A 72,089-nucleotide genomic window follows, 5' to 3' on the forward strand; every position below is an offset into this window, starting at 1 on the left:
ATATCATATTTATTTTCAGAACGTTTTTAAGAGATTTAAAGTTGTTGACTTCTTACTAAAGTGTGGGTGTTTGTTATTATTGTATAAGATTAACATTTTAAATAGCAAATCTAGAACTATTTTGTTTTTTAACAGACAAGTGAATAAATGATAACCAGAAAATTATTTAAAAACCAACCCCATAAAGAATATGTACTTGTTTTTCCATTTATATATAAAGCTGGCTAGTAGCTACCAATGGGCTATGGCTGCACCTATCCATCCACCTACTTGTGTTCATTTCATCAAGTTAGGTCACTTCAACACACGCTATTCAAAACATACACTTAGATATTTTTCTATTTTTGGCTCTATAGGTATGTGTATCTGGGTCTCTTTGATACTGAAGTTGAAGCTGCCAGGTAAATATGACAGTTTTTATTTTCTTAAAGGGCCGGTGTGTCATATGTTCATTTTATAAGGGCTTGAATGAAAATATATCCTATTTAGGGCGTATGATAAGGCTGCCATCAAGTACAATGGAAAGGATGCTGTCACAAATTTTGATCCCGCGGTTTATGAAAATGAGTCCAATATCACTGGTATAATGCAACTTATTTATTTTGTATTTTTCAATATTTTCGTTTGTGGATTAAAAAGATTATTGCTTTAATGTAGAGTGTTCGAATAGTAACGATCGTGGTAAGAACGCGTCTTCGGATCACAATCTTGATTTGAGCTTAGGCCATAATTCGGCCCCGAATAGGCAACATAGTCGTGATGTTGGATTTCGACCTGCGGTATGTTTCTATTATTTGTTTTATTCATAAATTGTTTACGAGTAGTATTGTTCTAATAGCTCGCAACTCAAGATCATGTGGAAAAGCTTGAAATGAGCTTAAACCTCTTCTCATATTTATTATGTAACTTTAGGCATTTGGAGCGAGTCGAAGGGAAAGGTATAATGACATAGAGACATTGCAGCTCCTAAACCAGACACACCTTCAATCCGTTGGATCACACGAAGTTAACTATGACTCACGCAGATATGATCATCAAACAAGAACGGTTGACCCGCGTATGTTTCATATGCCACGCCAACCGCTCCTCAATTCTTTGAATCACCAAGTGAGTGATGACTCATTCTTAACTTTGTTGTTTGCTATGATCCAACATTGATTTAATAGGTTTAATTTCTTATGAAATGTTTGTAGACTCAGTGGTTGAGCAGCACGATGCTTGCAGGAGGAAACGAGTTGAACAACAACAATGTACATATGTATGCTAGCAGTACTGCTGCAGCATCATCAGGATTCCCACAACATAGATTTAACATGAGACAACCAGCAGCCCCACCCCATGCTCAAACATGGTGGCACAACAGTGGCTATAGCACCACTCTTTCTTGAACCGGATCGAATTTCTGTTTCGGTTTCTGGTTTGTAAGCATATATGTGAAGAAGATCAATGTTTTGTTATTAACTTCTATCTAGCTAGGGTTCTAATCTAGATCTTAGAGAATGTAACCAAAGGAAGAACAATTTTGTTTCATTGAATCCTTTGGATACGGGTGCTCAATTTCAAAAAAGAAAATCAAAGAATTCAATTGTTTTTTGTTAAAAGGTAAATTGGATTTTAATAATTCAAAATATGACTCATTTATTGAATAATCCGTTCTTGTAATAATTAATGTGATACGTAACACTCCTAATTAACTTTAGTCTGACGATAATGAAAAAGTGAAAAAAGTAATTAACTGCTTCAACTCTGAATTTTCATTTATGTTGTTTCGAAACGATTTATACCATTCTCAATAAAATAAAATAAAATAAAATAAAATAAAATAAAAAATTGTAAATCTATCATACACAAGTAATGTTATTTTTTAGTTATAGTGAAATTACTCTTGAAAATAAAGTAATGAGTGCCATTATTTACCAACGGTATTATTGTTTGAAACTTATAGTTTTCATTAATAAAATTCAATTTGTCAACTTTGGCCTTGTAAATTTATTTACTTTTAATGGTCCATCGTAAATTTATGTTGCTATTTTCTATTAAGGTGGCAAAATGAAAGAAGATCGTAATGAAAGAAGATCGTAACCGACAAAATGGATAACTATTTCTACGTGTAAAAATGTCATATGTCAGGTTGGTTCGATACTAAAAACTTTTAATACCAGATTTTTAAAATATTTATGCATAATTGATTTAAAATTCATATATGTATTTTCTAAAAATTAGAAAAATACACAGTAACTTGTTTTCTTAAAGGTGTATGCAGGTAGCAGTGGTAACGATGTCTTTCTCAAATGGTTAAATGGGGTCCACAACCCCCTGTGTTTTTTCACAATAGTATAAATTTACCTGGTTTCGTACTAGAAGTTTATACATAGTGTAAATTTACCTGTCTTCATCCGAAAATTTGTGTCTAGCCCCCCTGATTTATGAAAATTTTTATACATATTGAGCTCGGTGCCCCCATTGTTTTCATCCAAACTTCGCCATTGGTCATAGCATTTGTAGTACCTCATTACCCAAGTTCGAATCCACCTTATAGTTGTGCTACTCATAATTTAGAGCGCACATATGAGCTGGCACTGAACCTGGAACTCCTCAAAAGGAAACCATAAGGCTATCCACTGGGGGCTTTATAGTCCCTCTACAGTGCCACATCATCGTCACGTGAGAACTGGAGGCTTTGAGCCCCAAACTATAATGCCCCTTTATGGTTAAACGTTTTTTATTATAAAACAAAAAAACCAACACAATAAAATAAAATAGTAATAAAAAACAAACTAAATTAAATTTAAAAACATATAAATAAAAATTAAAAAATGTTACAACTATTTTTAGTCGCCGCCATCATTTTGCTTGTTCCTCTAAAGATGTTCAACCAAATTCGATCGAAGATTGTGATTCGTTTCCATTCTTCATGTTCTTAATAAATTAGTAAGTTTCTCATCATCGTGTAGTGTTGAGATCGACTCTAGCATATCGTTGTACTCGCCTTGACAAGTTGTTCTAACCGAGTCATCCAATATCATATTATGCAAGATAATATAAGTGCACATTATGTTTCTTAACTTATCCATCTGGTGAAAACGAGCCGGTTATCTAATGATAAACCAACGTTTCTTTAATACCCTCAATGCCCTTTCGATGTCCTTTGTTGCAGACTCGTTTTTTTTTTTTGAGATATTGACGTTTATCGTCATTTGAGCACGTAAAGCTAAGAACCAATGTGCCCCACTCCGGATAAATGCGTCGACTATATAATATCCATATTCATAGTTGACATTATTTGTGGAAAATGAAGTGTCATATGTAACTCCTTCTATGACGTGGTCAAAAATGGGGGGCGAATGTATCACATCTAAATAATTGTTTGCACCGGGCATCCCAAAAAATGCATGTCATATCCAAATATCAAATGATATATGACCGCCTCAAGCATAATTGTTGGACCATTATGATCACCCCGATGATATTGACCTTGCCAAGCAACTAGGCAGGCTTCCGAAGGCCAGTGTGTGCAATCGAGGCTACCAAGCATCCGGGGAAAACATGTCTTTATTAATATACCTTGTATAATTTTTTGTATGTCACTTTGAGTCGGCCTTCTCAAATATTTTTTACCATATAGTTGAATAATACCTAATATTAATAATTTTAACAAAATTTACATCAAAATAAGAATTACCGCCGTCACTCGTAGTCCCGTACGCTAGTTGACGAATTGACGCCGTGCATTTTGCATAGGAGAAAATCGTGGTTTACCTCTCGCGTCATCCCGTTATTGGAAAATTGCATTATCGCGTTCTAAATCACCAACAATTTGTAAAAATAGTTGGCGACACATTCGAAAACGGCGCCGAAATCGTTCAAAATAAAATTCGGGTCCGGGAAAAATAATCTCTTATCAACTGGTCATGAGCCCTACATGATCCGGTTGAAGATGAGGTCATCTTGTTCGTGGTTGTGAGCTTTCGTAATGCTCGACTAAGAGTTGGGCAACCTCACGAGTCGCACTAAATATCATGTCATCCTCTGAATCCGAATCCGAAGTAACGTCGGGAACAGGGTAATACTCGAGTGTCGAAGATGAGTCGGAAGACATAATTTTGGAGAAATTTTATAAGTTTAAAGAAGTGAATGAGATGTTCGTATAAATTGAGTGAATGGTATATATATATATATATATAATTTTGAAGATTTTTTTTATTTTAAACAGTCATATGACCGTTGCAAATGGAGGAAGGCCCACACAATCATCCATAGCGCCGGTCTTAATCTCCCCCCCCACCGGACGCCCCTAAGTTAGCGCCCCTCCGAGGTGTTCAAACCCAAAGGCGTCTCGACCCCGCTCCTAACAAATCGTCTAAGGAAAACGTTATAACCACCCGACCAAAATGGTAATGACGAACACACAGTAACCTCTAATATTCAAACCGTTGAACGAACTAGCCAGCTCAATCGATTGATTCGTGAACAACATCCTTAAAGTTCAACCGTTGTTTTCTTTTTCTATAATTGACATTATTGTTTCAATTAATTAATACTAGATAACACAAAAACAAATCCTGTTTTTTTAAGTAACCATCGAACCATTTTAAAGGTATTGGGAATTGGGATCCAATTTCGTCATGTGGTGCGTCACCGCTCCAATATAAAATTTAAACTACCTTTCGTTCTCTGTTTGTTTATTTATATATACATAAAAAAACTAAGATCCAAAAGTTTTGGTAAGTTGAAATAAACATATGTTTCGACGTTGAAAGGACCCTTTACATTGGCAAATAGAAAATTTTTTTTCTCATACTTGGTGGAAAAAGTATTTACTATTTTAGTGTTTTATAAAAACTATTTACTAAACTAGTGTTTTTCATTTATTTTATATTCATCTTTATTTTTAAATTCTTTTATTGGAGTATTTTAATTTTTTTTTTTTGTTTTAGTTAATCGATTATTTATTTTTTACAACATAATTCTTATATATATTTTTATCCATCAATCCAGTATCTTCTTTTTTTTTATATTTTCTTATCAATCAGCTTTTCTTTTCTTTCTTTCTTCTTCTTTTTTTTTTTTTGTATTTTCACTAATTATTATAATTTTTTTCTTATTTTATTTTTTATCTACTATTGTCAAATATAAAAACAAATAATTCATCTAAATAAATTCAAAATGAGATAACAAACATAAAAAGATAACCAAATATTAAAACTTAACCTGCTACGAGCCACGAGTCTCAATATCAAATATAAACGAAAATATGAAATTCAACTAAAGTCGAGTCGCTACCGAATAATTAATGAACACAAATAAAAAGGCAAAAATGCCAAATAAAGTTGAGCCGCTACCGATCTCTACAACTATAAACAAATTAAAAAAAATGTGTAAAATAAACTGAATCTGCTACACTGAACATATTGAAAACGAAAAGAATCCAGAAACTTGGTAAAACCCAGAAATCGGTAAAACCCAGGTATTGTGGCAATTATTCAACGCGAAATCGATCAGTATCGACTAGGTTGTTACGGTAGTGAAACTAAGCCCAAAAAATAAATTCATATAATGATCATAATTTAAACAAAAAAAATAACAACAGAAATTGGTTAAACGCGGGCGTTGGTAAAAGTCAGGCGTAGCGGCAACTATTCAACACGAATTCCAACAGTACCGGTTAAGTTCGTTACCGTGCCAGAACTTAGCCCAAAAATAAATTCGTAAATGAACATATTTAAAACAAAAAAATAACATAATTTGGTAAAACCCAGGCGTTGCGATGATTATTCGACGCGGATTTGATCGGTATCGGTTATGTTCGTCAAAGTCTCGAAACTAAACCTAAAAAATAAAATTCGTAAACTAAATATATTTAAACGAAAGCAAAAAATAAATATATTTGAAAACAATTAAAAAAGAAATACAAAGAATAGCAACGAGATAGAAAAAAGATAAGAAAAGATTTGTTGATAAAATATAAAAAAAGGTTAACTAATATAAAAAAAAACTCTAATATGATGATTTAATAATAAAAGGTGAATACAAAATAAAGGAAAACACTAGTTTGGTAAATAATTTTCATGGAATACCAAAGTGGTAAATATTTTTTCCATCAACACTAGTTTGGGAAAAAATTCCAAATAGAAACAACTTACGAATACTGGGACATAAATTTATAAAACAAGTTGTACAAGTATAGGCTTATGTTGTATTTCTTTTGAGTTTTGGGTTTTTTAGGTCAGGTTATTCGGATTGTATGTTATAGGAATCCCTATACCTGTTTACCAACCCAAATAAAATTCATGTTAATGGGTTTATATGGGTCAGATTAATCGGTATTCAGGTTTCTACGTATAAGTTAGAATGCCTACTTTACAATTTAACTTAGCATGGTATTAAAAGTTAATAATAAGCATAAAATGTAAGATATAAAAACTTCCAACATGATCAGCCGTTCAAACCATGTACTAAACACATAGTATTAACTAAAAACTATCAAATAAAATAAGCACAAAGCCTAAGCGTATCAACCATTTACTGTATAAACTAATAAGAAAACGTTAAATCGTCATGTTCACTACCAAAAAAAAATCATATATAATTATATATGCATTCAAACAAAAAAAAAAATATATGGGTGTAAAACTAAACTTTTCTATTGATTATGTGTATAAATTCATAATTGACAATATTTTAAATGTAATTTCAGGTTAATCAGGTTAGCCTGTTTAAACTTTATTTTAACCCAATTACCAGACTAAATACTACCTTTGAGTTTTGGGTTCCATTTTAATGGGTTCATATTAATTCGAATCGGGTTCGGTATATTCAGGGTTTGGGTAAAACAACACCCGTAATAAGTATTAGTTTTAGTAGGAGCTAGAGACTAGTTTACCTTAAAATATTTATCCATTTATAAAATAATTTATTAGTTTTCTTCTTCAACCATTTATTCTTAAAACCTTTTTAGTTACATATATTTCTTTAAACATATGTATATTATAAAGGATAACTTTGGCATATTTACGTAACAGGTAAAAAAAAGTTCTATGTTATATAACATTTGATAGTTTAAGAAACATGATAGTTTAAGAAACATTCTCTGTGGTTCAAATATGTCATTCAGATTATACAATTCAGACATAACCAACAATACGGAACCTTTCCACATTTGGCAATATATAAAAACAAAAAGATTTAAATATATTTAGTATGTTGTTAAGCCATCACTTATCACGTCCAGAAAGACGTTGTATATAATTGCAATGTCACGTCAATCATTAAATCAAATAATTTAAATTCATTTAATTAAAAAAAGTCATTTCGTTTTCACATATTTTCTGGCTATACTGCTATGTAACATCTATTCTGAATTAAAAATCATCTTTAAAATTATATATTTTTCTAAAGACCAAATTCTATAAAATAAAAAAAGAACAACTAACAAGTTGCGATAAACTCAAACGTAAAAAATAAAAAAAAGAAAGAAAGAAAAAGGAAAAAAACACAAACCTAAACACTACAAAGATAAGGAAAATTACAAAGAAATTTGACAAAGTTAAACATGCACCAATCCTTCAAATCAAAGCTCAAACTTCAACACCTATGTATAACCCTGAAGAAACACTAACCGAACCCCGGGCAGATTACGGGTAATCTAGGGGTTAGATAGATGTTTCCCACGAGGGGTTAGACCTGGCAAAGATGGTTCTTCTGATAACCTGCAAAACAGACACCGTGAGCTCGTCACTGAGAAGGGGGGGGTTCCTCCTTGTGACCACCCTCCGGCGTGACAATCAGACTAGATTGCTCTTTAAATATAAATGTATATTAAGAGATTGCTAGAGCAGATATCAGGTATAATATGATGATAATATGATAAGATGAGATGATCATACCATTTGGGGTATTTATAGCCGAAGGTAGGTTTCCAAGGAGGTGTGGCCGGCTGAATAGTATTCCTGTTCTACCAACTGTGGCCTACGCACGTGCCCTGCTGGTAGTTGGTGGGTAGGCAGCGGCTGACAGTGACCAGGCCTGCTGTGTACTATTCCTTTTCCACCAACTGCCGGCTATGCACGTGGCCGCGAAATTAATGGTACGCGTCCTTTCAACAGCTGTTGCCAGCTTGCTTTTTGCCACGTGTCATAGTTTCATTGCACCTTCGATTTCTCTCTCTTCCGCATTAAATTCATCGCATTAATTGCGATTAGTATATAAAGGGGGAGAGGGTTCTTTGTAATCCACACTTTCACTTTTCTCTTCATCTTCAAAACGATTTCCGGCGAATACTCATCTTTCAGTCGAGCATTCTCTTGAAATCGTTTTCTTCTTTCATCTGCAAGATGTCTTCTCGTGATCTCGAATCTACAGCCCAGGAGGCTGGGGTGTTTGCCGATGACAAGAGTACTGCTGGCGAGTGCCAGTGTGCTCTGCCTGTCGATCTGTATCAGTACATCGTCAGGAAGTTCATGCTCGAGTCTCTCGAGCCTGAGTTTCCTGAACCCCATCAGACGGTGTATGATGCCCCCAAAGGCAAGATCGGGGTTTATGCTGCATTCTTTGTCTATGGGAATCTTAGGTTCCCTTTGACAAAGTTTGTGTACCGTGTCCTGGAGAGGCACGGTGTGCACCTGACCGAGGTGCACCCGATGGCGATCGCGAAGATTCGCCACTTCGAGTGGGTGTGCCGGATTCTGGGCATTGAGCCCTATGTCGACCGCCTGATGACCTTCTACTCCTGGAGGTGCATCCAGGGGTGGTATACGCTGATAACCCGGATCAAGGGTTTGAAGATTAGCGCAACCGAGCGCAGTCTTCGCTTATGGAAGCGGGAGTTCTTTTTCATCTCCGCTCGCGCCATCCCCTTGCCATGAAGTTCAAGAATGGGCAAGCACTTCCCAGCCTTCACGCCTCCAACTACCAGGAGGCGGAATGGTTCTCGAAGATATCCCGAGTCCAATCTCCGGTTTACCGGTTTGCGGAGTCCGGGATGGTGATGCTCGGGATGAGCCGGGTGTGGAAGGATGCGGATGCGCAAAAGATCCCAATCGTCCTTGAATACGGTTCGAACTCTGTTCCTTACGGTATGCTCTGTTTCTTTTTGTTGATTTAGAATCTCTTCTAACTTCTTTCATGTTTATTTCAGAGGGGAACGACTTGCAGTCGCTCCTGTATCCGCGGGAGGCTGACAGTCCCGCTCGGATGGGTACTCGTGCTCTAGATGAGAACGAGTTGCCCATCCTAGAACAAACGGCGGATCGGTTCGTGGAGGTCTACCCGCTAGGCCACGAGATCCTGAGCGCCAGGCAGCCAGGTAAGGCGCTATTCAACCCTCGACCCCTCAATGTTGAAACCTCTACTGGAATTCCTCTAATCTTATGTTCTGATGAGGAATCCGCAGATGGTCCTCCGTTGGTGCGGAAGAAGAAGGCTGCCGGCGGGAAGGGGAAGGAGAAGGTGGCCTCCACTGCCGATCCGGTGCCTCGGTCTGACTCAGAGGCCGAGAGCGAGGAGGTGGCGGGGAACCCCGGTGGTGATAAGACCACCGCTCCGGAGGCTGCGACTGTCACCTCCGGAGAGCCCCGGATGACGACGGTGAGCGGCGCAAAGAGGCCGGCTCCATCGGGTTCGTCCCCGCCTGTCCGCACTTTTAGGCTCAAGAAAACCCATAAGTACAAACTTCCTTTATCTTTAATTTCATAGCTTTCCATCATTAATACTTATCTTCTTTGTGCAGGCGTGGATGTTGACGCATTCCAGGGTGGAGCGCAGAGGAGTACCCCTCCGCCCATGACGGTAGGCTTGGTCAGCCTACCTGAGGCAACGACCCAGTCGGCTGCGCCTGCGCCTGCTTCCGCTGGTTCAGTTGCTCACTCCGTTGAGCCGACTGTTCCAGCTGTGATGACATCACCGCCGGCTGTCAGTGCCATTTTTACCGCATCTTTCACTGAGCCGGCGGTTACTTTTGTTGCGGATTCCGCAGCGGCGACCGCGGCGGCTGTTACCATGCCTCCTCCGTCATCGGCAACGACGGCCGATCCTTCAGGTATGCATGGGGCTTATCGCCAACCTCTGCCTCCTTCCCATCTGCCTGACCTCTTGGATGGATTTCCCTTGGGTTCAGGTGATGGGTTTGGCGGCTATCGGCCTGTTGTTGACCCTACAGGTGCGTAGGGTTCTTTTGGCCCTTTTCATATTTTTATCATCTTTTCCTAACTGCTTTATGTTTTTTGCAGTGTCGGATTCCAATGAAGTGTATGTTCCACGATGGAACATCCGCCGAGGAACAACCCTTCGCAAACCTGTGGAGTGCGTGGAGTGGGCTCGTCACGCAGCTCCCAGTGGTGCGTTGGGGGAAGCCATGGCTAGCTACCAGGAGGGTAGGCTAACCAATGAGCTTCGGGTTCTCCTGGCCCGGATGCAGTCGCGCGTCGAGCTGCTTTGTCGTGAAAACGACAAGTTAAAAGCAGCTCGCATTAAAGAAGTAGCTCAGGCGCGGGCTGTCCGGGAGGAGAATAGGAGGCTCTCCGCGGCTGCTGCGGAGAAGGAGAAGGCGTTCAAGGCCCTTGAAGTTGAGGTTCAGGCCCGTCTCGAGGCCCGTTCCAAGGCTGCCCAAGCTGTTAATGAACAGCTTCGGCTGGCTAAGGAAACTGCTAGGAACGCAACTGAAAGGGCCACCAAGGCTGAAGCTGTTGCTGAGCCTCTACGCGTGGAGAATGAAGAGCTTAAAGCCAAATTAGAGGCTCTCCAGCAGGCTCATGATGCCTTGGCGATGGAAGACGCCAAAAAGCTCCAAGAGATCTTGGACCAGAGGGGGGTGCTTGACCACACTGAGCGGAAGCTAAAGGGCGTCGAAGAGGCTGCGGCTAAAGAAGTGTTGCTTGCCAACCTCAACAAGAGTGAAGCCGAACGCGCCCGTAACGAAGCTCAAGCTGCCCTCCAGGAGGCTCTGGTTGCCAAGGAATGGCTTCTTCGAGAAGCGTTGTCTCAGGTATGCTTTTCATGTCTTTACGCTTTTCTTTGTAAATAGAAAAGGTTCTGATACTTGTATATTTTCTTTTTTGTAGGTTGTGCATCGAGTCTTCACGGAGACGTCTTATGACGATGCCATGAGCGCAGCCCTCAACGCTTCTCATGAGGATGGGGAAAAGGCCGGTTTCCTGCTTGGTCTAGGGTTCGTTGAGAAAGGCATCCCGCCTTCCAACTTCCCTTTATTTGATGTAGATACTGAAGCTGTATACGACCAAGCAGTGAATCAGTATGCCGCCTACCCGCATCCGGTGGTGGAGAAGGTGAACGAAGCTGCTGCTGCTGATGATGGGCTAGCTATCCTTAAAGCTTTCCTTGACCTGCCACGCTCTACTGATGGTGCTGGTCCAAGTGGAAGTGGCCCTGAAGCTTGATCCTGAAGATCCCTTCCCACTGCTAGGATAGATTTAGCTTGTATAGATTTATATTCTTGTAGGCGGGTAGTTACCCGGCCATCCTTGTAATGAATATTATGAAATATAAATCTTTGTGCGAGTAAGACCGCTATTTTCATTGGATTCCTTGCTTTATAAACGTTATATGACTTGCATACTTTAGTTTAAATTAGCAATTTTCCAAGTGTTTAGAATAAGTTAACCTTTGAACGTGGTAGATAATAGGTTGAAGTTTTGCTTCCTCTTTCGTGATTGTGCGGGTAGGACCGTCACTTGCACTTAGTAGGATGGCTAAACTTTACCTACATCTGACCTGCGTGGAGGTTTTCCTCATCTTTTTTGAAATTTCTAAGTGTTTAGAATAAGTTAACCTTTGAACGTGGTAGATAATAGGTTGAAGTTTTGCTTCCTCTTTCGTGATTGTGCGGGTAGGACCGTCACTTGCACTTAGTAGGATGGCTAAACTTTAACCTACATCTAACCTGCGTGTAGGTTTTCCTCATCCTTTTGTTAGAAATTCTTTGTTTTGAATAAGTTAACCGTTCGACGCGAGGTTGTCAATAGGTTCGGTTTCCTCTCATGATTTGTGCGGTTAGGACCGGCACTTTCATTTAGTTGACCAAAGTTTACCTATGACTGACCTGCGTGAAGGTTTGCCGTTTTTTGGGTTTATGCGGGTTTTGCTGCCTTCCCCACGCAACGACTTTCCACGTAATTATGCGGTGAAAACCGGCATATCCGTGTTGAATAAATTAACCGTTCGACGCGCGGTTGTTAATAGGTTAGTGTTCAGTTTCCTCTATCATGATTCATGCGGATAGACCGGCACTTTCATTTAGTGGGATGACTGAACTTTACCCTTCAACTGACCTGCGTGAAGGTTTGCCGTTTTTTGGGTTTATGCGGGTTTTGCCGCCTTTCCCACGCAACGACTTTCACACTTATGTATGCGGTGAAAACCGGCATCAGTGTTGAATAAATTAACCGTTCGACGCGCGGTTGTTAATAGGTTAGTGTTCAGTTTCCTCTATGATTCATGCGGATAGACCGGCACTTTCATTTGTGGGATGACTGAACTTTACCTTTAACTGACCTGCGTGAAGGTTTCCGTTTTTTGGGTTTATGCGGGTTTTGCCGCCTTCCCCACGCAACGACTTTCACACATGTATGCGGTGTAGACCGGCATATCCGTGTGGAAAGTTCATAAAGTATAAATGTAAAATCATCAGCGTCGATGTTCTAAGGAGAATCATTTCCATTAGAAGTGGCTCTGGGCATTTTCTTTACAAATTTGGAATTGATCTATATGCAAACTGTGTAATTTAGCTCCCTTCCATGTTGTTGGGATGGGAGTGCCATCGAGCCGATATGCACCTGGTTCGGGATCTCGTTCTTTACGCAGCATGTAGTCTCCACATTGAAGCTGCAATTTTATTCGTGTTTTCCCCAGCTGGGGTTCTACACGCATCAGCCTGCTCAGCGTTCATTGCGCCACGAGGTGCGCGAGCGTCCCATCTCTGACAAATGCTTCGACCATGTCTTTTACGTCTGTGCATTCTTCAGTGTTGTCGCCTTTTGTCCTGTGAAAGTCACAGTATTTGCTCCGATCAGCATTGGGACGATGTCGGATTATTGGAGCCTTTGGCCATGGGAGCTCCTCAGTGGCGAATATCTCGGTGACGCTTTTGGTGAGTGGCGTCCATCTGGAGTTCTGGTTCGACCGTACGTTATCCCTTCAGCCTAACCGATGTTGCAAGCCGGATGAGGTGTCAAAGTTTACCCTTGACTGCCAAATGCCTAGCTTCCGCTTTTTGTTTAATCGGGCGGTAAGGACGTTGTCTTCTCTTGTTTTCTGGGTGTAGAGGTTTGTGTTCTGGGGGAGATCTCTACCCAGTTGCTTCTCAGTTTCCGCAAAGCGTTTAGCTGCTGTCATGATGGCATCCCAAGTGGATGGCATGCCATCTTTACCCGTTAAGGTGCGGATGAGCTCTGGGTCGTTCGCGCCCTGAATAAAAGCAGCGCGAACAAGATCTTCGCTAATGTTACCCAGACTTAGCTTCTTTGAGTTGAAGCGAGTGATGAAGTCTGGCAAAGATTCATCTTCCTCTCGAATGCATTTGAGGATTGTCCATTGCTCTTCGGTATACTTTCGTTGTTGACTGAAGTTTTGGCTAAACTTCTGTTGGAAGTCTGCCCAGTCGTAGATGTGGTTGACCGGTAGACGATCGAACCACGCTCTAGCTGGCCCAACAAGCGTCATTTGGAACATGTAACACCACGTAGGTTCCGTCCAATTGCTGACGGTTGCCCCCGCTATGAATCTGTTCAAATGATCGTCTGGGTCAGATATACCATCATATGTGCCTATGTTGGATATTTGTTTGGCACTTTTTGGGGCAATTGCTTCCGCAATGTCCCTTGCAAATTTGGACGTTCCTGCATTTGCAACAGTTGGTCTAAATGTTTTGGAGAAGTCACGTGGGCTTCCACCTTTGTTTTTTGGTTTGAAGGCTTCTCCAAAACGCCTTCTCGGTTGGGAGTCCGTTTCCTTACGCTTCCCTTTTGCCCTATGGCGAGGGTTCGCGTCGGTGTCGGATTCCTCCGAGTCATCGTCCAAGTATTCTTCGAATTCGTCAGCCTGTTGGACGGAACGCAAGCGTTCGTCCAACTCAGCTTGGAATTCCTTCTGACGTGCCTCCGCCCATGCCTTAACTTCATCGAGTGTTTGGCGGGGGAGTCTTGTTCGTTTCTCTAACTGGGTATCGGTGAATCCCAGTGAGCGATTATTTACTGCACTTGCCCCAGCTTGGGTAACTGGGGTAGTGTTCGTAAAATTTACTTCACTTGCCCCGGCTTGGGTAACCGGGGTAGTGTTTGTAAAGACTGTGTAGCCGGTATTCCCCCCAGTAGCTGGGGTTGTGGTTACCGGAGTTTCTTTAACCATCTTTCCAGAAGTTTGAAAAAACTGAAAAGAAATGAAGTTCTAGCATTTATGCACGGATGGCGCCAATGAAGAAACACTAACCGAACCCCGGGCAGATTACGGGTAACCTGGGGGTTAGATAGATGTTTCCCACGAGGGGTTAGACCTGGCAAAGATGGTTCTTCTGATAACCTGCAAAACAGACACCGTGAGCTCGTCACTGAGAAGGGGGGGGTTCCTCCTTGTGACCACCCTCCGGCGTGAGAATCAGACTAGATTGCTCTTTAAATATAAATGTATATTAAGAGATTGCTAGAGCAGATATCAGGTATAATATGATGATAATATGATAAGATGAGATGATCATACCATTTGGGGTATTTATAGCCGAAGGTAGGTTTCCAAGGAGGTGTGGCCGGCTGAATAGTATTCCTGTTCTACCAACTGTGGCCTACGCACGTGCCCTGCTGGTAGTTGGTGGGTAGGCAGCGGCTGACAGTGACCAGGCCTGCTGTGTACTATTCCTTTTCCACCAACTGCCGGCTATGCACGTGGTATGACAGGAGTTGGTGAGTAGGCAGCGGCTAATAGTGACATACAGTACAAGAGCATGCTGCTCGCCATACTGTTGTCAATAAGCTGTCGTATCTTTAGTCAGATCTTTTGCCCATACCTCGTCAGGTACAGTACAGAAGATCTTCCCGTATCGTACGGACTGGCTTTTGGGCGGGAGTAATCCCCCTCCCGCCTTTGTGCGGGATTGTTCCCGGCTTTGCTCATTCCTTCAGGTGACAACTGAGTGATTGAGAGATAAGTGCCTTGTGCGTGTAGCCTTGCTGCGCGGGTGGCCTTCCCTGATGGCTTGTATCCGCAGCTGCGGGAACAGGCAGAGTCCTTCACCATTGGGAGGCATTTCCTGCGGGAACAGCTTGCGTACTGCGCGTAAGGACGTCACGTCTCTGAGCATGGTGGGTCCTGCGGATCCAGTTGGTTTCTGCGCAGACGTCTCTCTTCAAGGTGAGTCTTACGGGTCCAACTGGGCTCTGCTGGGACCTACCTCTTCAAACCCAAAAGAAGGAAGTTGCTTTGATTAATTGATGTCGTCTACTATTTTATCCACAATAAACGATTTATTTTTGAAAATCCTATCATTTCTAGTATGCCAAATCAAGTGTAATAAAAGAAATCGCTTATATGATCGTATGCTCCTCCTTGTTACTTTTAAAATCATTATATGTAATAATTAACACTAACATATGATGAATTTTAAATAATTATGACAAACCAAGTATTAAAAGGACATGTAAAGGGAGAGATTTCACATGGTTTGTTTATTGAAATGAGATTTTCGTGGATCCAACGTAGTTTGCCCACAAACCATTCCATAATTAGTAAAATAATAAACAAGTGAAAATATTTTCTTTCTTAGGTCTTTAAATAATTATTCAGTCTACCACGGATTTATTAATATATATTGTGACGTCTACGTCAATCATTATTGGTATTTTAATCATTATATTAAACGAAAAACATAACTTGCATTTCTTATTATATTAAAAGCAAGGTAAATTATATAATTGTTTATCGCGCTCGCTCTATTATTTGTATTTGTTTTAACTATAGTAAATAATACGATTATGCAATTGTCCATCTCAATATCATTTTCTCTCTCTTAAACATTAATTCGTACATGAGTTATCGTGTAAACATGTACGCAGATTGGCAACTCTTGAATTCACTTAAAAAAACGCAGTTGTATAATTGTAAATACATTAAAAAAATATATATAGGTTGTATTATTAGTTATAAGTTGCAGAATTTTCTTTATGTGTAATTATGTTTCTTTATGCGAAATTAAGTTTATTCACGAGTAATTACGTTTCTTCATACGGAATTATATTTTTTCACGTGTAATTATGTTTTTCATGGGTAATTAACCTTCAGTTTTATTTTATTCCCTCTTTTTTTTACCTGACTAACAACATTAATTAATTATTCATTTTATTTTTAGTTTTCTAGATGGTAACCAAACAAGAAAATAGAATGGTAATAATTTATTCCATTCCTTTATTTATTTCATTCTTTCATCCATTCCATTCTCTCGTCTATTCCATTACCCCATACCAAACAGGCCCTTAAACTTCTCAACCGACTTTGTTGCTAACAGGTTGATAAAGTGTCCTAAGTTGTGTGCTCAATTTTTACACGACAATGTAATTGCTCATTCCCTTTGACATGTTACCGTCTAATTCCAAACTTATTATAAAGCTCTAGGAAAATCCCACATCAACCGTGAACAAATTAAGGAGATTTTTGGTAAATATATATACATGTATACAGATGTAGGGTTAAGATTTTTAGAACTCCTATGAATCAGGATAACTTTGAAAACCACTCAAAAGACATGTTTTTCGTATTTTTTTAAAAATTTTGGAAGAGCTTCTAATTTTAGGAGTATTTTCGTTAAAAGGAAAAAAGAAAAGCAAATTAAAAAAAATCAACAAAAACTATCGTACTCGCATATTACATATGTTAAATGCATTTTTACATAGATTATTACATATATAACGAAACGGGAATTTTTATCCTTTAAAAGAAACTCTCACGTTTTTTTTTATTTTTTATTTAACGAAAAAACTTCTAAAAATGTGTAGAAGCTCTTTCAAATTTATAAAAACAAAATTTTAAAAAAACATGTTTTACATGTATTTTGTGTTTTTCTCAAAGCTCGCATCACTGGACTTAGTTCTCACAACAACTAAGCCCTATAGATGTATACGCGCACACACACACGTATATAAAATACAATATTAAAAAATCTCAAACTTATTGAAATCAAAATATACTCTAGTCATTTTGTATAAGAAGCTTGGATTTTAATAATCCAAACTTTGAGTTATTGGCCGATGCTAATCCCAACTAAAGAAATGTTCCAGGGCATCCCAACTTTCAATCCCTATTCCTCCACAAAGATTTTTTTCTAATGGAGTCTAACACCATTATTTTTAATGGCGTGGATGATGATGATGATGATGATGTACGTGGCAATTTGTTGGAAAATAAATTGCTTAAACTCTAATCAACCTTAATGTTTTGTTAATGGCTTAATTAACCTAATGTGACCTGAAAGAGTTTTAGTTCATCATTGATGCTATATGTCACACACATGAATCTCATTATAAAGATGTATGGTCCCACCCTTCAACCTAAAGTCGAAGTCATTGATGGTGATGGTCATTTCACGCATAATCTGGTTGTTTCTGTCGAGGGTGTGGGGGTTGCAATGGTGGCAGTGGTCGTTTGGGAAGGCGGAAGTGATCCTTGTGGTCGGGAGGGTGGGTGGTGCTGATCATCATCCATACACATACATACTTTTTTATTTATATATTTTGTTTATTTGTTTATTGTTTTATTTATCATGTCATTATTCACGTTATTAAAAATTAATGGGGTTAGACTACGTTAGAAAAAAACTCGATAGAGAAAAATATGTTAAATGTTGGGATTGTGCTGGTATATTTCGTTAGTTAGGATTAGTATCTACTAATAGCTCAAAGTTTGAATTATTATTAAAATATAAATTTCTTTATGTTTGAGAAGAACTAATTAGGAACAAACACTATTTCACTTTATAATAACACGCAACATGGTATAAATAAATAATCGTAACTTGAATTTATGTTTGCTCTCGAATTAAATAGAAAGCGTGGGTAGAAACAAAAAAGGGACCATGTTGAGCGAGGACCACACTCCGTAACCTTCATATTTATACATTTTTATCTTTCAAGGAAAATAGAACGTAAAAAGCAATATTATTTTAATGATAAATCTGAAAATATAATCTATAATATATATAAACAAAACCCCTAAAATCCTACGTGTTGCAATGTGGTCGCTCCCTCATTTTATGGAAGCCACTAGATTGCTTGATTTTTAAATGGAGCCATCTCATTGATTTAACCCAAATTCATGGGTATGTGTCTTACCAAAACCAGATAATTTTTAAACAGGTTATAACATCTCATTAAATTAAAAATTAATCTTATCAATTATTTTATATGAAAATCCTATAAAATAGGGATATACTAAAATTTAATATCCAATTTGAAAAGAAAAAGATATTATTTATAATTAATAAACAATTTTATAGTAAAAAACATAAGCAGGTCATGGGTCACCAAATCCAGATAGCTTTTAAACGGGTTATAACATATCATTTATTTATGAAACCACCCTAAGTATATTATTAACTTTCTTACAATAAAGAAAATCTAAATCCAAAAAATAAATATTAAAAAACAAAATGTAAAACAACCATTATCTCAATCCATCAGATTTCTTTGTTTGTAAATGAAGGTTTCTCACGCAATTGATCTGAATTCACGGATTAAGGTCTCACCAAACCCAGATAACTCTTAGACGGGTTATAACATCTCATTATATTAAAAAATAATCTCATCAAATATTTGATATGAAAAGCCTATAAAATAGGGATATACTAAAAATTAATATCCTATTTTATTTAAAAAAAAGATATTATTTATAATTAAGAAACAATTTTATAATAAAGAAAATAAACGGGTAATGGGTATCACCAAACTCAGATAGCTTTTAAACCGGATTATAACATATCATTTATTTGTGAAACCGTTTCATCATCAAACCTCAAGTATATTAATTATTAACTTTCTTATAACAAATAAAATTAAAATCCAAATATACATATATAAATATTAAAAACGAATAATGTAAAACAACCTCCGTAATACGGGGGGATAAAATCTAGTATAATATAATATAATAAATAATATTATTTAATAAACTCTTAACAAAATTACATAAAATTAATTTTAAATAACAGTTGAAATGAGACCACATGTACATAAAACTATCCTTACATTTGGGTCCCAAGTAATTACCTCCTGTGCATGTCGGGTACAATTATTTTGGATGCAAAGGAGTACAATTGATATGTCTATACGACTATACATGCAATTAGAAACATATTCTTAGAACACTTTATCTACTTACTCATCAACGAAAGGGATATATGATGAAATTGTTGTTGTAGTAAATAAATGTAACACATGCATGCATGGGAGAAAAAAATTTTAATGTCAGGTTTTCTTGACTGTTTTAAGGCCACATTCTTCTTGGGTTTATTGAATCATTTAATAATAATAACACATGGTCTTAATCTACCATAAAGTTGCAAATATGTTGCATCTGATCCATTCACTCAGGCAATTGTATCATGTGTGTCTAACTATTCGTTCAGTTTGATTATGCTTATCAAGAAATAGCGCGCAATATAAGTTACAAGACATGTTTCAAACAATTTATTCATTCCGTAATATTCTTATTATGAAATTATTCTTGTATTAAAAGAATAAAAGATCAATCAATTAGATATCAACAAGTTGTTGTGTCTGCAATAGCAGAGTGCACGTCTCTACATTATCGGTTCCATGCTTTATTATTTCAATCAGTACTTTTATTGTGAGAGATTTAATTCTTTATATCTTTCTATTTTGACTAACCATTTGTGTGTTTGCACTCTTGGAAAGAATTTGTCACACAAAACATCTAACCTATACTATATTAAAAATGTTATTGATGTTGATATTATTTCTACACTTTAAAAGATAATCAGGAGTGAATAGTGATCGCGACATGCTTCTGCAACAAAACCATCGGTCAATTGGCTAAAGAGGTGCTCGACAATAACACATACAACCCAAACGTGTAGTGAGTGTACCGGTTGGTGAAAATTTATTATCCCATAACATCCAACTACGAACCTCCAAGGTCGGTCCACTACTCTTTATGGAGACTGGCTCCCACTGCAACAACCAACACTTGTCACTGACATGGTCATTACTCTTTCAAGCAACTCATCAAGAAGTGCATGTGCCTCAACGCCACATCATGGCATCCCGAGATATTCCACCACCATCGTGCACAAGTGCGTTAACCCACATGATAATTCAGCCGCCATCGCAACTTGGGGTGACAACTTGAGCAACGCTGTAGTTCAAGGGCTCCTTTTATGTTCCTTTCCTTTTCATATATATTCTTGGCCACACAATTCTTTAAGCAAGAACTAAAAGTACAAGCCACACAAAGTAAACAAAAAGTTAAAAAGGAAAACATAATTTTTACCCGCAAATGAACAACTAAGAAAACTTCAAAAGAGATCTTAGAACAGATGACGGTCGACGGGCTATATCCTCAACGGCCTTCTGAAGCAGTTTTAGTGTTTACAATCACCTGTTTTGTTTCTATGCAGGTTCTTTTCAAAATATTGTGTATTAATTTTATTAGTATTGAACTACCTAGCTAATGCAAAATGTTCCTCTACACAATTTGCTCTCTCTTAAAATATATTTATGGGTAGAAACTAACACCTTTATTGTAAACTCAAGTGGCTATATACGATCATCTCTGATTGTGGTGTCTTAAAATTGTAAACTCGGGTGTTTTTCTCTATTGTGTACTCAAATGCGAGTTGACCTTGCCAATATACCACTTGTCAAGAACATGTCTTGGAAAGCTCGTGCGTCTGCCTTCAAGTTAATGACCAGCCATTGATCCCACATACTATCAAGGTTCATTTGTTCCATCATAACTAAATAGAGATGACCCCAACTCTACAATGTTGTACCTACACGTCTAGCATGTACCGCACCTTTAGAACACGCCAAAAGATAGACCGCACCCTTAGACATTAAAACACTTCAAAAGATAAATATTGACATTTGACTTTCCTTCAATAGTGTGAAGGAATTCTATGAGAATGTTAGATTACCAAAAACCCCTCAAAAACCGTTCTAGATTTGTTTTATCAAACAATTTTCCCTCATCACTATGCATTCTTCTGTATGCTCAAACCCCATCAACTCATGTAACATGAACAAATTCCATTAACTCAAAATTCAATTGAATATGATACTTAAGCAGGACCGTCTTATTTTCTTCGTATGTTCCATCTTCGTCAACAGAATTCATAGCATCACAAATCCAATTAACTAACAAGATGTGACAACTCACTTGATTCTATTGGTTTAAATGTGATACATAAACCATTATATCCTTCTCTCTCTCGCCAGACGTCATGTAGTTCTCACAATTTTCTATTCAAATTGGCTAACGTGACCCTATATATTATCACGATTACCTAATACATGGTCATAAATTTATACATTAAAAAAGGCTGATTTGGTTCTTAAAATCTCCAACTGGATTTAAAAGACACATGAAACAACTCACCTTTGAAAAAAAATGTATATTTGCTTCTTCTGCTACTTTAATTTCTAAAATCTAAAGCTTAATTCAATTTAATTTAATTAACTTAATTTTATAAAATATTATCATCTATCATAAGTGTGCCAACAAAAGACATTGAGTATGTTAAAATGGATACCAGAAGAAAATGATGTTCATATACAAAGTGCACCCATATCAGGAGAGGTTCCCTCACAACCATTCAAAACTACCATGTTTCCTGCTTTCTTCCCCTGTTTCTTATTATCTTTTCTATGCTTGCCATTCTCGACACCATTGCTACTGTAATCATCCATCATACCGACATCATAAGTTTAATAATTCTGTAAAGTAATATTTTATAACCAATACTTACTTTGAAACTGTAGGCGGTCTTCCTGCTGCTGTACCACAACAAGACTTGTATTTCTTCTTTGAACCACACGGGCACGCCTTGTTTCTAGGTATCTTCTGCAAAAAGTTGAAATAGTTAAATAAACATTTGTCTTGAAGAAAAAGATATAAAACGGATTTTAACTAACGCATGTAACTGTTTAATAAATAAGAAATTGGGGAAACCTTTTCATCATGCAATGAGTTGGTCTTATTAGTTTCTTTTTCAGCATTGCTGCAAGTCTGTTTTTCCTTGACTTTTTTTTCATCAGTCTTCGCATCATCCTGCTCAAGTTTGTTTTTACTATAGCCTGCTAGAAAATTAAGTAAAAGTAAGACGCCACTACATTTAATCAAACAAAAGGTAAAAAATAAAAAAAAATAAAAATAAAAAAATTGTTTTACTTCTGTTTATAGAAGTTTCATGATAGCATATCTAATGTCCAGTGATATTTATATTCGATTCCTATACCAAATGTTGATAGTTTATGTCGTTTTAGTGGTGTTGTACCCATACAAAACTTAATTTGTAGTCGTATGCGCAAATAAACTTTTTTAACTGTAATAAGTGAAGTTGTGAACAAACGGATAAAATAACACTTTCACCATAAATACAAGATACTAAAATTGCACAACACTAAAAATTATGTTCTTATGTTACATGTGTGAGCAGACTAACATTATAAAAAAAATGTTTTAGAAAAAGATGAAGGCTATTTATGATTTAACTTCACATTTCATGAAATATGTTATGTACAAGCATTAACTCGAAAATAAAATAGCAGGTATGATCCAAATTATAAGTGGCAATCAAGACCCATTCTTCAAAGATTGGATTGATTTGGGCAAAAATAAAATGTGTACAGATTCATTCTGGTCATCTCAAATTAGTCGACGGGTCAATGTGGGTCTACTTAAATTAGTCAACGGCTAAAAACGGGTAACTATTATGAACTTGTTAACCAAAAAGGGTCTAACTGTAATAAGTGAAGTTGTGAACAAACGGATAAAATAACACTTTCACCATAAATACAAGATACTAAAATTGCACAACACTAAAAATTATGTTCTTATGTTACATGTGTGAGCAGACTAACATTATAAAAAAAATGTTTTAGAAAAAGATGAAGGCTATTTACGATTTAACTTCACATTTCATGAAATATGTTATGTACAAGCATTAACTCGAAAATAAAATAGCAGGTATGATCCAAATTATATGTGGCAATCAAGACCCACTCTTCAAAGATTGGATTGATTTGGGCAAAAATAAAATGTGTACAGATTCATTCTGGTCATCTCAAATTAGTCGACGGGTCAATGTGGGTCTACTTAAATTAGTCAACGGCTAAAAACGGGTAACTATTATGAACTTGTTAACCAAAAAGGGTCTAAATGGGTTAGCACCACTGATGACCATTGTTTGTCTCCACCACCGTCGCTGCCCCATCTTTGCCACATCCATCACCACCGCCTCCCCCTCCAGGCTGCAGCACCAAATTGCCATCATTTCCACCACAAGCACCACTGCTGCCGCAAGAAAATATAGTGGGTGAACCTATTTTTCTAAAACGACTCATTCCAACCAGATTCCATTTTGATCCCAACCCATATTGACATGTAATCACCTTTTACAAAATGACCCATTTTGACCAAAAACCATTTTGCTCAGAACCCAAAACGACCCAAACCTACCCGAGCCGGCCAGTTTGCGAAGTCTAATCCAAATTCATCTACTAGAATATGCCCAAAAAGGTTTTTTAAAAAAAAAGTAAAATATCTGCACAGGTTTACAAAAGAAACAATTGCCAACTTAATCTTCTTAACGTCTACTCATATTTCTACGATATTTCCTATTTCTAAAGTTAAAACATTAAAAAGTTAATGACCAGCAAATGAAAAGATGTACTAACCGGTCATTACCATGAGTATCGTCCACTGAACAAGTAACGCCACTGTTTTCAAATAAAAATTCTTCAGTTCCTTGACCTGATATAATAAACTCTATTGCAGCATCAACATCTCCATCCACTTGTAATAAAACCTAATATTAATACAAGATAAACTACAATCAATTTCCATACAAACTGGCACATGACATATGATATATAGCGTTATACCTGTCGAATTTTTTCTTCATCTTCACATCCACTTCCAGCTTTAACAGTTTTAATTGATTCTAACTAAATAACATCATTAGCAGACCTGCCATTGGTCTTAGAAATAGCATCACTTGTTTTATGAGACTTCACCGACAGATCAGCATCGGCCTATTTAAATAACCAACGGTTATTACTCTTTTATAAGCAAACATAGATATCATAATACATAGCTAAAAGACAGCAAAAAACCTTAATTATGATTGGCATGGTTGGTCCATTGCAGGGGTCTTCCTTTAATCGCACACTATTATAATGCTCCCAATCATGATAAGACCTGCAATCAATCTAAACACTTTAATCCACCATTACAAAAAAACCTTGTTTGAAGTGCCAGTAGGGGTGTAAAGCAGCCAAGCTGCTTGTGAGTTACTGAATATTGGCTCGCTAAAAGCTCGAAGCGACTCGAGACCAAGCTTCATTTATCAAGCTCAAGCTAGCTCGGAAGCCTAAAAGAGCCTATTGTTTATATAATTTTTATATAATGTATCAAATATATATGTTTACCAATTATTATTATATAGAAAACTATGATAAAAAAACACTATATAAATATAATATATATATATATATATATATAATTAAAAAAAACCATAATATTAATATGTTATATATAATATTATAATAAAATATATATAATTAGAACCTATAAATGTATGTAAACTAATTAATAAATAATAAACAAGCCAAGCTTGAGCTTGAGAGAAACTACTCACGAGCTGAGCTCGAGCTCTCGTAAGTTCAGTGAACCAAGCTCGATCCTAGACGAGCTCGGGCTCAGCTCGTTTACACCCCTAAATGCTAGTAGTACATTAGTACTTACAAATGGACCATCTTTGCATCAAAGTCACTAAAATTCTTTATATACCACCGACTTGATGACTTCTGTAAATATCAAGAAAAAGATTTTCTTAACAGTACACAAAGTAATGCAAAAATGCATACCATTTGGCAGCTATACGATCGATTACATCATCAACAATTCAGCAATATGTAGGTTACTATAATAGGATACTAAAAAAGAACCTACTCGATGTATGCATATATTACTGTGAGTAACAAGAGAAGCGGCCTGCAACTCCATATTTCCCGCCCACGTACCATCTTTTTCCATAGACTGACAGTATTCATCAAACGGTACTTCATCTTCAATAAACGGCTCGAAGCTTTCACGGTTTTTCTACAAATAATTGTTCACTGATAGGTACGCGCAACTGTAATTACTAATTAACATGTAAACATGACAATTTATTTATATTTAATGTTATGTTACCATGATATAGTGCACAACCATTTTTCTATACTTTGCGTGCAAGTCTTCGTCGCCTTCCAACTGATCGGCTAACGCTCTGTGACAAAACATTGCAAATATAGATTTTTCTATATGAGTAACCATCTATATTATTGGCCTAATAAGCTTCTTCTAGTTAAACAGTTTAAGACAAACCTGAAGAAGCAATTGCCATCTGCTGTAACATCTATAATTTTCAAACCTAACGCGTCAAGCTGAGCTCGAAACTCGGATATCTCGGATTGTTTTCCATTCTTTTTAGCCTGTCAATTAGTTTATAAATTTATACAGGAATAATAACCCTAATAGTGAATGTTTGGATATTTAATAATTAAAACAGACAGTATGATCAGTCGTGTAGATGATTATTGATAGAAAACGTAATGGGTATTGCTTGAATAAGTGGAATTGAACTGATAGATGAAGATGGTAAACTTACATTGGGGTGTGGGTGCTTATTTGGCTTAGATTTCTTATTAATCTTTGTTTTGACCATTGTTGTTTATGGATTCATTCCAAGGTTTCAGATCAGATGATGGTGTTACTGCCGGCTCACGGTGGTTACCGTATCAGAGGGTTAGCCGGTTCTAAAGATTATAATACGGCGACAGCAATAATATTCTAGTGGCCCATGAATGCCATTTTCCTATTTTTATATTATATAATGAACCAATATTTTTTAATATTTTTTTGACAAGTCATTTAGTTTTCTAATAATTTCTTAAAGCATTTACATTGAGTTCTCTAGGTTTATGTAAGTAAGATCTTTATGTTGTATGAGTTTTACAAGTGGAGGAGAGAAAATATATTACTAAACATATAAAAAAATATCATTTAAATAAAAAGAAGAGAAAAAAGCTAGGTAATTATAGAGATGGAGATGGAGATAGAGTATATGTCGGAAATGTTTTTATTGTAATAGGATTAGTAATTTGGTATAGTAATGTCTTGGTCACCAAGTTAAGGTTAGATATATAAATATGGGGCTTTGGTAGTGCTTTGGATGGGTGATCAATAGAGAATTATTAAAGTTTTTTAGTCACCTTTCTAATTAATATATTGAGAGTTATTCAATATGCGTTTCTTATGTGTTTTCGTTTTGGTGAGTTATATCAATTCGTTCTTGAAGTGGTATTAGAGCTTGGTGTAACCTCGGGTAGAGGTGGAAAAATAAACCGGTTAATCGAACCGAAACCGAACCGATTTCAAACCGATTTTGTAGAAACCGGTTTGGAACCGATTGAAACTGTAGGTTCAGAACCGGTTTGTAATTTTCTCCACCAAAACCGATTCCAAACATGATAACCAAACCAAAACCGATCATAAACCAGTTTTGTCTTTTGTTGACCAAACCGAACTGGTTTCAACCCAAGTCGGTTTTGAGTTTTAAACTGGTTTGTGCACCTCCAGTCTCTGGTACCTTGAGCTTGCTACGCAATTACACCAATCTTTGATACCACTTAAAGACGAATTGATACTCACAAAAACGAAAACACACACAATACGAATATTGAATAACTCTTAATTTATTAATTAGAAAATATAATTCAAAAAAACTTATTACAATCTCTCAACACATATATAACTCGATTTCTCTCTTGATAAGCCTAACTCGGTTGCATCTCATATGTTTTATAATGTCTAACCATATCTCGGTTTACACACACCAACCCTAACTTCCTAGCTAAAACATTTTGCCAATTATAATTACAATGCAATTAAGAAACTTGACCGACTTGTCAACTTAGATCATTCCATATTCACCGAATTAAGAATACGATCAGAAATTATCAACATCTAGAGGCTTATGATGGTGGTGTCCGGCCCAAATGTATTAACTAGTTAGGTTTAATTGTATATATTTTTTGTTTTTGAATTCCCACAGTCACATGTTATGTTATCGGATTACTATACTTTGCATGCGAAAAGTAAAGCTAAGAGTCGGGTTCTTAGTGGTTGCATTCTAAGTCAAAGTATCTCATTAGATAGAGGAAAGCAATATCTTCATCTTACCCTCTGAGACCTTAAATAGTGTACTATGTGATGGAATAACAATATGAATGAATTGGATAAAAGATTTTCTTATGATTAATCAAAGGAAAGAGACTCCTTAAATAGAGCTCATACAACGGACTAATAAACGGTTACCAATAACTCAGCTAACAACCTTGACTATATCAAAACAAGAGACTTATTCAAATTAAAAGATAACAAATTAAATAGCATGTGCATACACAACTTGGATCATTTTTCATCACCCTCCCTTGATTCAAGCTCCATAACTCCTAGTCAGTGTCTATAGAACACATACTTCTCACGACCCAATGCCTTTGTCAACATATCAACCAATTGTTCATTTGTCTTGCAATACTTCAAAGCCACCTGATCTTGATTCACCATCTCACGAATGAAGTGATACTTCAGCTCAATATGTTTAGATATGCTATGCATCACCGGATTTTTACTTAAACTAATAGTGGACATGTTATCACAATATAGCGTTGTTGCTTGAGTTTGCTTTATTCCAAGATCCTCTAGCACTCTTCTTAACCACAAAGCTTGACAAGTAGCAGCTGTAGCTGCTATGTATTCAGCTTCAGTGCTGGATAATGCAACCGTGGACTGCTTTTTTGAACTCCAAGTAGCAGCTCCACTTCCTAAGGGTAAACATACTAGCTGAAATACTCTTTCTATCATCTGGACAGCTTGCCCATTCACTGTCAGAAAAACCAATCAACTCGATCTCAACTCCTTTTTCATACCAAATCCCAAACTTGAGAGTACCCGCCACATATTTTAGAACTCTTCTTGCAGCTCCATAGTGAAACTTAGACGGAGATTGCATAAACGTTAAGATCATGCTTACCGCATAGGCAAGATCAGGTCGAGTATGGTTTAGGTAAATCAACCCACCCACAAGGCTTCTATAAGTAACTTCATTACACTTATCAGCTCCATCTTCAATCTGCAATTTCTCACTTGAGTTCATTGGTGTGTTTTCAAGATTGCAATTTGTCATACCAAACTTTGAGATTAGGCTCCTTGCATACTTCTCCTGACTCAAGAACAAACCCTCCCTGGTTTGTTTCACTTCTAAGCCAAGAAAGAACCTAAGTAGCCCCAGATCTGTCATATCAAAGGCTTTTTTCATTCCTTCTTTAAAATCAACAATCAACTCAGTGGAAGAGCAAGTACAAATTATATCATCAACATATAAGCAAATGTACATAACCTCTTCACTGGATTCATTCTTAACATATAGAGTGGGCTCATTCTCACTTCTCTTGTACCCGTTGTTGATGAAATAGCTATCAATCTTGGAATACCAAGCTCTGGGAGCTTGCTTTAGGCCATACAAAGCCTTTTTGAGTTTATACACATGGTTCTCCTTTCCTTGAACTTCAAAACTAGATGGTTGTTCAACATAAATTTCTTCATTTAACTCCCCATTCAAAAAGGTGATTTAACATCTAATTGGTGTACCTTCCATCCTCTTTGAGCAGCCACACTCAACACCACTCTAATGGTTTCAAATCTAACCACAGGTGCAAATGTTTCCTGGTAATCAATTCCAGGAAGTTGAGTGTAGCCTTTAGCCACGAGTCTTGCTTTATACTTTAACACTTTTCCATCCGGGCCTATCTTGGTCTTAAAGAGCCATTTTAGACCAACTACCTTCCTGTCATATGATAACTTCACAAGTTCCCATGTAGCATTCTTTTCAATTGACTTTATTTCCTCAACCATAGCATCCTGCCACTCTTGCTTTTTACTAGCTTATTCATAAGAATTAGATTAGTGGCTGTGAGAGCAAATTGGCAAGCATAAAAGTCTTCTTCTACATCAATCTTTTCTGCTTCACAATACACATCATTTAAGCCTTCATTCTTTGACTTCTCGGATTAGGAGTAAAGGGTATGGTAGGATTGCTTTGTGAAGTAGTATAAGTAGTTGAGGTATTTGAGTTAGATGAGGAAGCTGGCTGGTTAGAGGAATAGGTGGAGTTTGTGTTGGGTGTATAGGATATTGAAGAGGTGATTGCATAGGAGTTTGATTTTGAGTAGTGGTAGTAGTAATAGGTGTTTAAGGTTCAAATGAGGGTTCAGTTGTGGCAGGTTCATCAAGAATGATTGGAAACGGGTCAGTGTAATAAGTTTGAAAGTTGTTTGATGAGGAGCTGCACCAATTCCATTTTTCATTTTCCATGAATGTGACATCCCTTCTAGTAAGGAACTTCTTTGTGTCTGGATTATAGAGTCTATAGCCCTTGCTTTGTGTAGAGTATCCGATAAAGATACACTTCTCAGACTTCTTATCCAGCTTCTTTCTAAACTGAGCAGGGATGAGACCATAAGCCACACACCCAAACACCCTTAAATGATTAACAGAAGGCTTCTTTTGGCTCCAGGCTTCATAGGGTGTAATGTTTCTAACAACTTTGGTAGTGGCTATGTTGATAAGATAGACTGCAGTTGCAACAGCCTCTGCCCAAAATTGATTAGGAAGATTCATTTGTTTCATCATACTTCTTGTCATGCCCATTATAGTCCTGTTTTTTCTTTCAACAACACCATTATGCTCAGGAGTATATGGCACGGTTAGTTCCCTTTTAATACCAAATGATTCACAAAAAGAATTAAATTCATTAGAGGTGTATTCACCACCTCTATCAGACCTTAAGACTTTAATTTCATGCTCACTTTCTTTTTCAACCATGAGCTTAAAGATTTTAAATTTGGCAAAAGCTTCTGATTTATCTTTAATAAAGTAAACCCAAACCATTCTAGTATAATCATTAATGAACAGTAAATAGAACTTACTTCCACCCATGCTTGTTGCTTGCATGGCACCACAAATGTCTGTGTGTACAAGTTCCAATGGTTTGGTAGCTCTCCATGATTTGAATGAAAATCTTTCTTTTGCCTGTTTACCTACTACACACCCTTCACACTTGTCTGCATGCTTAATGCTAGGTAAACCAGTAACCATGTGCTTGTCATGTAATAGCTTAAGCCTTTGAAAATGATAGTGACCATACCTCTTGTGCCATAGAAGAGACTTGTCATCAATTGGTTGGATATTAGTGGTCACCTTTGCCTTTTCTTCTCAAAACGGATTAGCAGCATCAAGCAGGAACATGTTGTTACTTTGAACCGGTACCTCCATGAGGACACGACCATTGGCCTTGCTCTTTATGATGCACTTTCCATCATCAAAAAACAGTGAGCATCCGTTTCTCATTAATTGTCTCACACTTAGTAAGTTGTAGCCTAAGTGAGGGGCAAGATAAACATCATCCAAGAGCCGTGTGGAACCACTTGGTGTGGTTATCTTGACAGTTCCCTTTCCTTCAACCATCAAGATCTTTTTGTCTCCAAGTCTCACAGACATTTTGAAACTATCATCAAGAGAGATAAAGCTCTCTTTGCATCCTGTCATGTGGTTAGAGGCACCTGAGTCAAGAAACCATAAGTGTGAGGGAGTGGAGTTGCCTGTATCATCAGCCATGAGAGACATTTGATCTTCAATACAAGCCATGAACAGTCGCTGCTCACTATCTTCCGGTGCATCTTCTGAATCAGTAGCCATATTAGTTGCAGATTGCTCTTCCAAATACCAACAATCCTTTCTTTCATGACCAATCTTCTTACAATGAGTACATTGAGGGACTTTACTTCTGTCTTGGCTTCTCCCTCTGCCTCTACCCCTGAACGATAACCTCCCTCGTCCTCTAAATGATGAGTTCTTAAAGGGTCGGTTATTTTCTTGCATAGCTTGAAGAGCTTGCTCATCTCCTGAATTTTGTTTTTCAGGGTAGATCGAATGTTCATCCTTTCTTCTTGGGATTGCAGGCATCCCATTAGTTTAACCGGAGTCAGCTTTGAAAGGTCATGACCAACTTCTATGGAAGGTACAACATAATCAAATCTAGAACTAAGACTACGAAGTACCTTTTCCACAATAGTTTGGTCTGAGATCTCCTCTCCATAGGCTCTTTTCTGACTAACAAGAGCCATGACTCTTCCAAAGTAATCTCCAACAACCTCACTTTCCTTCATAGTAAGATTTTCAAATTCCCTTCTCAAACCTTGAAGCTTAACAGCCTTCACTTGTGAATCGCCTTGAAATTCCATTCTTAATATCTCCCATGTATCTTTAGCAGTGGAAGCGGCAGCAATCCGAGAGAAGAGTTGGTCATGCACGGCCTGTTGAATGATGGCCATGGCATGAGCATCTCTCTTTTGAGAGTTCTTCAATTTTCCAGCATCTTTCTCGGCTGCATCAAACCCATCATGAACAAGGTCCCATAAGTCTCTTGATCTCAGAATCGTCTTCATACGAACACTCCAATATTCGTAGCCTTCCCCTTTGAACACGGGAATAGGTGCTGGAGCAGTAGGAAGGGTACTGGTTTGTTCTACCATGGATTGGAGGCAAGAACAGATTAAGGTTTTTGAATAATGATACGACTAGGGTTATGATGATTAGGGATTGAATCAGACTGGTGCTCTGATACCAATCTGATAGAATAACAATATGAATGAATTGGATAAAAGATTTTCTTATGATTAATTAAAGGAAAGAGACTCCTTAAATAGAGCTTATACAACGGACTAATAAACGGTTACCAATAACTCAGCTAACAACCTTGACTATATCAAAACAAGAGACTTATTCAAATTAAAAGATAACAAATTAAATAACACGTGCATGCACAACTGGGATCATTTTTCATCACTGTGAAGGAGGTTTTATTGGGTATGCTTAGTTGTTTTTTAGTGGTATATAACTTAAAAAACAATGAATGCATGTGAAAATGTTTAATTTTTTCTTCTTTTCTTTCTCTTCACGTGTTTCTCTTAAAACTTATGCGTAGTAATTTCAATTCATTGTTACCTTGCAATTTTTATAAAAACTGAATATACACATGTAGGGTGCTCTTCTCATAATCAATATTACCGTATTATACACATTCACAATCGTCTAAGCGACTAAGCATAATACACATCGTTCATTTTATAATCACACCCACCCGTCTAGCAGTCTTTAGGGTAAAGACCAAAAAGATATTACAAGATTCTTGTTTTTCTGTATATGAATATATATTCTTGCTATATTCACATGAACTTTAACTTTACTCACACCCACTTCAGATTCTTTTTAAATATCAATTAGGATTTAGCACCCGCGTTTCACGACGGGACCATTGAGCCGAACAAAAAAACATACACCAAAATGTTAAACCACGAACATGTTGCGAGTTGACTCGAAATCATCCTGTATCAGGTTACGACATATGAACTAAACAAAAGAAATAAACCTGTCAATTATAAAATACAACAAATTTTCATATGTAAAACCAAAAAACAGTTTTAGATGCTAACCGATGCACATTCTGTTAGTATCGGCGGAATTCGTAAACATGAATTTGTAAGCCAAAAAAACATATTTTAAAGGCCCGGTATCAAACATCAAAGCGTGGATATAAAATCATGTTATGATGGGATATATTTAAATCATGATAAAAGTTTCGGTCATTATAGGACCAACTCTAAGAAATATGAAAGTAAAGTTAAAAAAAAAAAGTTTAACCGACAAATAAAATAAATAAAGCTGACACTTGCCCATGTTTAAAGTTTAAAATTTTAATTTGTTAAATTTTATAATTAGGTGAAAAAAAAAAGTAAAGTAAAAAAGAATAAAAACCAAGTGATAATGTATAGATCTCTATGTAATTTTAAAAAAGTTAAAATATATATAAATATAGATAACAAATATATAGTAAAAGTTAACTAATAAGAAAATAAAATAAAATAATATGCTATAAAATTGAAGAGTGTTTTTGTAAGGGGGAGAAAATCCTTTTTTTAATATATATACTAATTAGTGAAAAGGGGCGAATGCGTTGCTTTTAATGAACGGTGAAAACCATACACTTGAAAAGAATTTATGAGATATAATTAATTCTAAAAAACACAAACCCTTGTGAATACTTGGGTATGTGTTTCCCTTCAAGACTGACAATGAGGTCTCTGTGATTGAAGTTACCTATACATGCTTTATTTAGCAAAGAGCATGGCTTCAGAATAAAATATCAATCAAATGGGAAGACTATGATTGCATAGGGAATGAAAATGAGGTGAACCTATGACTTTACCATTCAATTTTTCATACAACTGCATTTGGCTTTACTTTTGACCAAATCATTTTCAGATATTTTTAAACTGTTCCAAATTCATCAAGGATAAAATCTTCTATCTATGTATAACCAAATAGTTGGTTATAAAGGCGCGTTAATTATATAACCGTTTTTAAGTATAGAACCGTACAAAGTTTCTTTAGAAGTGAGTGTTTTTGTTGTTTATAACTTCAATAACATGTACACCATCACTTGCATAACAAATACAAAAGCTACAAAGAACAAAGGTTTTTTGTCTTACATTTTCAAAAATCTTGAATCCGGGAGCATGCGCGATCAGTTGTATGCAAAAAAACCAGAAACATATTTCCGGGTAGCATTGATCCTCACCGTATTCATTATTAAACGCTATATTAATATCAGTCTCTATATTTCACAAATTTGGCAATTTCCGGGAAGCCTGCCTCGTTGTAACATTCAGCAATCCGTTCCAGCTGTTCATCCCATGTCCCATCAATCGATGCCAAGTCCAACAGAAAAGCAGCTTCATCCAATGAAATCTGCACTTTTCAGAAATTGGTTAAACAAAGCTAATTTTAATTATTTACCCATTGTTATTATTAAGTATTACCGCAATGCCACCATGGCTAAAACCACTTATCTACCCATTTTGACGGCTTGGGGTCACTGTCAGTTTCTTAAAAATAATTTGGTCGAAATTTTCAAACCGTATAGAATGGTTTGGTTTACAATTGGGAGAAACCTTTACTAACGGTTTGACTCACAGTTTGACCTAAAAACCGTAAAAACTAGACTGCGAACACCAATGGGGCCCGCTATAAGTAACAATACTATCACCTGAAGAGCATCTTTCCCTTTCAACAAATCTTCTTGTTTTCCCTGCTCCGACACCTTTTCCTTAATAAACTCAATCTGTTCATCGTCCCATTCAGCTATCTCCGCAACTTCCTAAATAAAATCAGCAAAACTTCATTAAAAAACAGTTTCAAAATCAGTTAAAACGGTTGAAAACGACCAATCAAACTTTCAATCCTAACAACCACACCTGGTATGGACAACCTAAAGTCCACCATGGTGACTTTAACGCCCCTCGTGCAGCATCTTTAGCTTCTGGATTTCGCCCGACCCTACAAATAATATCAGAAACAGCTTTATATATAGAATATATTATTGAATTTTAATGATTCAATCCAGCTCAGCATGACATAGATTCTCGTACTTGAGTAAAACCTCGGCATTGAAAACAAAAGGCCGTCCGAATCCAGGAAAATGGTCCTTTTTGGTATAGAACTCTCCGGTAACCATGGCTGAAACCTTGTGACAGATTTTGATGATTAAATGTAATTTAAAACATGTATTAATTCATATTGTTTATGAGGGACTAAACAGTTATCTTACATGATCTCCTTTCTTGAAATGGTTCATCACTTTGCGTTCCAAGATGTCTGGAAACAGACCAACCTGCCAACATATGTTTGTTCGCTTATAAATAAGTTGGTTTGTGTTAGGGCTGTTAAGCGAGCAGGGCAGCGCCGAGCCAGGTTGGATCGGCTCGTTTACATTAACAAGCTGAAATGTTGAACTCGAGCTCGTATCATAAAAACTTGAGCCAGCCCGTGGCTCGGCTCATTTATTTAAAAGAAAATTTAATTTTATATTTTTACACATACTGATGCATAAAAAAGCAAATAAATAACAATAATATATATTAAAATATATATAATGCGTAATTAATAGTCTGCTAAATTTATAATTTATATACATCAAAATTTGGGTTATACTTTTGCGTAAAACTTTTATATTATAATTTGGGCTTTAATTTAAACGACCCAAAGAGCGTGCAGATGAGCCAGCTAAACGCGCAGAACGAGCGAGCCAACGAACCTAGCTTACCTTGGCTGGCTCTTTTACAAACTGAGCCTGCTCGGCTTGGCTCATTTAGAAACAAGCCGATTTTGAGTAAGCTATTTTCAAACGAGCCACAAGCTTTTTGAACAGCCCTAGAACCCGTTTTTAACACTATCCAAACCCAGCCCATTATAATGTTCTACAACCGTCCCTAAAATCTACATTAATATTAAGAACAACATATTCTCGATACCTTCTGGAGAAGATACACGTCTAAATTTGGATTAACAGATTTTGCAAAATCCCCCTTCGTGTATAGCTTTTCACCAGCTACACCCGAAGCTTGAAACAACAGGTCAACATCTTCATTAGAACCGTTAGCATCTGCTTCAACTAGAATTCTATGAATATATTGGTCTACCTGAAATTGATCATATTCATAACTTTCAATATGCGTAAAAGAGACTGAAAAAATAATATATTTGTGGGCTAAACACAACTAAACCCTTATGCTTAGTAATTAAAAGTATGCAACTGAAAATAAGTGCAAACTCACAGTTTTGGCCAAATGCCATACGCCATAACTACGGACCTCCACCACGGGCATCTCCATCCTGTAAATGAAAAATCGGATTATGCTTACGGAATAACCTCCACGGTGAAGGGCAAAAGTCTAAATTTCTTTACCCGGGTGGGGCCGTTGGCCATCTCAACAATGCAGTTACAGAACCTAGAACATGGATGCGGTGAACAAAAGGTTATTAGTTTGTATTTTATTTCACTTTTTCTAAGTTTTTAGATTTTATGCAAAAATTAGAAACCTGAATTTTTTTTGGATAAAGGAATTGCTAGGGGAATCATCCCTTGCTTCATGGCGGGAGAGGTGATAGTTTCACCTGTCACAAAATCATACATTTAGATATGAATATAGGGTGTTGGTATAATACACTACCCTACATGTTATACAGCCTGTATAACCTCTGCAGAACACACCATTGTCATATTTGTCACATAAATCATATCATACGGGTAGTATAACAATTTCCACATATCATACGGGCCCGTATAGCATTTTCTACATGTCATACGGACTCATATAAAAACCTTAATTTTTCTACTGCATGTATACATTTTTCCCATATCATGCGAGCCGAATAACTTCTACAGAGCACACCACCGTCACATATGCCAGATAAAGTCATGTCATACGGGCCTGTATAACATTTTCCACATACCATACAGGCTCGTATAAAATCTTATTCTTATACGGCCTGCATAACTTTTTCCCAATATCACACGGTACGCATAACTTATGCAGAGCACAACACTGACACATTTGTAAGATAGAGTCATATCACACAAGCAGTTTAAGTATAACATTTACCACATACGACATATAACATTTTACCAATATCATACAATTACACATTTTTACATAGTCATATCATTATCATATCGGGCCGTATAAGATTATTCGCAAATAGCATACCGACTCAAATTGTAATGTTAAGTGTAATATCTTTAAGAGAATGTTATTACCTCTGAGCTGAAGCATCTTTAGAAGATGATGCAGATTCTCAGGAGGCTGAGCTACAGCCACATCCTTTATAAATGAAACATGATCTGCATGAAGGCCCAAATTGTAATATTAACTGTAATATCAAAAATAATAATAACAATAATAATAATAATAATAATAGTAATAGATGTTTTGAGCAGAGCAAGAATCAACATACCGGAAGAAGAAGAAGAAGAAGAAGAGTAGCATCGAAATGTGGAGCGGCGGAGGAGTAGCGAAGGCAGAGCGGCGGCGCGTGGAACTCCGAACACCAATCCACCGCCGGCTTTCATTTGAATTGAATCCACAACCAAGCGTTCGTTTTTGTGTTTGTGTTTCGTGTGGATAATAAAAGACCATAAATATGTTGTGTTCTAGCCCTGGATAATTACATGGAGCTAAGGCCCATGTTTTTTACTCATTTTTGTAATATTATTATTATTATTATTATTATTATTATTTTAATAGTGATTAATAAAAATAAAAAATAAATCATTAAAGGCAGAACAACATTTAATCAACCCTTCAAAAATTGTGAAAACGATAAAAACTATAATATCCACTACGTCTTTAAATTGTTGTTCCTATGTCTATCTTCCTCGCATGCTTCTTCGTCTTTAACAACCGATCAAGCATTCATCGAATAAAACAAGTATTTACTTGTACTTTTAGCTTTGTTATTGTTTCTAATAAGGTATAATGGTTTTTAATGATCCTAACTGTTGTTTTTTGGTTACTGTCGGTCCCAACTAATGAATTGGCTACTAATGGTCACAACTTTTAAAGTATTTGTTTCTAACGGTCCGCGACTAGCAGAATCCTAACGTCGTTAGTTTCAGGTCGCCGGAAAAACGGTTTTGGCCGGAAAACTCAATTTTTTTTCCTAAAAACTCAACAGTTTCGTCCCAAACATCTTGGTAACTTCGTATCGAACCTTTAAGAACCTTTTCTAGTAAAAGCCTCAATTATTGAGGTCGCCGGAAACCTTAGAACCATCGTTGGAATCGGTTGATGGTGCTCAAGTGATGGTAGTTGGTTAGCGGTGAGTCAAGTGGCGGTGGTTGCGGTGTTCAGATGGTGTTTTCTGGCAACAAATTTGAATTTTCCGGCCAAAAACATTTCCCCGACGACCTGAAACTAACGAGGTTAGGATTCTATTAGTCACGGACCATTAGGAACAAATACTTCATTAGTTGGGACTATCAGTAGCCAATTCATTAGTTGGGACCAGCAGTGACCAAAAGACAATAGTTGGGACCATTAAAAACCAATATACCTTCTAATTATATATAAATCATATATAGATGGTTTAGTTATCACTTACATAGTCCATCTGCAAATATGCATATATTTGATGTTTGAAGAATATATAGTTTGTCTTCTTCTTCAACAAGTGAATACCATCCATCCAATTAAACGTTTATTTTTCTTAATTAACTGTTCAGTCTGTTTGTGATTTGAGATATACAAATATTTGATGTTTGAAATCTTTATGATTAAATGTTTTTTTTTTTCTTTATTCAAGCTGTTAAATAAGAGATATCATATATTTAATCCTCCTTAAAGACCTCTAACCGGGTCGATTCGTCATACAACAATGGAAATCAAATATGTGTATTAACACATCATTGATGTGACATTGATCTGGTAGTGGTGATAGGTCTTGATATGAGGTTGGCAACAAGTTGATAATCAAGGCGACTGCATTTATGACTTTAATGAGTTAGCAAAAATGGCAGGATTGTTTGTCACGTTCTACTTGTGGTTAGTTCGACACACAATAGCAAGACTGATAGATGACTTATGTGCTCACCAGTCGCCACACGCTCTTCTTAACCTCATATTGGATTTCAACACTCTGAAGATCCATGATAATGCTATAGTCCGCATTATCACTTGACCATGCTTTTGCTTACCAAAAGACAACACATATACGAGTCAAATCCAACCAAGCATACATTTCAGATGGTGTGGACATTGTCAATGTTTTAGATGTACATTGTCAATGTTTTGGTTAACATCTTACTGGCACCTGTTCTCATCTCGTCTTACATTACATGTTTTGACCCTAACAAGTTACCAATTTTAACAATATAATGCCTCACTGATAGTAATGATGTAAAAATCGAATATAGGCGGCGATCAACCAGTAATCGGCCCTAGACCGATGCAATTTCTCCTAAGAAGACCTATTAATTGGTAGTCGGTCAAATCGGTCCAAAATCAGGGATTGGTAGGTAATCGACCTTTTTATCATATTTTATTATTTGAAAGGCAACCGGACCTTGATTATTATGTAATTTTTGAGTATGTATAACTACATCTATACTCTATAGATAATTATACATCTGTATACTGGTAACAACAAATTATGAACTTTTGAAGATGAAAAACAAAGAAATATGAACAATAGCTTGAACAAAAGAGTACCAAATCCTAACAGAAATATGATGTTCATACATGAAACTATAAGAATTACACGAGTTGTGATTTCGTATCCCATAGCTTCACCATAAAAGGGACGTTTAATATGTTCTCTTACTTAATATAAGCTGAATTATTATTTAACTAGCGCGCCTAGTCTAGTACAAATTGTCTATCAGAAATCATCACTGCAATGGGTTTGCAGCCAAGAACTAAAAGATATGCAGGGAACTAAGCTATCATACCAGATGTGAATCGAACAAAATTTGTTAGAGGTATACCATTAACCTTGGCGAATAAGCTCATTGGAAATTACTTTTTCAGCCTCATTGCATAGTGTATCGGGATTATCTCCTTGTATTGGCTGGTGGACTATAATCTTGACTGAACCAGGATTTAATATACCCTCCATTCCAGCTGGCATTATCTTGCCTGTTCCAACAAGAGTTATGGGAACCACAGGTACTCTTGTTTTCGCAGCAATGCTGAATGCACCTTTCTACACCAAAACAAATCTTACTCTTAAAGCAGTGTCGGTGTTATGTTTGCAACAAACTCTAATATTAATTTAGTAATCATTAGGTTCAAATCATGTCCAGAGTAAAAAATCTAGCTCCTAAAAGGCCCAAAAGTAGATCACGGGTGTAAACGAGCTGCTTCACTCGTGAGCTGCTCAAGATCGGCTTAGAGCTTATTAAGCTTAAAATAACTAAATAAAAGATTTTTTATTACATATATGATTAAATTATAAATATACATATAAATATTATACATGTATATAAATAAAATTATTAACCATGCCATAATTAATGAACGACTTTGAGCTTGATAAACCACTAGCGAGCCGAGCCGCTCGTGAGCTACTAGAGGCCGGCTCATTAAAAACTCGAATCAAGCACGAGCATTTTTTGAGGCTCATTTAATAAACAAGCCCAAGCTTCACATATCGAGAACTTATTTATAAGTTTCATTTAATATATTAAAAATATGATAAGCATAATTAAAATAATATATATTATGCTATATATATAATTTATATTTATACTTATATATTGAAATGATTATAAAATTAAACTAATTAAATAAATAATAAACGAGTAAACTCGAGCTTATAAATTTACTCATGAGCTGATCTCGAGCTTCAGAACTAGAGCACTAGACGAGCCGAGGTCGAACTCGAACTCTCATAAACTAAACATGCCCGCCTTGAGCCTAGACGGCCTCGGATTGGCTCATTTACGCATGTAAGTCTCACCTTAAAACTCCCAAGACGTCCATCCTTACTGCGGGTACCCTCTGGAAAGAAGAAAACAGATCCTCCATTCTTGACAATCTCCATGCATCTTCTTAGAGTTTGCTATTATTCATAAAACACAAGTCAAATTTATAAACTATTTTGTGTCAATTAGGGTCAAATAATGCTCTATAAAGACAATACCAATTGGCTCCTGCTGTCCATACGCTTAAGAGGAATAACACCCATCATAAACATGGCCCACCCGACAATAGGGAAGAGGAAATTTGCAGTCTTGCTAATGAACTTAAGGTTTCTGCCAAGTGTCAAAAGGGCATATATGTCCAAAAAACTTTGGTGATTGGACACATACACAGCTGGAAGATTCTTTGGGGGAAGATTCTCAAAACCCTCAATTTTTATTTTGAAAAATGGAAAGACGGTCATCGAAGCCCATAATTTGGCTATCCAATGATGAAAGTTTCTTTGGTAACGGTCTTTCAAAAGCACGAACGGATGTCCCAATACCATTAAGACAAATAAAAATATGGCAACGGTGGATGTAACGGCATAGAAACAAACTCCTTATGACTTTTGAGGTCAACTGTAATTTTTCGTCTGTAAAAGTGACTGGAATTAATATTTAAAGGAATGCTGCGATTAGAATGGAGGTGAAAAGGTATGTAAACGAGGCGAATGAACACGAACAGATCATGTTCGTGTTCGATCATTTGACTCTAACCAATCAAACGAACAAACACAAATAATTAATGAACAAGGTTTTCTTGTTCTTGTTCGTGACCATTCATTAAGAACATGAGTGCGTCCGTGTTCGTTTGTTTGTTAATAGTATAAACAAACGGTTCACAAACGTAAACGAACAAACATAACTGGAAGCAGATGAACAAATATAACTGAGCAAACAACAATTAAAATTTAGAAGCAAACACGAGCAGGAACATATTGACTAAAAATTTATAAAAACTAGAAAACTATAATGGGCCTAAGAAGTATAATAAATATGTAAACAAATGAACTTAAACAAATCTAAACTAAAGAGCATACACGAACGATGATAAACGAACGATGACCAAACATTCACTAACATAAATAAACAAACGAGGCATTTATTCATGTTCATTCGTTTATTAATTAAATGAACATAAACAAACTTTCGGTCGAACAGTTCACATATGGTTCACCGAACGTTCGGTTCGTCAGGGGCGTAGGCAGCTTCTGAGGAACGGGTTCCGCCGAACCCCTACAAATTTCTTTTTAGTGTTATGTATTCAATTATTCATACATTTTGGCATCACATCCGTAGAAATTTCGACATCGAACCCGTAGAAAACCCAAACTTAAGTGATAGGCAATCGATCATCCGTCCAGCAAAAATTTTCCGAACCCGTAGAAAAAAATTCCTGGCTACGCCACTGCGGTTCGTTTTACAGGCCTCTAGGAAACCTATAAACACTAAAAACCCTAGAGAAACCTAACTTGGGCCTAGGGGCCATATAATAATAATAATAAAATAAACCCTAACAATAACACACTAATTAAGACGCTTATTTTAAGTAATTTACAACATTTAATGCATTAGGTACAACATATAATAGGGGCAAAAATGTCATTGTTATATAGAATCCCACGTGCAATTGAAATTTCTTCAAAATATTTACAGCTTTAATCCCTTAAAGTTACAACATTGGTCCTAATCTTTTACTTATATATTCTTTTATTTTCACTTTTAACCCAATTACCCCCACGATTTTTAAACGATCATAACTTTTTCATACGTTAATATTTTTTAAAATAAATGGCATCATAAAAACGAGCATTTTATTATCTTTAATTTGAGTATGATATTGCTATAGTTTTCGAAGTAAAGAAAACATTTTATGCAGATGTGTTGCGATTCGGTTTTGATGGCTTTATATTAAACCATGAGCCAACTTTACACGTTCTTTTTGTCGTCGAAAACCAAAACTGAATTGTTTAAAATTATAACCCAACTAAGCCGAACCATTACCAACGACTAGGTTCCGATAGAGTTTCTACTTCGATAATAAATTGAGTTTAAAATAAGAATTATTAATCTGCCTATACAGTCACTTCAAACTAAACACCAACTAAGTTATTTAAGAGAATCATAATATGCAAAGATAACTTTGGTCATATAAATGATAAATCTTATTGCAACAAATAGAAGGCGGATTCATAACAAAAACAAATATTACAAAAAAATCATATTGGAAATTGGGTTAAATTAAAGTTGTAATAGACGAGTTTACTCATATCAAATAAAACTTTGTTTAACTATATTTTAACTATCTAATATATATTACAGTATAAAACATATCTAATATTAAATATGTAAATAATTAACATTTCAATATATACGATCAGCTTCGTTTCAATCGTGAAACCAAATTGATGAACGGTCTCATAATTTACGGAAGAATGAACACCTATAAATTTATTACATGATTATCAAAGTATGTGTTTCCCGCTGCATCGCACGGGCACTCTTCTAGTAACTATAATTAGCGGCATCCAACGAAAAAAAAGGTCATGAAAAGGGAAAATGTGAAGAACCTGGATATTTATAGGCAGCTGCAGAGGATCCAGTCCCAGCAATTTCTGATCTAACTATGACACCCCTCAAAACTTTGCACCCGTTATGCAACATATAACGGTTGGGTCTGCAAGTAAACATTTCATTCAGATGTAACATCCGCTGAGGTGGACACGGGCCTTTTCTTTTATCAAACACAAGGCATCGTCGAATATCATCTGCACAAAACATTGTGTAGTTTGAAGAGCATTTATAGAACCCGATATGCTGTTGCAGAAGAAACAAACTAGTTAATGTAATTTGTAGAACATTGTGCAAATTCCCGTTAATAAAATTAGTTCCCCTTAGGAAGCAGATCATTATGATTATATAAAACATGATGACAATCTTATATTTGCCATTTAGTGATAATCAATAACATGAGTATATAAAACATGATGACAAACTTATATTTGTCATTTAGTGATAATCCATATGTGACTGAAAAGAATCATACTATAGCTACTAGAGGAATGAGGCTCACTTACAGGTTTTAGAATACTTGCCCTTTAAGTCTTTATATGGATAACAATTTAATACCTTAAAACCAATATAGTAATTGAAACAACAATGTTAGTTTTAAACATAAGATGTAAAATTCAGTAACAACATAATTAAGTAAAAAAAAAAAGTATATACCAACTGAGTAGATGAAGAGTAAGCCATTGAGTTCTACCTACCTAACAACATAAAACAAATAGAACCCATTGGTATAAAGCAAGAGAACAATCAGAATCAAACAACTTACTAAAACAAAGGCGAGTAAAAAATTATGATCCTTGAAACATTTACATGAAAGCTCAAGTTTTGCAATATGATACACATGCTTAAAACTAGAAATTAAAGTTTCTTTTGCAAGACTCAAGCTATCAAATATTACATCTATTTGATCCAATTTTTGGAAAGGTAAAGATCTGTGACTAAATGATAGTTGTCCCTTAGAGACAACTCATTCCTGTATTTTTTGAAATAACAGAAGATATGTTCAGACATAAAAATTAATATTTTTCACCCAAAGAACAAAAGAAATGTTGAAATACATAAGTCAGTCAACAACAATCCAAAAGACCTTCCAGTTACAGATTACTTGATATCAATGAATATTGAATTGCCACTGAATCAACTAACTTTAAATCTATGATAACAATCCATCCGTTGTTCTTCTAAAGGCACTCAATAGTTAGGGTTTGAATTTTGGCGTTTAATTGAAGGAAGCAATAAAAGAAAAGTGATCGCGAATCTTACAGTTACAGAAAGAAGCAGGCTATCTTGACTGATTAGCTGATCAGAGATTGACCGTCGCCGGAGCTTCATAAAGGCCTGTATAGTATATCTAATTTGGGCCTAGTGGGTGATCATATCAATGCTTTTGGACATATCATTCGTAGTGCCCAATGTTTTGGACTACATTACAGACAGATACCTAATCATTATCTTCAAACTATATTTATTTATCATTTAAATAAATAAATAAATAAATAAATACTTATCACTTAAGAACACACAAACTTAAAACTACATCAATCTACCTTATAATATTTAAGTAACATAATTTTTTTATTTATGGAATTAAACTCAATTCCTTACTTTTAAAATATTATGGCTTACCAACTCAACTAGAATTAATTGATGTTAGCCTTTTCTTTTTCTTAATTGGTATAAATTCACAACCTTCCATTTATTACTTTTAAAATGTAAATACATTATTCTTACTAATCTATGTATTTTAGTAAATTATATATATATATATATATATATATCTTATAAATCCATAAGATATGTTAATATGTATAGTATTAAATTTAACTTTTTTATTTTACTTTTAAGCAACCCGTATATCACACGGGCTCTATCCTATGTTGTATTAAATGAGGTATTTGTATATTTATATTTTATAAATCCATAAGGTATGCTATTATGCCTATTATTAAATTTAATTTTGTTGTTGCATTTTTTAACCCCCCGTGTATTAACGAGCTATATCTTAGTATTACACTAAAGTTACGATTATTACTAACATCACACTTAAACACCAATAAAAAGTCAACTTGATATTGCATTCATCTGTGGGTTTGTGAAGGCTTGGACTTTGGTTTTTGATCGCATGGTTACTTGAAGGCATGCTTTGATTAAAGACATGTCAGGTTTTAGACCAAACCGATGTATCTTATTATGGCCCGTTTCCAATTTCTTGTTTAATAATGCTTAAACTATAAGATCATGTTTAGTGGATGGAGCCTCCTATAAGGGCTTTTTGCGTCATTAGGCACCACGTCATCATAGGGGTTTTTTTTTCTAAAAAGAGTGTAGTAGATGAAGTCCATTAAAGTCATTACTTAATTATTATTTTATGTTATTCTTATAAAAAAAAAAACCAATAAACAAGCCCACCAATCACTTTCCACCTCTTCCGACGCTTTTGTGGCAACCCCCCCCCCCCCCATAAAAGCCCAAAGAGCCCCAGGGGCGATGTTCCCCGCACTTTGGGGGCGCCCTGGGGGTGAGAAGCGCCACACTAATCATGGTCTAATATGTGTCTATTTATATGATAGCTTGTGCTTATAATTCCTCATCCATTGGTTGTAATTTGTAGACATAAGTCAGTCTAGATAGCACATAACCATGTAAATCCTCGTATTCTTATTTTCTGCGGTTTATTTGTGTGTGTGTGTGTTTATTACCCGATTTTGACATTCATTTTTCATCCTAAATTTACTTAAACCTAATTTAAATCCAAAAGAAAATCAATACTCATTTTGAACACACTCTCTTACTTCAAAACCCAAAGGAAAAAAAAAATAAATCTATATATATCATAGATGTCACCAAGGACTTGAAAGACCTAGATCACGAGCAAAGCTCTCTAAAGCGAGGAATAAAATATTTCGCATCAAACCAAGGGAGATAAGACAAACACAATGCTATAAGCCTATAAAACATCATCATACAGTGTTCCTCACATTAGGAGCTTGGTTTAGGTAATGGAGGATGCCATATCAACTTTCTTTATTGGTGGAATGGAATCAGCATGTCACTTCCTTCAATGGATCTCTAAAGGAGACGGGTGCAAATGGATATCTTTTTTTATTATACTCTAGCACACAAAGATTAGAAAATGCATACTTAGATGGTTTGTGTGACATTCGTCATTTTCGATTCGCATTTGTATTCGTTTTTGTGTTGTAAACCCGACCCGTTTTGACTTTCAGATCATTGGATATTAATAAAACAAAGAATTTTATATTATAATCATGTTTCATACTTGTCATCCCGTTCCAAAGTCTTTAACGGTGTTTAAAACACTTATTTCGTGCTCAAAACGACCTAAAACGAACTACGGGAACTAAATTGCCAAAAAAAACAAAGTTTGGCTGAGAATCCACATTCGTTTCAACAAAAAAAAAATCAGTTTTTTAACGTTTTTTTTGTTCGTTTAAGCTCGTTTAAGGCCTGAACTCATGTTGTAACCATCCAAACCAACCAAGATTCAACCCATAATTATTCTAAAACCCTCCAAACATGTTTTTATCTCTGGTTATAATTTATTTAAATCAAAACTCATTTTTTTAATAAAGCAACAAAGTGTACTAGTTATCTATTGGATAAAGGTTTTATCCAACCCCTCAAACCCTAATCCTCCCCCCCCCCCCATAAATACCCCACTATCTCATCCATTTTCTCCTGCTCATTTTCACCTCCTTCTCCCAAAATGTTTGACCTTGCAAGTTGTTCTAGCTAGTTTTGCTTAAATTTGATTATAAAAGTCAACGGAACCGATTCGTGCATTTCAATCCGTTTCGGGTATATGTTTTTGATATTTTCAGTTGTTCTAAGTTAATTCATGTTTAGAAAGTCATTTGCATCTAGTTTTTATGATCTTCAAACACGTATGTATGCCTTTTAGACCTGTTTGGATCGTTTTCGGGAAATTTACTCGCTTAACTTTCTTGTTTGAGTTTAGATCTGGAAATTTTACATTATTTTAATTCTATGGTTTTAGACATGTGGTAACCATCCTCGGTCTCATACCGAATCAAGGACCGAACCAAACCGAACACTCGTTTAAACACTTTAATTAACTTTTTAAGCAACCATATTGCATGAAACATTCTAGATCTAAGTTTTTCTTTATATTTTAGTTCTATGGTGTTGGACATGTGGTAACCATCCTCGGTTTCATACCGAGTCAATGACCGAACCAAACCGAACGCTCGCTTAAGCAATTTATTTAACTTTTAAACAAAGATATTGTATGAAACACTTTAGATTTGAGTTTATATATATATATACATACATACATATATATATATATATGTATGTATGTATATATATATATATAAAAACTCAAATCTAAAGTGTTTCATACAATATCTTTGTTTAAAATATATATATGTATGTATGTATATATATATATATAAACTCAAATCTAAAGTGTTTCATACAATATCTTTGTTTAAAAGTTAAATAAATTGCTTAAGCGAGCGTTCGGTTTGGTTCGGTCATTATATTAGTTATTATATGATTGATATGGAAGTGTAGAACAAATCTTGGCTTGAACCCCAAGTTTTGGGTAAAACCGAACACTTGTTTTAACAAGTTAGTCAATGTTCAAACCGCCAAAAGTTCAACCTATCTTTTTCGTTATATTTCTCATATTACCTAAGATTTTAGAGGTGTTGGAACAAATCTTGGCTTAAGCCAAGTTTCGGGTAAAAACAGAGTAAAAGTCGAACTACTCGTCTTAACGAGCTAGTCACCTTTCAAACCACCAAAAATCTTCCCAAACCTTTCTAACTCATGTTTCACTTTATTTTATGTATATTTCTAAGATTATGGTATGTTAGAACCGCCTTACACTCGCTTAAACCCGATTTTAGGGCTTTAATTGATAAAAATCCTCAAACTTGTTTATGCTACTGATTTTATTGAAGTTATTCATATATTTAAAATGTTTGGTAAGTTGGATGTGGATTTCTACTTTATCAAGTCCAGAACTGACTAAACCGAACAAATCTTAAAAGTCAGATGTTGATGCATTAGCGGGATCGTGCACACTAGCACTAAACCAACTCCTCTATGTAAAACTAAACAAAGGTTGAGTAAAACTAAACATCAAAGGCCCGGTTTCATGTAAAACCCGTTTCATGTTATGCTTACTTTATTTAACCGCATTTTGTAAAATATAACTTAAACTCCCGAAAACACAAGCCCTGTTTTTATGAACTTTTATATCATTTATATCTCATCTTCAAGACTCAGTATTAACTCAAGGTCTTTCAATTTAGGACACGCACGTTAAACAATCGGCTCGCTTTCTTGAAGATTATTATTATTATTCTAAGTTTTCTTCATCGACGTCATTATTTTCCAAGTGAGTAATTCCCGTTTTCGCTTTTATACTTTGGGGGTAGTTTGCATATTTACTTAAACAAAAATGATTTAAGACTTGGATTCTCAAACTGCAAACTCTAGTTTATGTGCTACTTAGAATAATTACTCGATTGCGTGTTATGCCTCATATGATTAATTGCTAAATGTTTATTACTTTTGTTGGTTGACCTCATCCCCATCTTCATCCTCAATGAGTATGATCACACGCTCCTCGTAATTTGGTATTTTTACCTATTAGAAAGGAGACTCGTTTATTTATGATTTATATACCGCAATCGTTGCTATTATTTACGGTTTCACATAAGAGTTGTGGATTTTGCCTCATATTATATCTATACAAAAATCATGGAATTTCTCACCAACAATCATGCTGACAAAAATTATTTTATGCAACGTTACAGGTTTGATTATTGGTTGATTGAAGATTGAAGATGCTATTTTCATTTTGGACCGTTAGGATTATTAGTAAAATGAACTATTTATTTTTCTTGTATTTGTTTTATTTGTATGAATAAGTTGTGTTGTGTTTTATGTTAAATGAAATGAATTTGTTGTTTATGTATTCACACTTTAATAGTGCCGTGTACATTAAAACAATCACGTTGCGTCCTGACATGTTACGCCGCTTTTAATCGGAGTTTGACAACTTAGCTTGGGCAAACAAGTCGTTTTCAGCATGCAGTCAAAGCAATATGTAGTAAAACATTATTTCTTTTCATAATGTTGTCTTATAACTATTTAATTAATATATACCGCATCAAAAGCATAACCTTTGTATTGCTCTACTTTGACCATTTCAGAAGTTCTATTTGTAAAAATGTTTGTAACAACTAAAACCATTCTCATCCAACCCCTTATATTAAATGAGTGGTGTTTTTATAATTTAGAGGGTGATTTAGGGTGTTGTGAGTGAAGAGTTTTTATATTTTAGAAAATATAGTGATTTTTCTGTATATTTGAAAAGTTACTGTTCATCCCCTATAATTTTTCAATATATTTTGAAAGTGGTTGTGAGTGAAGTAAAGAGAAAAGGTAATGATAAAAGGTATAAAAAGTATTATTTAATTGTAATGGAGAGATAAAATAAAGTGAGTTTTAGTGTAATTTTTGGTTTAGAGATAGGGGATGGGATGAGAATGTTCTAACACTTAGGTAGTGTTTGATGATTAGTATGCCTGAATATCATACCCTCTTTCACTCTACTTTTTCGACACCATCACCTGACCACCACCTCCATCATAGTCGCCACCACCACGTGATCATCACCACTGCCACTACCACCACCACCACCATCGCCCCCATCACCACCGCCATCATTACCATTTTGTATTTTGGTAAGTTTTCTTTATTTTAATATAGGTGTATTTTGTCATTTGTATTTCATTTGTGTGTCTTTTGTATCTATCAAACAACATAAAATAATGATTCATTCAATTTTCATAGGTTAACCAAACATGATAATTAAATGATAATGATCCATTTCATTCTCTCTTTTCATTTTATCACTCCATATCAAATAGACCTTAAGTTTATGGACATCATAACCTACCAATATATGTTCATCATTTGTCACGAAAGTTTTATTTAATCACCATTAGTAATGCACATTGAGTTTTAATTTACCAAAGTTTTGTTAGTGTAAAGGCAAAAGATGTCCATAATATTCATCTCTTACAAACATCATTTAGTAACCTTGTGTACATTGTCTTATTCTTCGGTCCGAGACTCATATAAGTTTATACAAGTATGCAACTCCACTCCATTCATGATGTGAAGGAACCACAACAACCATCTGCTTCTAAGTAATCATAGCAACCAACCACAATCCATTAACAACCAACACACCGAAGTCAGAGCAAATGGAGCCCCATACAATTTAACACCTTCAAACAACACTCACTCAGTTTTTGCCACAGCTTCACCATCAACAGGTGCAACCTCAACTTCTAATTATTGAAAAAGAGGATGAACAAATTTAAGAACTAGAACCCTAGAGGCGACAACCCATGCTTGCTCTCTCCCATCCCCCATCGTAAAAGCTTGTCCGTACTATGTTGATCAGTTCTTCATGTTAGTGATGGAAAAACATGATAATATAATAAACTTATAATTATGTGCGTACCTATTACAACAAGGAGAGTAGTAAACGCAACAGAGTATGACGTAGTCGACATGTTTGTCATCTTGATCGAGTTCCCCTTTAGGATGTATAGTTAAGGATGGTGTTAGGGTTCTTTAGAGGAACCAGGTTTAGGAGAGAAGAGGCACATGAATTTCTTATGTGTGTGAGATTAAGTTATGATGTTAATTTATTCTCTCTTTATATATGCACCCAAGGGAAAACCCTTTATTAGCTAGTAAAGGTAATATAGTTCATCAACAATTACCAAGCTAATATATAATTAGGTATATTAATAATTTTGATCTATTATAATATAAATGACTATAATGGTCATATATAAATATATATTATTATATATTTATTCTTACATACTATAGTACCTGACCTAAGCCCATTGTGTATCTACCGCGTAATTACTCGTCGGGTACCGTGTATAACCACAGGCTTTGAGCATACTCGCCATTTTATTAAAAGCCACATGTTAGGTATACCCGACCCAAAACTCGTAAGGCATTTATTGGGTAAGTATTAATCAATTCATTTGGGAATGACGTGGGAACTTGCACCTGTGGGATTTGGTATGACTGTTAATAAAAATACAGTGTTTATACTTAAAACAAATTTAAAAAAAAGAAGAAGAAAAAAGAAAATCATGTCGGGAATTTAATCAGATAAACAAGTATAACTTATAAGGTAATCTGGTTGGGTAAACGAATATATTACCAAATCTCATACATACAAAAAAATCTCAAAAGTAATCTCATACCTGCTATATACTCGTCCAGGATATTTTGGGTTTCAGTTTTTTCATCAAGTTCCGGTTTAATCTTCGTCCTACACACGAACTCTATAATTTAATAATTTATAGTTTATGTTCATCTAAATCCCTGGATGACAATATACGGTCGTATAAATTTTTAAATCATAATCCTATACCTGGCACATAACCATCGGTTTCCGGGTATACAAAATATAGTATACCCTTTTCATATGTCTTAGGTTTCAAGTATAGCTTTTCTTTATTCTTTTTCCCCTATATAAAAACAAATGATTCCTGGTTGCCTATTTCCAAGACATGCTAACATGCATTTATTAATGACAACAATCAGTCCACCATTGTCATTCATGATTCATGTTTCCCTTCCCTACATACACTGTGTGTGAAACTATGGCCACAAAACAAACAGTTATGGTGGGTGGGAACCTCATAACTTTCCCTTGTACCAAGCTTTCTTCTTTCCTCTAAATTCCATTTCCTAAAAACAAAGCAACTTTTACTTTTTCTCTTTTCTTTAATTAACCCCCACCCATTTTCTTTAAAGTTTTTGGGTTTTGCAGAGCAGAGCATCTCATGAAGAAACCATTACTTCTGCCGCTGTTTGTCTCAGCTTCATTCTTCCTCTTGCTCCAATGGCAGTTGCCAGGTTTCTCAATATTCATTTTCCCTTTCATTCGTGTGCATGTGGTTTTGAAGAAACACCAGTCGAACCCCGACAGATTACGAGTAACCTGAGGGTTAGATAGACGTTTCCCACGAGGGGTTAATTCCGGCAAGATGGTTCTTCCGATAACCTGCAAAACAAACACCGTGAGCTCGTCACTAAGAAAGGGGGGGGTTCCTCCTTGTGACCACCCTCCGGCGTGAGAATCAGTCTATATTACTCTTTGAATATAAAAGTATATTATTAATACTAGAGCAGTTATCAGGTAAATTATACAAGATATTAGATGATGAAATGATAATACCATTTGATGTCTTTTATAGCCGAAGGTGGGTTTCCAAGGAGGTTTAGCCGGCCTACTACTCTGCCAACTGTGGCCTACACACGTGCTCTGCTGGTAATTGGTGGATAGGCAGCGGCTGACAGTGACCAGGCGTGCTGTTCACTTTTCCTTTTCCACCAACTACGGGCTAGGCACGTGGTATGGCAGGAGTTGGTGAGCAGGTGGCGGCTATTGGTCACAGTGCTGTGGCGTGTTGTCTGCCATGCTGCTGTCAGTGAGCTGTCGTATCGTTGGTCAGATCTTTTGTCCATACCTCGTCAGGTATCACACAAAAGATCCTCCATTATTATACGGACTAGCTCATTTAGGCGGGAGTTTTCCCCCTCCCGCCTTTATGCGGGAATGCTCCCGGCTTTGCTCATTCCTTCTTCAGGTGACTACTGAATTATTACGAGTTTGAGCCTTATGCGTGTAGCCATGCTGCGCGGGTGGCCAGTCCCTAATGGCGGGTATCCGTACCTGCGGGAACAGGCGGATACTTGGAAACCATAGGGAGGCATTTCCTGCGAGACCAGCTTGCGTACCGCATGTGAGGTCGTCACAACTCTGAGCGTGGTGGGTCCTGCGGGTTTGGTAGGTCGCGGCGCAGACGTCCCTATGGTGAAGTCTGCGGGTTCAACTGCGCAGACGTCCGTTTAAGGAGTCTTGCGTGTTCAACTGCGCAGACGTCTCCTTTTAAGGGAGTCTTGCGGGTCCTAACCACCTCTGCTGGGACCTACCTCTTCAGGTTTGTTAAAATTTATTCCAAAAATTTAGAATTTACTAACCATTGCATTTTTCGTCCATCTCCTAAGTCTAACAAACCACATGAAATGAAAATATAACTCTATATAGCAAATTTTAAACTTTTGGAATAAAATAACAAATACTTTCTCCCTTTAATTTATACAACTTGTAACTGAATTAACCGCCAAACATCAACAGATGCATGCTCTGCCGCCACTGATTGTGCAGCCGGTCTCTACTGCGGCAATTGCCCTCAACTGGGTAAAAATCAGCCCTTCTGCATTAGAGGCCAAGCCAATATCCCCACCGCCATTGTAAGTATTTCCCACTAAAATCATACATTCACAATTCAGTTTTTAACTTCAATTTGGTCATAGATCAATGGGTTGCCGTACAACAAGTACACGTGGCTTGTAACACACAATGCATTCTCAATTTTGGATGCTCCCCTGTTGTCAGGCCCTCAAAGGATCACATTTTACAATCAACAAGACTCTGTCACCAACCAATTAAGAGTATATATTTTATCCATTTTTTATTTTTGTTATTGTTGAAAATGTGTTTGACATTTGAATCTGTTTGTGTTTAGAATGGAGTTAGAGGATTGATGTTAGATATGTATGACTTTGAGAACGATATCTGGCTCTGTCACTCGTTCCATGGCCAGTGTTACAACATCACCGCCTTCGTAAGCATTTTTTCGCCCTCTATGTTTGTGAAAATTGAAGGTTCTGAAACCCAAAACCGACCCGTGCACACCCACCCTATATGTAACTAGGGGTCGGTTTTGAGTTAAAACATAACCAAAAACTGAAATTTCTGTTTGAGTTTTTGAAAACCGTTGTGGTTTTAAGATTTCTCGGTTTTGTTATTTAGGCTTGAAATTTTTGTGGAAAAAAACAAAGTTGGCCCAATATATGATCGTCTGCTTAAATCTTTTTGTTAATTAATAAATAATTGATTATTATACATAATGGTTAGAATGTTTGGGTTACACTATATATTAAATTCTTATAAATCACTTAAATCAAAAATTCAAAATGAAAATCCAAAATTTCAGTTCGGTTTTTCAGCTTCAATTACATGCAAAATCTGAACCTCTCTCTTCGCAAGACCCATACATAAAAAAACAACGGTCTAGGTCATTTCCTTCGACTGAAAGTTCAATTTTACGAAAACATAAAACCAAGCCATTGGTTTTTCGGTTTCATGCACACCCTATTTGTAACTTATGTTTGACCACAAAGTCAAAACTGCATGTCAAACTTGTGATTGATAGCGTGCTTAATACTTGTAAGTTTTGTTTAGCAACCTGCAATTAACACATTGAGGGAAGTGGAGGCGTTCTTGAGTTCAAATCCAAGTGAGATTGTGACGATTATAATTGAGGATTACGTGCATACGCCTAAAGGGTTGACTAAACTATTCACGGATGCGGGTCTGGACAAGTACTGGTTTCCGGTTTCCAAGATGCCTAAAAAGGGTGAGGATTGGCCAACTGTGACTAATATGGCACAAGATAATCATAGGTTATTGGTTTTCACTTCTGATTCTTCAAAGGAAGCTACCGAAGGTATCGCGTATCAATGAAGATACATGGTGGAAAATGAGCGTAAGTTACACGTATTACTTGCCTGCTAGTCTTTGTAGAGGTAGCAATTAGGGGTGTGCATAAAACCGAAATAACTGACTCATAACCATAACGATTGAACCAGCCCAGAACCAATGTTTTGGTTTTATGTTTTTTCAAAAACCGAATTTATAGTTTGGTTTCCGTTTTGTATGTATAAATAAACTGAAAAAAACGAACCAAAGACATAAGAACGACTTTTGGAATTGGATTTATGGGTTAAAATTTTTATGTTTGAACATTAAGTAATTTATAGGAAATATAATAAACGTTGTAGCCCAAATATTTTAGGCCCAAATATTTAATAATCAGTTAATCATTGGCTAAAAAAAATATTTGGGCACAAAGTTTCAACCCAAATTAATTATTTTGGGCCTTTCTTTTCGGCCTAAAAAGTTCAAGCGCAAATGAAAAAACCGAAGTCGAACCAAACCCGATATTAAAACAGAAAAAACCGAAACCAAATAGTTTTCAAAAACTCAAAAACCAATATTTCAATTTTTGGTTCGGTTTGGGCCCAAAAGCGAATTATGCACACCCCTGGAAGCAATCATGTGTGTATTATTTGTGCTATTTCAATCAGAAACTATAACTGTAACCATCTTTCAGCCGGGGACCCAGGAGTAAAACAAGGCTCTTGCCCGAATCGAAAAGAATCAAAACCGCTTACTTCAAAAACCGCATCTCTTTTCCTTCAAAACTACTTCCCAACAATGCCGGTACAAGCTGAAGCTTGCAAGGAAAATTCAGCTCCGTTGATGAATATGGTTGCCACGTGTTACAAGTCAGCTGGGAATACCATGCCCAACTTCTTAGCTGTCAATTTCTACATGGTATTCAGACTTGAAAATCCAGGGGTAAAATAGTAAATTGTTGTTTTAGCAAAATATTCTTAACTTTGTGAGTTTTGTAGAGGAGTGATGGAGGAGGTGTTTTTGATGCTTTGGATAGAATGAATGGTCATACGTTATGCGGGTGTGTTTCAGTTACTGCGTGTCAGGTTCGTTATTAGTGTGTTGAGTTTACGACTTTGAGTTAGTTACAATTCTGTTTCCTAACTAACATGTGTTGACTTGATTGACTTTTGACTTTTTGCAGGCTGGGGCACCTTTTGGAGTATGCAGAAACAATGAGATCCGTAATTCCACGTCACCAACAGGTCCTTCTGGAAGTTTCTCAGGAAACGTGCAACTGACGGCTTCTGCTTCGCGAATAAATCTTTCAAGTCTCCTGGTTGTTTACGGATTTTATTTTTTATTTACATTGTTGGTATTTTATTTGAAATAGATTTATCTTTGGAGTAAGTATACTTCATGGCTACTTTACACGGTTAAAGGTCAGGCATTCAGTTGAATTCAAGAGCATGACCCGCTACAGTTTCAGGTATGTTTTGTATTATCATATATATCTTAATGGCATTATTGATTATATATTAAGATGCATTTTAATGCTTCCAGGTTTTTTGGTCAAAAAGTAGAAGAAATTAGGATGTTATCTTGTATCCCCCCTTTCTTGCTCTAAAGTTTGTAGAATTTGGTGATCTATATATTTAATTAGCGATGACACTTATGGTTTAGGCCATAGAAAACTGGTGATTTTTAATATTGGAAAGCTGGGCGGTTCAAACGGGCTCAAGTGGGTAGATACGAGTTCCAAGCAAAATGAGTTCATGTCAAAATGGGCATTTTAAACAAGTATCAATTTGATTCCGGTCAAAACTAGTTGTAGGCAAAATGAAGCCGGGTTAAAATGAAAAAAAAAAAGGGTACCAAAATAGGTTCACCTGCCATATTTTTTTGCGGTGGCTAGTAGCGACCGTGGAGGTGGTGGTGGAGTGGTGGTGTCATGCGGTGATGGCATTGGTGACATCTGGTGGAGACAAACAAAAGTTGTGAGGGATACTAACCCATTTGAACCCTTTTTTAAGTTATCATGTTTAATGTACCTGCTGTTTTGACTTGATTAATTTTAATAAACCAAACTTGACTAGCTTGAGCTGACCCAAATGAACTCATTTACGAATTAATTTTTTTACCCAAATCAACCATTTCTTTGAGAAATGGACAATGTTTTCTAAATTGAACCAGACATCCAACCGACAGTTTTACTGGTCCATTAGTCGGATCGGTTGGAGTGTTGGACTGGATGTATAAACCTGATGTCGTTATAACTAATTTAGTAAATTTAAATGAGTTTATTCAACTGTTCCTGTGTTTGATCCCATGGAAACCATTTTTAGAGCCTTCCAACTGCAATAATATCTGAATTTCTTGTTCAGATAAAAACCATCAGGCTGTTAGACGGGCGATTTAAGTGACAAAGCCGAGCGGTTTAAGTGACAGAAACAAAAACATACTCATCCTGTTATTAGACAAACGGTTTTAAGTGATAAAACTGGAGCGGTACCACCATCGGTTCACGCTTCGTATGGTCCGGTTTTAAAAACACTGGAATGGGTCCAGATTGCCACCTAGAGTTCTGGTTCACTTTTGACACCTATAATAATTGATTCACTGACCCATATCATAACTGCAAACTTACACAAATCATTGCACTATATATTCAATTCCATTCAAAACTTTGAAGATAAACCCAATAAAGAGTGAGTTAAATCCAAGCAATAACAGTACAATGATCTATGATTCTATGCATTTTAACGGTGGAAATTAAGTTCTAAACAAAAGCAAGTAGCTAAAAATCTGCTCACCATACTACAAGATGATATTTTAAGTCGTGTTATGTTTTAGCACGCTTCAACTGTGTCATCCAGTCAACGCATTCCTCAACAGATCCAGACGGATAAGCAAGCTGCCATTGTATCAACTTCCGTTGCCATTCGCTAACTACCGGACCTCCTTTTTCAAGCTCCAAAACCCTCATTATTTCCTTCCCGTTAATCAAAGGTTTCATTTCCCACACTTTATCCAACCCTAGGTTCAAAATTTGTTCCTCAACCACCCTAAACACTTGTCTTGTCTTCTCCAAATCCCGTTTAATATCCTTGCCAGAAGAATCATTGGTATACAAAAGAGTAGAAAGCATCAAAGCAGCCCTCCATAAATCTTTAATTTCCCTAACAACCAAACCTAACAAGATTCTTAACTTCAATGACACATCAACATCTATAACCTCGGTTTCCCAACCGATTTCACCAGTTTGCGTATCGTCACCAGATAGGATAAAAGGAACCAAAGACAAGATCTTCTCCGCTACCGCGGGCAACCTCATGGCATCATCAGCATCACTCGCTTTCAACTTAAGTGAATTTCTAATAATATAGTTCACTACAGGTACGGTTTTCTTTTTATTATCTAAGTAAACGGTTTTCCTAAATGGTAGAAACAACGACGCATACAAATTTAACCTCCTTTGTTCATCATTAAAGATTTCACTACATCGTGTTTCATGCGTAAGTCTCCATGCTAAATCCATATAATCAACACAAACACGATCGTGCTCGTTTGAGATAAACGGGTTAGAACTTTCGGGTGGTGTAAACACAACCCAGAATAACCCTAACTCGGTTATGTAAGCCATTGCTTTAGCCGGTTGGGTCCCTCCTACCATAAGATCAACCTCGTGACCAACACGTTCTCTACTAATCTTATCACAAATAGCAGATTTCACATCATTGTCTGCAGCTGCAAGTTTTAACTCTTCCACCATTGCAAACTCAAACCGAGCACTAAACCGAATGGCTCTAAGAACTCTCAACGGGTCATCCAAAAACGTCTCTTTTGGTGGTAACGGCATCACGATTTTACCAGATTTCAAATCATCCAACCCTCTACCAGTCAAATCTTCAACCGAGCACGTATTGATGTTATAAAACAAGGAGTTAATCGTCAAATCCCTTCGGTAAGCATCTTGTTCTGCAGTTCCAAATTGCATTGTCGGAATCCTACTGTTTTCACAGTAATCTTCAGATCTCAAGTTCACAAAATCAATCCAAACATCAAACAAACGCATCCTTGCGGTTTCCAAATGCTTAGATTGATCCGGGTTGCTTTGAATAACACCAATCCCTTGTGTCTGTTCACCTTTAGACACTAAAAACTCATTCACCTTTTCACAAAACTCTCGTCCCAACATATTATCAATAGCGATATCAATATCATAACATTCCTTCCCTAAAAGCTTGTCACGAACCCACCCACCAGCAACACGAAGCTTGGTTTCAAGGTTGAAATGATGAAGAACGTGGCGAAGATGATCAAATATCTGCTTTTCTTTATCGGTTAGATCAATGTTTTCCTTAACCATAACTGGTTGACTTGATGCTGATGATAAAGTTATTCCATTTGTGTTTGACATTGTTCTGCAACACCGGTACAAGATCTGAGTTCTTCTAGGGTTCTTCAATTTGATGGTGGTTTTAAGCACGGGAACAAGGGGCTTTCGTGTAAGGGTTGCTGTAAAAGAAGATCCATAAAACCATCCTAGATGTGTTATTTTCTCACTAATCATACCTATGAAAGTAAAATAAATATATATTTATCAAACTAAAATTTTATAGATATAGTTCATACTTCATAGTTGTCAACAGCGAATTGCGGTAAACAGCAACAAGCTACCTATAAGCTACGTAGCACCCGCTATTTCATGTTTAGCAATATATGTAAGAAACACCATCCTGGAATCAAGGTGCTAATTGGTTGGGAAAAAGAGCCTAAAAACGCTATCTATATTTAAAAAAAAATCTGAAGAGTCACTATTTTCACGTTTTGTGGTCAGTAAACATCATATAGCGGGGAGCTGCGTATAGCGACCGCTATTGACAACTATGATATAATTATTTACTACAACAGTTACTTATATGAAACATTGCAATTTAAATAAACGAGTCCAGAATAAAGACTTAAAAGTGATTTGTACAGATAAAAGAGATAATGTTACCAGATACTGAATATCTTAATTGATATGAGCTACATACAGTGTGCAGAGGCTGATTAAATTAGTGGATAATGGTGGTATACAAACTCTGGTTGGTGGTATTGAGGAGGTTTAAGGAAACAAAATGAAGAAATAACGAGATTGATTGTCAAATTAAAATCATTGTATTCAATAGATATAGAAAGAAGCCCTAATTGTGCGAAAGAAAACTAGACCACAATCGAAACGAATATCTATGAGTATTCGATAAGAAGCAGATATACTAATATTGAGAAAGAGTTGCACCTGTAATCTAATCTAATGTAATGTAATGTAATCACCAACACAACAGCACAGCCGGTAGAAGAAGAGATTGCAAGCTATAACTCAAGACGACGGTTAGTAGCCTATTTACCTTTTAACCTAACTAATTGATTAGTTGATTATCTAAATATGTTAAACACGGTTTTAGTTACATGCTAATCAGGTGTCGACGGATTTAAAAGTAGGCTGAGCATGTCAAAAAGGGGGTTAGTGGGTAATTAGACTGGTTGACAGACCGATCTATTTAGTTAAACGTATTAAACAGGTTAACTCATACACAATTTGTTTAACTAGACATGTTGACCCAAACACGGTCATTTATTAATCGTGTAGATATCACAAGCTACAATTTAACAATTTGTGTGTTATGTTGAAAATTGTCACCTAGTGTGCCCACACAAAACCTCTATGCCATTTTCTTACTGTTTTGATTTTGGGAATATACTTTCTTGTTTATTTGCTTATATTTTCATTAAGCCCATGTGTGATTATGAGACTATGTACAAGATTATAAATTCTATAGAGTTCAAAAAATAGAATGGAATACAAAGAATTTGAATCATGTGTTCAGGTAGCTGAATTTATTGGAATTGGAATCTTAGTTTTATAGCTAATTGTTTGATCACTATTGAACTGTAATTTACAATTTATATAGCATACTGATGTATTCTAACATTTTGAAAAAAAATAAAATAAATAAATGCACAAGATTGTAGCTATTTTAAAACGTTAAATAAGCATCAATATTATTATAAAATAAAACAAAAAGAATTAAAAATACAAATCTCACCAAACATAAACTGCTTGTAGATTATCACAACCCCTTAAAAGGGACGAGTCTGACATCATAGTGAACATCTTTTGAGGTACGGATTTTTACCCCTCCCCTTGTTATTATCGTGCTCGATTGTTTAAACCCTATTGATGTTTCGCGTTCTTTTGGAACTCCTAAACGTCTTTGGAATATTAATCGGATCCAAATTTATTTTGCTTCAAGATCCGGTTATGGTCATTTGAACTCAAATATAGATTTATATTGTACGCATGCGATAATTTTTAAGTTTGTACTCAATATCGCATGTTCCGTTACTTGGTATAGATATTTGTTGGCATTGTTTTTACTTTGAGCGCGTTACCTTTATTTGTTTATACTCTGGTACCCTGAGTTCTACGCTTCCTGTGGAGTGTCCCACATGCACAACATTGTGGCATCGATGTTGTGTGCTCCTTCCGTGACGGAGAGATTAGTTCACGAGGTCTCTTAAGGGCAAGTGTGGTCCACGGCTATTAGGAGGCGTATGGATCAATCCTAGGTTATATGTATGATATTTGTGGATGGTCGGTGTATGCCAACACCCACCATTGCACTATTGGGTACATAGTTTGCAACCTATGTAGCCCCATTGGTATGTTGACGTAGGCTGTCGTGGTCTACTAAAAAACAATTAATTAAAGACTTAAATGCCTATAATAAGTACGGGTAAGTAAGGTCGTCTCCTTAGGGACTCAAGGAAAGTGCAAGTTTATTATGACTAGATTAATTATTAAACTAAGGCGGACAGACGATGTCAAACGGTTTTTTGAAAAAGATTAATTAAAACTAACAATTACTTAAAAACGATTTGTAAATAATATTAATAAAAACATTCATTCTAGGTTCGGTTAATGTGACATTCAACTTAATCCCATATTCGATTATATTGATTAGCAGTAATTACTAAACCTAGTAGTTGGATTGTGATGTCAAACGATACCCTAACCGAATTGATGACACGATGGAACTCGGTTTACCTAATTACCAACTTATGTTTGTTAAAACCAATTAAGAGACAATATTTGATGATAACTAATCAATGACACAAGAGCTTAAACCCTAAATTTTGATGAACACAACCAAACAAATAATGCATTAATTAATAAGCCCAAACACAAATTGTTTAAATAATCAATCACAAATTAAGCAAGACTAAAGCAATAACTTAATCAAGCTCATAAACCTTAAGCATACGAATCTGGTCAGAAGTTAAAATACACAAAAACCTAGCCTAGAATGAACAAAGCCCTTAGCCGAACATGATCATAAAGTAAATACACTTATCTTGGATGAACATGCAAACCCGACACGAACCGGAAGCCTAGGAATGATGGAAGATCGTCCTAAGCAACCTCTTTTGCCTCTGGAAGTCGATCCTCAACGAATGGGGAGGTTAATGTAACACCCCGGCTTAAGCGGAAACGCCCGAGTGTGACGTACAGATTGCTCAAACACACGTGGCACTATTAAGTGACCATAATAACATTAATTCATTAAATAGCCAAGTACACAAGTTCAATCAAGTAAACAATACGAGTTTAAATCAAAGGTAAACAATAATCAATACAAATGTCTCGTTTATTAAATAACCTAGGTAATCTAAGTGTCTTCAATACTTCAACCTCTAATCACGGTACCTGTAACATATGTATAAAATATGGTCAGCTATAAATATAGCTTGTGAGTTTCCACAGTTTAAATACGTACATAAAAACCATACAATTCATAGACATGTGGTAAACGAGCAAGTAAGTCCTTTCCTGTTGGTACAACCAACGTACTTGGATAATCGCGCAAGTAAGGTCCTTTCCAATTGGTAACAACCAACGTACTTGGATAATGAGGCCCTTTTCCACTCATACAAATAGACCGGAGTGCAAAGGGGGGCGTATGATCATACTTAATGAGGCTTCCCAATCGTGCAAGTAATATTCGTGCAAGTAATACAAGTAACACACAAGTCCATATACGAATTGTAGTTTTGTAATAGAAGAAATAATACTTAAATTTTTATAAGGATACATATGCTACCCCAAAACATTAAAACATTAAAAAAGGGTGGTGAAAAGCTCACCTTAGTAATTGAAGTGAAAAAAGAATAAGAATATCTTGAAGGCGTCAGGGAACCGAAGCAATCAATCCGTACGAACTATAAATAAGAATACACATGACTTTTAACGACTATTCTATCGGGATTTTAAGGTTGTTTAATTGTATGATAGTTTTAGAAGATAGTTATTATTTTATTACGAATCTTATGGCTCTTAGATTATTATATTATTATTTATGTTTTAACGACAACTTGGTTATTAGTACAATTTAAGCACTTTAATGGCGAGAAAACAAAGTTTATATGTTCGAAAAGCTTGAACTATTGTTTTCAAGTCGAAAATATAATTGTTGCTTTAACAAAACGATTTTTAGAGAATTAAAGTTTACTTTGCGATTATTACACGATTTTTTAATAACGACTTATGAAAACAAGAAAAATTGATTTTTTATATGTAAAATGGTGAGATATATTTTATAGTTAATTTACATAATTTTTATTTAATTTAAAAAGGTTTTTATAAATTTATTATGATTTTTAAATGATTAAAATGGTTAATTGATTAAACTGAATTAATTAATAATAATAAAAAGAAAAAGCATATGTCTGACCCGGGTTTCGAACCCGGGTCTCGGTGATACGGGTTTATAGTGTTAACCAACTGGTCTAGGTCTTCTATTCGTTAAGGTTATGGTTTCCATTCTTTAAATGTAGTAACCAGTTTAATTGATTTTGATAATAATGTTAATAATAGTTATTGGACCAAAACAAAAACGCATGACCCGGGTTTCGAACCCGGGTCTCATGGTTATGATGTACGGGTTTAACCAGTTGGACTACAAGATCAATTCATCCTGGGTATAAGAAACTATATATATATGTAGTATTTCATATTCATCTTCTTCATCGTAAGAACATTAACCCTAATATTTCAATTGAGGAATCTGTTTCGTGTTCGTTTCAATTAGTCTAGAGGTTTTGATTATTGGTGTAACGACATTAAAAAGCATATATCAATTACCTTTAGATGTTAAGATTTGGCCGAAACCCAGTTGCCGGAAAAGAATTTATAAGAATGCCCAATTACAGATTACTCAGTGTTTTAGAGGGGGATTGAGAGGAATGAGCGAGTTGTAATGAAGCTTGGGCATCTATTTATACTACGGGGTGGAGCGTATACGCGATATTTGCATTAATGGTGAATCCGTGATTTCCGGCGACGATTACGGGGTGTTTTACGGCAAGGAATCACAATTAATTAGTCAGTTAATGCTTTAGGTCAACGGAGAAACACGTTTATATAAATATTTGGTTAAAAAAATAACTTTCGGTGGTGTTTGGGTCACCTCCGACGCCGCTTCGGGTGCCCGGAAAAACGGGGGTGGGTGGGGGGGGGGAGGCGGGTAGGGTTTTATTTTAATATAAATTGAAATTAAAAATGTTACACTATTAGTCCCTTAAGTTTAAAGAACCTTTAAATGATAATATAAATATCTTTTAAGTTAAATAAAGTTTTCAAGTTTACAATTTTAACCCTAAACTTTATAATTAAATTACATAGTTTTCGGTTTTACGTGTTTAACCCGTACGGCTTGATTACTTTAAGGCTCGAGAATTTATAAATACTTGAATGACAACGAACATTGAATAATGAATATTAAATGTCGAGAATCACTTTATTAAAATATTTAGTACATCGAAACGACCCAACGGGTCGGGTTTACAAATACGAAAACGAATCGAAAAACTGACGAATGTCACAGTTAAGGGGTTTATATAGGGAGAAAACTAAATTTTAGGCCGACATAAGCATTTTCTCGTATCGCGAAGATGTCCACTTATGCTTCTTCGCGTATCGCAAAGGACAAAATAGTCGCAGCGGCCACTATGCAACTTCGCGTATCGCGAAGTTGCCCTTCATTGCATCTTCGCGTATCGCGAAGATGTAAAATTTCAGATTTTATTTTTTTCTTTTCTTGAATGTCTCGTGATGCGTGCACTTCCAATCTATCACTTCTTGATCTTCGTTCCAAGCCCGTAAATATCCTTGTTAAGCTCCATAGCCTCCAATGTCCTGAAACACGTAAACAACGCTTGGAGTACCAATGTTCATTCGTTTATGAACCTAAATATAACTAACTAATATATAAAACTAACTAACTTTTACCCAACCATCATATGTTATATGTTTTGGCTCGTGGGTATCATCCATATGATACGATTTACTTTATTGGCTTGCAGACTTGCATCGTATCATTTTAAATCATGACATATTATATTTTAATGTTGTTATAAATAAATTTTTTTTACTTAATTATTGTTAATCTTTTACGTATTTACTTGATTATTGTTAATATTTTACTTGAGCCTTTTATCTGTACTGGGCATTCAGTTCATTCTGTAAATCTTTTTCATAGTAGGTTCACAGATTACTCCGGGTGGGGTGTGAAGAGAGAGAAATAATTGAGCTCTAGGATTTGAATATAAAATGCTAGCCACTTTTGTAGCATACTCTAGTTCAGCTAGATTTGGCAATTATATAATATGTAATAAATAATTAACCGTAGGGCTCTGTAATTTTAACATTTAATAGTGGAATGATGTCTTATGTTTTGAATACTATGATTAGTGACACGTCACCCCTCTGTAGGGGTGTGTTTTTTAACCGTACCCGAATAACAAACCCGAATCGAAGCGACCCAAGACCCAAATAACCCAAACCGAATTCACCCGAACCGATTAAACTCCTAACCCGAACCCGAGATAAAATATTCGGGTCGGTATTTGGGTTGAAATACCCAGATTTGGGTTGACCCGAATAACCCGAAGTATCATACATTGATGCATGTATAGTGTAGTTTAGCGGTGAAGTAGCACAGTGACCTTATGTATTCTTGTTCGGTTGTTCTTAATACTCCAATTAATATTGGATCTATCACATCCCAATGTATTAATGACCATAAAAGCATGCGGAGAATGTATCTTCAATTCAAAAACTTAAATAGTATAATATTTAAACCAATATTTATTGAGCATGTTTCTTCAATCTATACAGGTATTAATCCACAGGCTACAACACTCCTTCATCTCATCTAATGCATTCTTGTATGATAAATTTCATGTTTTGCTAAATAATATATGCTATTGTTGAATATGGCTGTATATTATGGTTTTATAACTGCTTGGAATATGGTTTTTTAATTTATGATATTGTTAAAGGTGGATTTTTTTTTAATTTGTTAAACCCGAAACCCAACCCGAATTTACTCGAACCGTATAACCCAAAACCCGAACAAACCGAACTTATTTGGGTCGGTTCTTGGGTCAATTCGTTTTGAGCTCAAACCCGAACAACCCGACCCAAACAACCCGAAACCCGAATAAATAACCCAAAGAACACTCCTACCCCTCTGTGAGGAGGGGTGTTACACATATAATGAGAAAATAGGAAAGCATAACATAGTCATTGCATATACATCCAACATGTGACCTAAAAAAACATGTTAGAGTTTAAAAAACAGCATGTAAATGAATCCAAAGTCTTCTTGGCTATGTAATGTCTATTAGTAAGGTTGCAAAAAAGGTAGCACCTTCATATTCAAAAGTTTTATCTATTTGTGTAATCTTTTGTTCCTGCAAAAGTGAAATAATTTGTCTTGTAAGCAAGTGTATGTATAAAGCTAAATATATAATATGAGCTAGACGCCATGTTATGTAAAATGAGGTCTATGGCTCATTCGATTAGAGGATTGCAAGCCTGTAACCTCATTTTAACTGTGCTGCTTTTGGTGAATGAAAACACATTGAGATGGTTTTTTCTCCTTTTTTTTTTCTTTTCATTATTCTTGTGTAAACTAACATGACCTAATATTTTTAAATTTATACCTAGATAAAGAAAATCAACATGTAAAAATGGAACGTCTTACCTTAAGCTAAAGAGAGACGTGTCCTCGCATCCCACACAATAAATGCAAGCAAACGAAGGGCTTGAACCTGCAAAACCAAAGAATTTTATAAAGATCTTCAACAGAAAGCTTAAATAAGGGAAAAAAAGGCAAATATTATATTTGATGCAATGATGATTTATCAATGAAAGGTGTAAAACCCGCTAAATGAGATCCGTAAGATGAAACGGACCAGGTGAGTTGCAGATAATTTAATGATTTAATCAACAAAAAATTACTTAAAAAGAAAACAGAAAAAGTATTGCCCATCTAGCAGATTTACAAAGTCATATATGTTGAGGGCCTTTTGGTAGGCAATATGCCAATATCATCATTTTGTGACCTCAAAACTCTACAACTTCCTTATTCACCCCTGGCACAGCTACTTGAATCATTAAATAAAATTTATAAGCTTTGCTATTAAATAGAAGTTAGTTCAACTTCAACTTAGCATATGAGAGAATCCTGTACTCATGATAATCTCTAATAGCTTCTAAAAGTTCAAGCATGTCAACTACTTTAGAGTTTAGAAACACTTTTCATGTTAAAGCTCTGTTCGTGAGACTTATTCTAAGACCAATTAACTAAAATTTCTTATGGATCGAGAGATGTATATTGCATTAGGATTAATGGTTTTTGTTACAAGAAACACAAGATACAATCTACTAACTATATACAGTACGTAGGCCTGTAATCAAGCCAAAGTCAAAATGCAATAATGTGGAATGTTCCAACCGATAAGGCAAGTAGCTAACTGGAGGTGCAAAGATTACGGCCAAAATACCGGCATAATAAATGGCGAGGATTGTTTCTTTCTTTACTCCCCCTTAAGTTAGACCGTGGAGGTCATGAACACTCAACTTGTCAAGTAAGCTTCGAAGTCCTCGTGTTCCCAAGGGCTTTGTTAACAGATCAGCGATTTGCGTCTTGGTGTCAATTTTCATGGTTCGTATTTCTTTGGACTCGACATGTTCACGGACAAAATAATATTCCATCTCAACGTGTTTCGTCCGTTCGTGAAAGATGGGATTATTGGCTATGTGACGGGTCGCTTGATTGTCACAAAACAGGGATGTTGGTCCAACAATAGGTATATCAAGAAAATGTAACAGCCATCTTAGCCACAATATTTCACTAACCACATTTGCCATTGTTTGGTATTCGGCTTCAGCCGACGATCATGAGACGACGGACTGCTTTTCGATTTCCATGAGATAAGGGCTTCTCCCAACATTATAAGATAACGGGTTCTGGATCTTCTTGTGAATGGACATCCAAGCCAATCTTGTGAATGGACGAGGAATTTTATATACAAACTTACTGTATTTGATTTAGGGCTCCAGAAGAAGAAGAAGAAACGCCTATGAAGAAGCTCAAGATGATTATCGATGGTGCGTGTTAACATGTTATAATTTATAATCAATTAGGGGTAAAACAGTAAATCAAACATTTTTTGATGGAATAACTAACTCCAAGCTAACAGAGGGATGAATATGGTTCAGCTTTTAAAACACGAGGATTTAAACGGTTCATTTTTTTTATCAGGGACGAAAAGTGACTCCGTCTAAAAACCAATGGGACTTAAACAGTAATTTTCTCTTTTTCTAAAAACAATATTAATTAAAAAAATATAGTCAAACAGAGTTTGCAGAGCATGTTGTTTGTTTGTCTTGATATAAACATTATGTTTATCATAATTTATTAAATTCAAAATTATAGTTGGAGATATAGTAACATTACCTATTTCATCTTATTATGTGAAGAGTTAGTGGTCATTTTCGTTCCTATGGTTTGCTACTTTCACCACTTCAGTCTAAAGTTTGAAATTTTGTCAATTTAGGCCTTATAGTTTTAAACATTAGCCAAGTACATCCGCCCATCTAACGGCATCCAACTATGCCGTTAGTTTAAGGGGTATTTTTGTCTTTCTCCTGTTTATTTTTAGTTAATGGTCATTTTTGTCCCTGTGGTTTGATACTTTTGCTACTTCTGTCCAAAGTTTGAAATTTTGTTAATTTAATGTTTAATTTAATTCATTTTTATTTTGTCTATAACCCCTAAGAGCATATTCCAAGCCCAAAACCATCAAGCATCGACCAAAACAGGTCGGCATTTACTCTGTCGACAACAATAATCATGCCCCCCCTCGTATTTAGCTTCTAGGCATTTCCTAAACTTTCTCCCATGGTGGAATTCATTGGTAAAGTGGTCAGGGTAAAATATAGTAAACATCTGGGTCGAAATCAACATCAGGAGGTCGAATATCCAGCACTTCCATGTTTGTTCAAGAAATGGATACACTAAATCGCATGTGTGTTCTTCAAATCGTGATGTTGTTCTTGAATTCGTCGAATTCAACCCTAGAGTTGTTGTCGATTTGAAGATTGCAAGAACAACAACACGATTTGGAGAACACACATGCGATTTAGTGTATTAATTTTTTTGAGCAAACAAGGAAATGTGGGATATTCGACCTCCCGATGTTGATTTCAACCAAGATGTTTGCTATGATATGTTAATCTTTAAACCCTAACTATTATGCGTTAACCAAAGAAACGATTTTAGTTTTATCGTATAGTACGGTTTCAGGGAATTACCTTTACCACTTTACGAATGGATTCCACCATGGGGGAAAGTTTAGGAAATGCCTAGAAACTAAATACGAGGGGGGGGGGGGTATGATTATTGTTGTCGACATAGTTAATGTAGAGTTTTGGTCGATGCTCGATGGTTTTGGGCTTGGATTATGCTCTTAGGGGTTATAGAAAAACTGAATTAAATTAAACATTAAATTGATAAAATTTCAAACTTTGGATTAAAGTAGCAAAGTATCAAACCACATGGACGAAAATGACCATTAACTAAAAATAAATAGAAGAAAGACAAAAATACCCCTTAAACTAACGGCATAGTTGGATGCCGTTAGACGTGGGGGACGTAATTGGCTAATATTTAAAACTATAAGGATTAAATTGACAAAATTTTAAATTTTAAACTAAAAAGTGAAAGTAGCAAACCATAGGTATGAAAATGGCCATTAACTCTTATGTGAAAGATAAATTGAAATCTGTACTTTATATAGGGAAGACAACTAATTGGGTTGTAAAGCAATGTGCTCTGTATTTGGTTTAATCATAAAAGGAATATAAATATAATAATAAAAAGAATTTAAAGAGGTAATAAGATCTAAGCCTGCAAAAGACAGCAAATTTCGTGACAGAAAGAACTTTGTTTTCAGCCTTAGCTTTGCTTTAGAACCCTAATATGATTCTTGCAAGTTACATTGCATCTCCCTTTTTTATGAATAAATTAAAATATAATAATTAGTTGCATAATAAATACTTTTTAATTAAAACCCTGATTCATGTTTCCAATGATTGGGTTATCGAGTCCATTATTTGCTGGTCATGTGTTAACCGTATAATTCTCATGTGTTATCTTATATGTAATCATAAAGAGACTTTCTAGAATTTTCCTATTTTTTTATTTTAAACAATTAACGAATAAAGTCCAGCTATCCGGGCTCCGTGGTAACCCAATGCCAAAAGATGACCTCATACGTCCGTGATCACACACAGCGCTAGATAGCCCAAGCCCACCATCTTTTATTCTGGGAAAAACCCGTCGTCTGAAGACCCACTGCGATAAATGCGGTTAGAATATGATTCGAACTAATTAAGACCTTGCAGTGTGTAGTCAAGTCTTCACTTCCCTTCAATGCCAGTTGAATTGGCTTAAATTTTCCTAATTAAAACTGGTTTCTTTTGGTTATCACCGTTCACATGCATATTGGCAAGGAATATGAATCTAGCATGTAAATTCGAAGCGTTTGGGGTGAATAATTGATAATAAGTTTAGCTTTTAAAAAAACTTTACTATTATATGACGGATATGATGTTTGATATTACGTGATACCTGACCCAATTAACCAAAAGAAACATATCCATTATCGAAACCATAGAAAACAGCTTAAATATTTATACCGAATGATGAAATTAACTATAAACCCAATAATAATAATAATAATATATTGTCACAGAAGTCATATTTTGACAGAGTGATGTGTATGTACACCTTCCACATATGTATCTGTATTTACAGTTTGATGGCGAAAAAATATCCACCTTTAAATCAATAAAAGAATCCGTGTCAAAATTTAAAAAACAAATTAACTCTGAATCTATCTCCGCCACGTCATCTTACTTTCACCCAACTGTTTGAATCAGACCAATTGGGTACTTTAGCTGTCAGCAACTGCCCTAACCTCGTCGCCGGCGGAATCGCCGGCAACCCAGATCGGAATCCAACATCTTTCCCGACAGATTCCGGCAACACTGACAAAGATTCCTCGGATTCCCAATCAGGGAAATCAAACGGATCCCTCGGAGATATTTGATTCTCCGCATCTTCACTCAAAACACTGTTAACAACAAACGGATGCTGTAACAGCATCTCAGCCGTCCATCTCTTCCTCGGATTTTTCAAAAAACATTTTTCCAAAAAATCCTTTCCCTCGTCCGACAGCTTCCCATCGATCTCCGGAGTTTCCCCGCCATTTCCAATTCTCATCAAAAGCGCGCCAATTTCCGAACACTTCCAAACCGGTTCGCCGGTGATCATCTCCGACACCAAGCACCCGACCGCCCATATATCCGCCGCCGACTCCTGCTCCCCGCCGGTGACAGTCTCCGGCGCCATGTACATCGGCGTACCCCTAATCTCACCCTTGGTCAACTCCCCCGTTGACCTTTTCGCCAACCCGAAATCCGCAATCTTCACGACGTCGTTTCCGTTATCCGAAACTAATAATATGTTTTGAAGCTTAATATCGCAGTGCACAAACCCTTTCCCGTGAATAAACTGAAGTCCGGTTAACACCGACTTCGTGTACCTCCGGACTTCATTTTCCGGCAACCGTGACCCGCCGGAGTTTTTCACTTTTTCCGATAATGCCCCGCCGGAGGCGTACTCCAACGCAACATTATATAATCTGACTCCGTTTTCGACCGTAACCGAGTCTCCGTAACATTTGATAATATCCGGGTAGTCCTTTAGCTCTTCCAATATTACTCGCTCGGTCTTTAATGACTCGCAATGCGACACGCCACAAGATTTCACCGCTATTATTTTCGGAGAGTCCGAATTTATG

The 72,089-nt window shown here is 36.0% G+C and overlaps 5 protein-coding genes and 3 pseudogenes across 7 annotated transcripts in view; 2 read left to right on the top strand and 6 right to left on the bottom strand.

The window, feature by feature from the left end:
* Nucleotides 1–1,591, top strand: part of LOC143631211 (AP2-like ethylene-responsive transcription factor TOE3) — a 3,506-nt gene extending 1,915 nt beyond the window's left edge. Inside the window, exons 6-10 of the mRNA XM_077100041.1 lie at nucleotides 357–401; nucleotides 490–581; nucleotides 658–779; nucleotides 913–1,107; nucleotides 1,194–1,591. Of these exons, the coding sequence (XP_076956156.1) occupies nucleotides 357–401; nucleotides 490–581; nucleotides 658–779; nucleotides 913–1,107; nucleotides 1,194–1,388 (649 nt within the window). The 3' untranslated portion in view covers nucleotides 1,389–1,591. The remainder of the gene's footprint in view (nucleotides 1–356; nucleotides 402–489; nucleotides 582–657; nucleotides 780–912; nucleotides 1,108–1,193) is intronic.
* Nucleotides 1,592–21,732: 20,141 nt separating this feature from the next.
* Nucleotides 21,733–25,940, bottom strand: LOC143631212 (OVARIAN TUMOR DOMAIN-containing deubiquitinating enzyme 7). The gene is given in 11 exon segments (XM_077100042.1): nucleotides 21,733–21,903; nucleotides 21,977–22,071; nucleotides 22,180–22,307; nucleotides 23,917–24,037; nucleotides 24,114–24,263; nucleotides 24,345–24,429; nucleotides 24,976–25,037; nucleotides 25,183–25,332; nucleotides 25,426–25,501; nucleotides 25,600–25,706; nucleotides 25,883–25,940. Coding segments are annotated over 11 exon segments (1,158 nt in total). The 5' UTR covers nucleotide 25,940; the 3' UTR covers nucleotides 21,733–21,776.
* Nucleotides 25,941–31,318: 5,378 nt separating this feature from the next.
* Nucleotides 31,319–31,868, bottom strand: LOC143631187 (uncharacterized). Its single transcript, XM_077100026.1, has 2 exons — nucleotides 31,395–31,868; nucleotides 31,319–31,345 (listed from the first exon to the last, which is right to left on the bottom strand). The coding sequence occupies exons 1-2, from the start codon at nucleotides 31,866–31,868 to the stop codon at nucleotides 31,319–31,321; spliced, it is 501 nt and encodes a 166-aa protein (XP_076956141.1).
* A 1,947-nt stretch (nucleotides 31,869–33,815) lies between these two features.
* LOC143631213 (protein IN CHLOROPLAST ATPASE BIOGENESIS, chloroplastic-like) lies at nucleotides 33,816–37,303 on the bottom strand. The gene is made up of 11 exons (XM_077100043.1): nucleotides 37,189–37,303; nucleotides 36,992–37,075; nucleotides 36,274–36,348; nucleotides 36,140–36,182; nucleotides 36,009–36,066; nucleotides 35,706–35,873; nucleotides 35,003–35,065; nucleotides 34,824–34,918; nucleotides 34,650–34,731; nucleotides 34,442–34,552; nucleotides 33,816–34,143 (listed from the first exon to the last, which is right to left on the bottom strand). Exons 1-11 carry the CDS (start codon nucleotides 37,301–37,303, stop codon nucleotides 34,003–34,005), a joined length of 1,035 nt encoding a protein of 344 aa, XP_076956158.1. The 3' UTR covers nucleotides 33,816–34,002.
* A 2,250-nt stretch (nucleotides 37,304–39,553) lies between these two features.
* Nucleotides 39,554–44,145, bottom strand: LOC143631214 (1-acyl-sn-glycerol-3-phosphate acyltransferase BAT2, chloroplastic-like; annotated as a pseudogene). The gene is made up of 6 exons (XR_013153308.1): nucleotides 43,922–44,145; nucleotides 43,771–43,822; nucleotides 43,264–43,461; nucleotides 40,873–41,286; nucleotides 40,690–40,791; nucleotides 39,554–39,933 (listed from the first exon to the last, which is right to left on the bottom strand). The product of XR_013153308.1 is annotated as a 1-acyl-sn-glycerol-3-phosphate acyltransferase BAT2, chloroplastic-like (transcript).
* A 5,699-nt stretch (nucleotides 44,146–49,844) lies between these two features.
* On the top strand, nucleotides 49,845–56,329 carry LOC143631188 (PI-PLC X domain-containing protein At5g67130-like; annotated as a pseudogene). The gene is made up of 8 exons (XR_013153305.1): nucleotides 49,845–50,007; nucleotides 53,505–53,620; nucleotides 53,684–53,821; nucleotides 53,896–53,994; nucleotides 54,615–54,918; nucleotides 55,546–55,769; nucleotides 55,850–55,936; nucleotides 56,035–56,329. The product of XR_013153305.1 is annotated as a PI-PLC X domain-containing protein At5g67130-like (transcript).
* Nucleotides 56,330–57,672: 1,343 nt separating this feature from the next.
* LOC143631216 (tRNA nucleotidyltransferase cca2-like) lies at nucleotides 57,673–59,424 on the bottom strand. Its single transcript, XM_077100044.1, has one exon. It carries the CDS (start codon nucleotides 59,401–59,403, stop codon nucleotides 57,673–57,675), a length of 1,731 nt encoding a protein of 576 aa, XP_076956159.1. The 5' UTR covers nucleotides 59,404–59,424.
* An 11,608-nt stretch (nucleotides 59,425–71,032) lies between these two features.
* LOC143631217 (mitogen-activated protein kinase kinase kinase 20 pseudogene) overlaps nucleotides 71,033–72,089 on the bottom strand; it is a 1,129-nt pseudogene continuing 72 nt past the window's right edge.

The sequence above is a fragment of the Bidens hawaiensis genome, unplaced genomic scaffold (assembly GCF_021521415.1).
Source record: "Bidens hawaiensis isolate Kalapana, Puna unplaced genomic scaffold, B.hawaiensis_p1.1 tig00005959_1, whole genome shotgun sequence".
Lineage (NCBI taxonomy): Eukaryota > Viridiplantae > Streptophyta > Magnoliopsida > Asterales > Asteraceae > Bidens > Bidens hawaiensis.

Bases quoted from the DNA above. Each gene is read 5' to 3' on its own strand.
- LOC143631216 (XM_077100044.1), bottom strand. From the start codon at position 59,403: ATGATTAGTGAGAAAATAACACATCTAGGATGGTTTTATGGATCTTCT.
- LOC143631213 (XM_077100043.1), bottom strand. From the start codon at position 37,303: ATGAAAGCCGGCGGTGGATTGGTGTTCGGAGTTCCACGCGCCGCCGCT. The intron at 37,076-37,188 runs GTATGTTGATTC...GCCTTCATGCAG, and splicing joins TTCTTCTTCTTCTTCTTCCG to ATCATGTTTCATTTATAAAG. The intron at 34,144-34,441 runs GTGATAGTATTG...TGAAAAGTGCAG, and splicing joins AAGGGAAAGATGCTCTTCAG to ATTTCATTGGATGAAGCTGC.
- LOC143631187 (XM_077100026.1), bottom strand. From the start codon at position 31,868: ATGGTAGAACAAACCAGTACCCTTCCTACTGCTCCAGCACCTATTCCC. The intron at 31,346-31,394 runs GTACTTCGTAGT...TACCTTCCATAG, and splicing joins ACCAAACTATTGTGGAAAAG to AAGTTGGTCATGACCTTTCA.